Source organism: Hyperoodon ampullatus (genome assembly GCF_949752795.1).
Source record: "Hyperoodon ampullatus genome assembly, chromosome: 10".
NCBI lineage: Eukaryota > Metazoa > Chordata > Mammalia > Artiodactyla > Ziphiidae > Hyperoodon > Hyperoodon ampullatus.
In genome coordinates, this window is record NC_136923.1 from 82,126,304 (window position 1) to 82,185,520 (window position 59,217).

At 55.1% G+C, this 59,217-nt stretch overlaps 2 protein-coding genes across 2 annotated transcripts; one reads left to right on the top strand and one right to left on the bottom strand.

Moving 5' to 3' along the window:
* Positions 1–1,280: 1,280 nt before the first annotated feature.
* Positions 1,281–54,268, top strand: TNXB (tenascin XB; the record flags this gene model as incomplete). The annotated part of the gene is made up of 41 exons (XM_079713360.1): positions 1,281–1,683; positions 2,062–3,801; positions 4,272–4,387; positions 8,960–9,116; positions 9,300–9,563; positions 10,364–11,116; positions 12,246–12,614; positions 13,609–13,902; positions 15,734–16,024; positions 16,369–16,674; positions 18,305–18,637; positions 19,058–19,375; positions 22,378–22,683; positions 30,951–31,250; positions 32,546–32,833; positions 33,112–33,408; positions 34,180–34,494; positions 34,620–34,943; positions 35,334–35,681; positions 37,416–37,712; positions 39,425–39,757; positions 40,148–40,495; positions 42,296–42,628; positions 44,774–45,097; positions 45,488–45,835; positions 46,458–46,745; positions 47,109–47,387; positions 48,714–49,001; positions 50,018–50,341; positions 50,660–50,995; positions 51,280–51,402; positions 51,519–51,662; positions 51,851–51,970; positions 52,075–52,218; positions 52,309–52,439; positions 52,563–52,695; positions 52,791–52,942; positions 53,033–53,129; positions 53,221–53,382; positions 53,471–53,634; positions 53,984–54,268. The coding sequence occupies 41 exons, from the start codon at positions 1,281–1,283 to the stop codon at positions 54,083–54,085; spliced, it is 12,492 nt and encodes a 4,163-aa protein (XP_079569486.1). The 3' UTR covers positions 54,086–54,268.
* Positions 54,269–54,302: 34 nt separating this feature from the next.
* CYP21A2 (cytochrome P450 family 21 subfamily A member 2) lies at positions 54,303–56,927 on the bottom strand (the record flags this gene model as incomplete). Its single annotated transcript, XM_079712991.1, has 10 exons — positions 54,303–54,568; positions 54,660–54,763; positions 54,845–55,023; positions 55,329–55,529; positions 55,696–55,782; positions 55,885–55,986; positions 56,092–56,187; positions 56,273–56,427; positions 56,544–56,633; positions 56,720–56,927. The coding sequence occupies 10 exons, from the start codon at positions 56,925–56,927 to the stop codon at positions 54,303–54,305; spliced, it is 1,488 nt and encodes a 495-aa protein (XP_079569117.1).
* Between the last annotated feature and the right edge of the window lie 2,290 nt (positions 56,928–59,217).

Here is a 59,217-nt window from a genome sequence, read left to right on the forward strand (position 1 = left end):
CAATAGTTGTGGTGTGTGGGCTCAGTAGTTGTGGCTCACGGTCTCTAGAGTGCAGGCTCAGTAGTTGTGGCGCACAGGCTTCGTTGCTCCGTGGCATGTGGGATCTTCCCGGACCAGGGCTCAGACTCATGTTCCCTGCATTGGCAGGCAGATTCTTAACCACTACGCCACCAGGGAAGTCCCTATATATTCATTTTAAATTAATTTCTGTAAGTGGACATAAGGTAGAGATAGATTTTTTTCCCATGTGGATCTTCATTTGACCCAGGACCATTTATCACAAAGACAATTCATCCTCCTCTTAATTGCAGCGGTACCTTTTTCATTAATCAGGTGACCACATATGTGTAGGTCTGTTTCTGGATCCTATTCTGTTCTCTCTATCCTTGCACCTTTGTAATGTTTTGATATTTGATATTTGGTAATGTAAGTCCTGAGGAAGAGGGTTTTTTTGTTTTTTGTTTTAAACAGGAGCTTTTTGAGCTCATATGGGAAGCTGATGGGAAGGATCTAGTTGAGAGTAAGGGGCTGAATAAAAGAGACAGGATAATCTACACCTTAAGGTTTCTGAAAGACAATAGGAGCTGGGATCCAGGTGCTTGTGGAAGGATTAGTCTTTTATATTCATCCACTGATTTTTTTTTCCAACAAAAATGTGTTGAATAGCCCCCGTGTGCCAGGCACAAGCATACAGCAGTGCCAGGACAGATGAGGTCCCTGTTCTTATGGAGTTCCCATCCTAGCAGTGGGAGAAAGATAACAAACAAGTAACCACACAAACAGTTGATTCAGGCAGCAGTAAATGCCATGAAGAACATAAGCAGGACCCTGTGCTGGAGAGTGATGAAAGACTGCTCCAACTGGGCATCAAGGAAGACCTCTGGGGGTCAATGACATGTGAGTTGAGATTTGAACAAGAAGGAGACAGCCTCTGAGAGCTCAGTGAAGAACATCCCAGACAGAGGAAACATATATGCAAAGCCCCTTTAGTCTAATGTAATCTTGTAGTGTCTGTGGAACAAACATAAAAGACCAGTGTGGGTGGAGGGGGTGGAGCAGGGTGACCAAATGATATCAGAAAGCAAGGTAGAGACAGATCTGCCCAAGGAGGGCATCCGTTAGGGTTGGGCTGAACGTGGATTTTCCAACATGTGAGTTGGGTAGATTAGTTGTGGGTGGTGGGACTATGGGTGTGTGTGTTGGGGAAGGAGGGCATTCATCTTGTCTCCTTCTCTGTGAAGCTGCTCTCATATGTGCCCTCTCTCCCTGCAGCCTCCTGAATGATGCCAGCCCAAGGTTCCCTAACCTCCAGCCTGGCCCTCCTGGTGCTGCTGGGCACAGTCACAGCAGGCCCTTTCTCTCCACGGTCCAATGTGACACTCCCAGCCCCACGGCCTCCTCCCCAGCCAGGAGGCCGCACAGAACAGCCGGGAGGGGGAGGCCCTTCTTCTCAGCTTTATGAGCACACCGTGGAAGGAGGGGAGAAGCAGGTGGTGTTCACCCACCGCATTAACCTGCCCACTTCAGGTAGCTGTGGCTGTCCCCCAGGCACTGAGCCCCCCGTCCCTGCTTCAGAGGTACAGGCCCTGAGGGTCCGGCTAGAGATCCTGGAGGAGCTGGTGAAGGGGCTCAAGGAACAGTGCACTGGGGGATGTTGTCCTGCTGCTGCCCAGGCTGGCACAGGTGAGCGGATGATCCCAAGAAGGGGCACAGAAAAAGAGGAAGGTGGAGAAGTGGGTTAAGGTTGGGTGGGCATCACTAGTCCATAAAGGACCTCGGTATGAGTTAGAAAAAGGCATGCCTGCCTCCCCCTTGGGAGCGGTGAGTGCAGCCCAGGGCACAACTCTGAGAGAGGAGCCACGTGACTAGATGTCAGCCCTCTCCTCCCCAGCATATGTTAGGGCACTGGGAGGCCACATATACTGACAAGTTGCAGCTGGAAACTAAGATGGCCTTAGGAAATGAGGCTCGCTCTGCTGGAGAAGCTGACTCAGAGGAGCACTGTACAGGGTCAGCCGCTCCCGCAGAGAGACTGAGGCCCACCTCTTGCTCTTACTCCAGGCCAGACGGACGTGCGGAGCCTCTGCAGTCTCCATGGCGTGTTTGACCTGAGCCGCTGTGCCTGCTCCTGCGAGCCAGGCTGGAGTGGGCCCACCTGCTCAGACCCCGCAGATGCCGCGGCGCCCCCCTCCTCTCCCCCCTCAGCTTCCCGGTCCTGCCCAGATGACTGCAATGATCAGGGTCGCTGCGTCCGGGGTCGCTGCGTGTGCTTCCCTGGCTACACCGGCCCCAGCTGTAGCTGGCCCTCCTGCCCGGGGGACTGCCACGGCCGCGGGCGCTGCGTGCAGGGTGTGTGCGTGTGCCGCGCGGGCTTCTCCGGGGCCGACTGCAGCCTGCGCTCCTGCCCTCGGGGCTGCAGCCAGAGGGGACGCTGCGAGAACGGGCGCTGCGTGTGCAACCCAGGCTACACTGGCGAGGACTGTGGGGTGAGGAGCTGCCCCCGAGGTTGCAGCCAGAAGGGGCGCTGCGAGGACGGGCGCTGCGTCTGTGACCCTGGCTACGCTGGCGAGGACTGCGGCTCTCGGAGCTGCCCGTGGGACTGTGGCGAGGGCGGGCGCTGTGTGGACGGCCGCTGCGTGTGCTGGCCCGGGTACGCGGGCGAGGACTGCAGCACGCGGACCTGCCCCCGCGACTGTCGGGGCCGGGGGCGCTGCGAGGAAGGCGAATGCATCTGCGACCCAGGCTACAGCGGGGACGATTGCGGAGTGCGCAGCTGCCCGGGCGACTGCAACCAAAGGGGCCGCTGCGAGGACGGCCGCTGCGTGTGCTGGCCTGGGTACTCGGGACCCGACTGCGGCGCCCGCGCTTGCCCGCGCGATTGTCGGGGCCGCGGGCGCTGCGAGAACGGCGTGTGCGTGTGCAACGCGGGCTACAGCGGCGAGGACTGCGGCGTGCGCAGCTGTCCCGGGGACTGTCGGGGCCGGGGCCGTTGCGAGAGCGGCCGCTGCGTGTGTTGGCCCGGGTACACAGGCCGGGACTGCGGCACGCGCGCCTGCCCTGGCGACTGTCGCGGGCGCTGCGTGGACGGCCGCTGCGTGTGTAACCCGGGCTTCACAGGCGAGGACTGCGGGAGCCGGCGGTGTCCCGGGGACTGCCGCGGTCGCGGCCGCTGCGAGGGTGGCGTGTGCTTGTGCGACGTGGGCTACGAGGGGGAAGACTGCGGCAGGCGCAGCTGCCCCAGGGGTTGCCAAGGTCGCGGCCAGTGTCTGGAGGGGCGATGCGTGTGCGACGACGGCTACGAGGGTGAAGACTGCGGCGTGAGACGGTGCACGCGCGACTGCAGCCAGCGCGGCGTGTGCCAGGATGGTGTGTGCGCCTGTTGGGAGGGCTACACGGGCGAGGACTGCAGCCTCCGTACCTGCCCCTCCAACTGTCACCGGCGCGGCCGCTGTGATGACGGGCGCTGCGTGTGCGACTCCGGCTACACCGGCCCCTACTGCGCCACCCGAACCTGCCCGGCCGACTGCCGGGGCCGTGGACGTTGTGTGCAGGGCGTGTGCGTGTGCCACGCGGGCTATAGCGGCGAGGACTGCGGGCAGGAAGAGCCTCCCTCCAGCGCCTGCCCCGGGGGCTGCGGGCCTCGGGAACTGTGCCGCGCAGGCCAGTGTGTATGCGTCGAGGGCTTCCGAGGCCCCGACTGCGCCATCCAGACGTGCCCCGGGGACTGCCGCGGTCGGGGAGAGTGTCGTGAGGGCAGCTGCGTCTGCCAAGATGGCTATGCAGGGGAGGACTGCGGGGAAGGTGAGCGGGCAGCCTTTCCCAGTGTGCTGGGTCAGGGACTGGAAAACTGGAGCCAGTGGGAAAGCCTGAGTCTGAGGCCTAGGAGCCTCAGAATTGGAGGAAGAGTGAAGGGGGGGTGTGTCATATATTGGGGTGGGGCGGGGCAGTCAGAGGAGCCAGGGAGCCAGTGTCCACCAGGGGCTGCAGAACCGTGGGGGCACGCCTGCAGGCGGGACCTGCCTTGAGATCTCTGATGAGCAGATTGGGGGCCCCTTTAGTTGCTCTTAGGGAGATTTCGTGTTCCTGGAGATGGGGGGCAGTAAAGGAGACCCAAGGTCTGTTCAGGCCGCTGCCGGCTTTGCCCCACCCCCAGAGAGGAGTCAGAGCTTGGGTGGATCTCTCAGAGCGGCCCTGAGTAGGAGGGGCCTGTGATGGTGGAGGTCGGGGTGCCTTGGGCTAAGCAGCTTCTCATATCCTATTCTCCTGGGCAGAGGTGCCAGCCGTTGAGGGCCTGAGGATGCACCTCCTGGAGGAGACGATGGTTCGGACAGAGTGGACCCGGGCTCCTGGCAATGTGGATGCCTACGAAATTCAGTTCATCCCCACGGTGAGAGCCAAGCTCCAAGAGGGGGCTGAGTGGGCAGGACTGCGGGGAGGGGGGTCCCTCCTGCTCACCTCAAGCAGGAGTCCCAGGTAACCAGTGGTTGCGTCCAGCTGGCTGATTCCCGAAGCTGTTCTAGAGGCCTGTTCATTCTGTCCCACACCCGGTGCAGAAGCCTTTGCAGCATTGGCCCACTGCTGCTGGAACACCTCTGGTGACCTCGAGCTCAGACTTCCTGAGGCTGCCGACTCCGTTTTTGTTCATCACTGTAGTCAGTTCTTTTTGTTATTGCTGGATCCAAATCTGCCCCATTCTAACATCCATCCATTGGCCCTAGCTGGGCCTTCGCCAGCCGTCAGAACGTGTTTTTTGCTTTCCCTGTGTCTTACACCATAGGCTTTCAAGTATTTGGAGACATCAGCCATCATGTCACCCTTCATTCCCTCCAGGCCAAATCCACTGGTTTCTTCTCCCCTTTTCCTTAATGCTTTGTTCTCTGAGTCCTTCACTTTTTGGTTTTCCTCCTCTAATGCCTCCTGCTTTTTGCATGTGCCCCCCACCCCATCAAAATGGGGGAGCAAAGAGGAGCCCAGTGGTTCCCCTGGCTAACTCTGGCTACCCTGGCACTTTTCTCAGAGTTGACATATATGAACTTGTGGTCAGTTCATAACTGACAAACTGTCAGTTATTTTGATCACATTTGATTTTTTTAAGTAACTTTTAATGATAAAAGTCATATAGGCTCAGTGTAGAAACTTTAGAAAATATAAACAAGGAAAAAAGAAAGAAGGAAGAAAAAAAGGAAGGAAAAAAGAAGACATTCAACTACATACTCTTTTTTTAAGCCTAAATGTAAGCCTTTGCATTTCGCTCTCTTCAGTGTTATCATTTTTGCTTTGGGCCAACCTGTCCAGGCTGTTGCAATAGTTTGAGTCCGTGAGCTGGTTCCCCTACCTCCGTGTCATCGGTGCATTGCAAAGCCTCCTTTCTCTGTCTCCTTCCAACTCACTCTTAAAATATTGGGGGGCACCCTAAGGACAAAGACTGTGGCCTCTCATTAGAGATTTCCCTTTATGCAGATTGGACTTTTATGTTGTGTTTGGTCTCCTAGTTTCAAATCATCTGACATTTCTACTGTCCAAATGTTTTCCTGCATCATCCCACAAATGCCATTGGTGGGTAGGCCATGTCATTCTCATCTCTACCCAGTCAGGACTCTGGAAAAATAAATAAGTCCCAGGGCCTAAACCTAGGAAGCCTCTAGGACAGAAGGGACAGCTCAGAGGTGCTGGCTGTCACCCCCACCCCAACTGGCCTAGTCATTCTAAATCTTCTTATTATCCCCTCAAGCCCAGACCCCTGCCATGTTCTGTCTCTCCTTACCCGCTGGTAGGAGCAGAGGCAGAAATCCCTACTTTGCTGCACAACCAAGAGAGCTGGGATTTTTCTTCTGTTTAAAAAAATATATATTTTCAGTTATAAAAATAATGTAATCACAAGACAAGAATTTGGCAACTAGAGAAAAAAACAATCGTTGGCTGTTTCACACTAAAACAAGCACTGTTAACATTGTAAAGTGTTTCTCCCACTCTCTTCTGTGTGTATATTATTTGCATAGTTTTAATCTTGAGAGGGTAGGACTTTTAAGCAGAGCTTTCCTAAGGAGCTTCAGGGAAAGAAGAAGTAAAATAAACACTTGAGATAGAAGGAGCTTACAGGGTAGCATCATCTCCCACTCTTAGTAAATATGAACTTGTCCTTGGTGTTCTCAGGGGGTGCAGCCTCCCCACTGCAGCCCTAGGCTTTCTCCCTCTCCGTGGGGCCAGGCTGGTGTTGAGCCGGCCTGGGTCCAGCTTGGCCATGCTCTTAGCTCATCTGCTTTGCTCTGGGTATGGACCTCTGTCACATTCTGGGTTCTCTCTGAGCCTGGGTGTGGAAAATGCTCCTGTAAGATTGGTCCCCAGACTCCTCCCTTGGACTCCACATCAGCCTGTGCTACTGGCCCTCTGACTATGCTTTCTATGCTTTTTGTGGCTGGCCTCTAGTATTGTGCCTCTTGCCTTGGCCAGCACTCTCTATCCATTTCTGTTGGCACAGAGTACATTCAGTAGCTGGCTGTCCTCTGGCCACTGCCATCTTCCTAGAAGCCTCTCTCTACCTTTTCCCCTCCCCTTTTCTAGAACCACTTCTCTCTCAAAGCCCAAACTCTACTATCCCTGGCAAAGGGACACACCTAGTTATTGGAATGATTTTCAGAACACAGAAGAGGAGCATTCCTCCTTTCCCTGCATACGTGGCATTGTTCCTCTGACTCAGTGGTTCTCAAAATGTGTTCCCTGGACCTACAGCATTAACATCACCTGGAGCACTAGACATGCTAACTGTCAGACTCCACCCCCCAGATCTACTGAGTCAGAAGCTCTAGGGGGCAGAGCCCAGTAACCTGTGTTGTAACAAGCCCTCCAGGTGATTCTGATGCACCCCAAGCCCAAGGACCACTAACTTAAGAAATGTTGCTATTTTGCAAAAGGCAAGGTCTTTTATGAATGTGAGAGAAAGCATGAAGAAACTGAGGGAGGTGAACCCCCGAACAGACAGACGTTCAAGTGTTCCCTGTCTGGGTGTATTCTGCAGCCTGGACACTGGGGCTATGCCACGTTTTCATTGGGACACAGGCCCTTGCAGCCTGAGAAAAGTTTGTTTGGTCTGGTCTGAAAAGCAGGGTGAGGATGAGGTAAGCTCCAGGGACCAGCCAAAGTGGAGTCGCCCACCTGGGGCCATGAGGTTGATATCGAGAATAGAGTTAGAATCTTGCCAAGGACATCAGTGAAGCAGCCAAAACTCTCACCAAGGGGCAGAACCAGCTGCTAGTATCTGGCTAGAGAGCCTGCCTCAGACCAGACAGATGATGCTGAGAGATGTGGGTTAGACTGACAGTGGGACTTTTCAGGGGACTGTTCCCAAATGGACCTCAGCAAGGACTACAAAGCGTTTAAAAGGTTCATGTAGGTGGTCTGAAGGGAGAAGGAGAACTCGGGGGTGGGCTTCTCTCGCTGAAAGGACCGGACATCATTGGGGAACACTCAAAGCATGCGTGTGTGTGTGTGTGTATTCGTGTGTGTGTGTGTGTGTGTTGGGGGAATAAGGGGACAGAGAATAAGTTCTGGGAAGGAGGAGGGGCACACAGGTCTTGAGTTGAGACCAGTCTGAGGCCTCCCAGGATGGGGTATCCTAGGGCAGAGTGAATAGGAGAGGGATGGGGATCCTGTGTGCCCAGGAAAACTTTTCAGCCGAGAAAACTCTGACAAAGCTTTACTTCATCCTCAACCCAGAAGTCTCTACGTGGACTCTCATCTGGTTTTATACTTTGGTATTTACTATGCTGATTTCCCCACAATTCTCTTGGTTTAGGAGAGTACCTTTTGAAATTTCCAATCCTACTTGGCTGAATGGAGGTGTCCCCATAACTGCCAACATAGCTAAACAGAACAGAACGTCTTTATTAGCTGTCCTAGATAGACAGCCCAGCGAAATGCTGGGCTGTTAGACTGCTCACAAATGTGCATTCCTCCTGTTTCCCCAGTGGCTGGCACTCCAGGAGACCCTGCCTGGAGCAGGGGCTGGCAGATTTTCTATGGGGTCACCACAAATAATCATAATACTTTACATGTATACTTGAAGGAGGGTTGTTTTCTTACAGGCATGTGCTACACATAGAGATTTGGGTTAGGGATCTAATAAAACTTAAGACGTGGCCACACATTTAGCTGCTAGGGCATGAGCTATCTGAGGACAGGGATCATATCTTTTATTTTTATGTCTCCAGTGCCCAAATGATGCCAGGCACAAAATCAGGGAACATATTTGTGGAACTTTGAGCAGGTGGGCCTTGTTTTTGAGGGGCCTACAACCCTGCTGAGGATACAAGAAAAGTACCTGAAAGGAAATATCATGACGTGGGTCACAGGGGCAGGTGTCTGTGGGGAGGCTCAGGCTGGGGCAGCTGCTTAAAGGAGGAAGTGAGACTTGAAGTGACATCCCTCATCTACTTCATCTGTTATGACAGGAATGGGCTTAGGAGAAGCCTCCTCGTGCCCAGGGAGTCAGGGTTGCGGGGGGAAAGCCAGAAGAAGAGTCCTGGCATGTGTCAGAATTCTGGCAGACAGCTGATGAACAGGCTAAAAAGGTAGTGGCCAGGAGAGGGGACTCTGAGGTCACACTGCCTGGGTTTAAATCCCTGACACTTTCTTGGTGTTGGTGACCTTGGGCAAGCCACTTAATCCTTGTGTACCTCAGTTTCCTCATCTGTCCGTTGGGAATAATACGACCTACCTCATCAGACTCTTAAGCAGATTAAGTGAGTTCACATATATAAATTGCCTTGAACAGTACGTGGCATGGAGTAGGTGTTCTAGATGTGTTTGCTGATACCACCCACGCTCCCCAGCTGTATAAGGCCAAGTTCTACACAGTCCCATGTTGACCCTGCCTGGAACTGGAGAAAGAAGGGATAAGGGGGCTTGAGCGGCAGGGGTGAGAGTGGCAGCCCTGATCCACCTGGTGCTTTCTCTCTTGCAGACAGAGGGGCCGAGCCCCCCATTCACAGCACGGGTGCCCAGCTCCGCCTCAGCCTATGACCAGAGAGGACTGGCCCCCGGTCAGGAGTACGAGGTCACTGTCCGTGCCCTTCGAGGGACTAGCTGGGGCCCTCCTGCCTCCAAGACCATCACCACCAGTGAGAGCTGGGGCTGTGGGGTGGGGTCCTGGGTGGAGATCTGGATTTGAGAGGGTTGGCTGGGAATATGCCCTCCAAGAGGACAGAGGGGAGGGATTGGCTGGGGGCAAGGCTCGCAGAAGGAAAGCTGGTGACTGCAGATCCAGACTCCCACCTGATCCCTGCTCTCTCTGACCTGGCTAGTGATCGACGGCCCCCAGGACCTCCGAGTGGTGGCTGTGACACCAACCACGCTGGAGCTCAACTGGCTGCGCCCCCAGGCCGAGGTGGACCAGTTCGTGGTGTCCTACGTCAGTGCCGGCAACCAGAGGGTGCGGCTGGAAGTGCCCTCTGAGGCAGACGGGACGCTGCTGACCGGCCTGATGCCAGGCGTGGAATACGTGGTGACCGTCACTGCTGAGCGGGGCCGGGCAGTAAGCTACCCGGCTTCTGTCAGGGCCAACACAGGTATGGCTGGCCAAGGGTTAGGGAAGTTTCTGAGCATAGGAGCCACTTCCTAGGGAGTCCACATGTCCGGCTCACAGGCTGCTCTGAACGCACTTGACAGGGTGTGTGGCAGTCCCAAAGCACCTGCTGGGGGGCCTTGCTGTGCACCAAGGGCTCTGCGGAGATGGAGTCTCAGGTGCTTGGAGAACTGTAGGAAGGCTGTGGGCTGGAGTTTGGGAGGAGCTGCCTCATGGAGAGAAGCAGTAAATAGGAGATGCTGTCCGACCCACCCAGATGGGGGAGGTTCTGATCCAAACTTGGACACAGGGACAGCCCTTGAGCTCAGTCAGTGGCCAGATCTTGGAGAGATTGGAATTAGGCAGATTAGAGGTCAGCACTCCTGTTGACTTTAGGATTGGGGATTGGGGGACTTAGGTCTCAGCAGTAATTTTCCACTAACCCTCACGGTCTCTTAACAGATGCCTGGATCTTTCTTTTCTTTTCCTGTGACAGAGGGACGCCCACCTCGCTGTAGCTCGCAGTCTCTCCTCCCACGCCCCTTTCTCTCCTTCAGACACAGGGCCCCACCCGCTGGTTTCTTCTCTCTAGGGCACCAACAGTGGCGGGCTTGGAGGGCAAGGGGTGAGGGAATCCTGGGACACTAACTCCTTTCTCTCGATTCTCTTTCCAGGTGGGGCTGGGGCACAGGAAGAGGCCTCTGGCTCCGGTGGGAGGGACGGTGGGAGGAACTGCCACGGGGAGGATTGGTGGGGGGCTGCCACTGACCGGCCCTCCCCCTCCCCCTTTTTCCGCCCCGGCAGCACCAGGCCACTACAGTCACCCGGAGGCGCACGCCCCAGCCCCGTCCCCCAAGCCCCGGCCCCGGCCGGTCCCGGCCCCGCGGCCCCCGCGCCCACCAGTACCCCCTCGGCCCTCACGGCCGGCGGAGGAGGGGGAGGCGGAGTCTCGGCCCGGGCCGAGCCTACCCCAGCCCCCTCGGCGGGCGTGGGGCAACCTGACGGCCGAGCTGGGCCGCTTCCGCGGCACCGCGCAGGACCTGGAGCACCACCTGCGGGCTCACGGCTACCCACTGCGGGCCAACCAGACCTACACGTCGGTGGCGCGCCACATCCACGAATACTTGCAGCGGCGTCGCCTGGCGGCGGCCGTCCCCACCAGCTCCCCCGCACCCCCGGCCCGTCGCCCCCACTCCACCTCCAGCCCCGACTCGGGCACCTGGAAGCGGGACTCCAACCAGGGCACCTACGGCCTCTCGCCCGAAGGCGTCGACCGGGTGGCTGCGCCCCGCCACCCCAAGCCCGAGGTGCTGGGCAGTTCCGCCGACGGTGCACTCCTCGTGTCCCTCGACGGGCTCCGCGGCCACTTCGAGCGCGTGGTGCTGCGCTGGCGGCCCCAGCCGCCCGCAGAGGGCCCCGGCGGGGAGCTGACCGTGCCGGGCACCACGCGCACCGTCAGCCTGCCAGATCTCAAACCCGGCACCACCTACCACGTGGAGGTCCACGGGGTGCGGGCAGGGCAGACCTCCAAGTCCTACGCCTTCATCACAACCACAGGTAGTGTGGGTGGGGCCGCGGGACCACCCATCTCCCGCCCAGTCTCCCCTGCCCCTGGAGTCGGCATCCATGAGTTCCCGCTGCCTCACTGCTCGGGCTGCCACCCCACCGCACGCTCTGTCTTCAAGCCCTACCTGGTCCAGTCTCCAAGAGAACCCCCCAACAAAGCACACCTTCTCGTGTCCCTAGACGCCACCTCCACCCTCAGGGTCCCGGTGGATGCCCAAGGTCAAGGAGACCTGTTCTTTGGGACTGTCTGATTTTCACTTGGGTTCCTAGGACACTTCTGCCAGGAATCCTGTTCTAGGCAACAGAAGGGGCATTTGGTGGGAGGGGCAGTGTCTGGAGCAGTCTGGGTCGGGTAGGGAGAGAAACCAGTGGTTCCCCACTCTGACCCACTGTGGTGAGAGTGGCCGAAGACTGTGGTCATGGTTACTGTTTTCCACAATTTGGCCCCAACCTCAAAGGGACACATCGGAACCGCTTGGAGGTGGCCTTGAAGCCATCGGGCAGCATGTGTGTGTGAGGGGTGAAACCACTGCTTCTTGAGCTGCCTTTCCAGACCTCCTGGCTCACTTCACACTTGTCTCCCACAGGAACGATGTCCCGGCTCGGGGAAGGGGCGCTCTGTGGCTGTCATGGGGAGGGTTCTGGACCTCTTCTTCCACCATAGGGCCCAGATGCCACCTGAGCTGGATGTCCACCCCCCATCCCCTCTTCCCTCTCTTCTCACTACCCACCCTCTCTGTACCCTCCTCCCCTAATGCCACCGTCTCCTCCTTTCTTCCAGGCTTGTCACTGCAGCACTATTGGAAGTCACCACCACCACCCAGTGGGGAAGGGGTTCCTGTGGGGAGGGACATGGTGGTCTGTCGGGGCTGGAGGTCACAGGAGCCTTGTGGGACGAGGGGTGGCAGACTTTATTTCTTTTATTTATTACCTGCGGGCCTGTCTGTGCAGGACTGTGGTGCACCTTTGGGATGATGAGGTGACCCAGGGGGTGATCCAGGAGCAGAAAAGGGAGGGTCTGTAGGCTCTTAGAGGCTAAAGGGCAGACCCTGGGGGCCAGGGTTTCCTTTCTGACTCTCATACTCCACTCTCCTGTTTTTCTCCTCCTGCTTCGTCCCAGGGTCCTCCCCCTCAGACCTCCTGGGGACCACTGATGAGCCTCCTCCCTCAGGCCCTTCAACGACTCAAGGGGCTCAGGCCCCTGTCCTGCAGCAGCGACCCCAGAAGCTGGCAGAGTTGAGGGTGCTGGGCAGAGACAAGACAGGGCACCTCCGCGTGGCCTGGACCGCCCAGCCTGACACCTTTGCCCACTTCCAGCTGCGCCTGCGGGTGCCCGAAGGGCCTGGGGCACATGAGGAGCTACTGCCAGGGGATGTCCGTCAGGCTCTGGTGCCCTCACCCCCTCCTGGATCCCCCTATGAGCTGTCACTTCGTGGGGTCCCCCCCAGGGGCGAACCCTCTGCCCCTCTCATCTACCAAGGCATTATGGGTACATCCTGGATTCTCCTCAAGACCAACGTCCTGAGGTTGGGGGAGGGGCTGGGCCGTTAGGATTTCAGAGGTGGGGTGGAGATTGAAGGGTAGGGCTGGTGTTTGGGTCAGGGTGGTAGGAGAAACAAGGAGAGAAAAGGAGTTGAGGGTTCAGAGGCAAGAGGGAGGGAGGGGGTCTTAGCACAATGGTAGGGTGGGCCGGAGAGAGGAGTACTTACTCCAAGCAAAGTAGATGAGAGGACAAAAGTCAAAGGATGGGACAAGGACTCAAGGAGAGAGGCTGTTGGCCCCCTGGCTCTCCGCTTACAGCTTTCTTTGTGCAGAATCGCCCTGCCCCCACTTCCTGGTTACTCCTCTGCCGCAGCCCGCCCACTATGTCTCTCAGGGTGGGTGTGGGAAGGCCTCTGGCCCTGAGGATCCTGACCCTCAGCCCTCTCCTCCCTTTCCCTTCTCCCAAGCCCCTGCCATCCGCTCACTGGACAGGCTAGGACAGTGGTGCTGCCCCTCACCCTGCGAGCCCAGCCTGCAGTGGACAGCACCCCATGGTCCCCTTAGCCAGCTCTCCCTGCAACTCCAGATCAAGCTCACCACTGGGGAGAGGGCGGTAAGGGAGAGAGGAGCTCAGGTGCACCGAGGCGTCTTCAGACTGCTCTGGAACAGCAATGGCAAGGTTCTGAACTCTCAGGGGAAACCACAGGGGACCTGAAACTCCCCCAGAGACTCCCCCAGGTGTGAAGAGGGCCTGGGACCTTTGTGAGTGGGGAGGAAGTTATCGCAAGGGAAGAGCCAAAGCTCTCACTCCAGAGCAGAGATTGGGGAGAAATGCCCACCTTCTTAGAAAGGCTGGTCCCAGAGAACAGAGGGCGGGGAATGGAGACTTCCAGGAAGGGAGCTGTCCAGGATGGAGTGAGCCAGTGGGCAGAGGAGAGGGAAGGAGACTGGGGACAAGTCAGTGCTTGAGCCCACGTGCTTTGCTTTGCCCCACACCCCAGACAGGGATGGGGAGAAGCCTGGGCAGCCCTTGGCCCCACCACGCCTGGGCAAGCTGACAGTGACGGACATGACTTCCAACTCCCTGCTTCTGCACTGGACGGTCCCTGAGGGCGAGTTTGACTCCTTCGTGATCCAATACAAAGACAGAGACAGGCCCCAGGTGGTGCCTGTAGAGGGACCCCAGCGCTCAGCCCTCATCTCCAACCTGGATGTCGGCCGCAAGTACAAATTCGTCCTGTACGGGCTCGTGGGCAAGAAGAGGCATGGCCCCCTGGTGGCTGAAGCCAAGATCTGTAAGTGAGAGGGGTCACACACACCCCTGCCTCTGCCCTCTGCACAGTCCCGAAGGGGGTCTGCCCAGTGCTTCGGCAAGTCCAGGAAGGCTCCCTGGAGAAGGTGGTGCCGGAGATGAATCCCGAAGGGAAAATTGTGGTGGTCAGGCAGGGAGGTTGAGGAGGGAGAGCGCAGCAGGAGAGAGTGTGGCCCCGTGAGAGAATCAAAGCCTCTTTCCTCTGGGCGAGGGGCAGGGCACCTGGGAGCTGAGGGCACTGATCTCACTGATCTCATGTGTCCGACTGAGTCACGTGGAACTCACCTGAGGACCTTAGGGGGCTGCCAAAGGGCTTTACGTGAGAGAGTGACCTAATTCAATATTTATCTTACAAAGAACACTGAGGCTGCTGCAGAGGATAGCTGGAGAAGGCAGTCCTATTCCCCGAGGCAAGGGGCAACGGATGTGAGGGGCAGTGCAGCGGGGGACACTTGGTTAAACATCTTTCGAGCATTCGTTAAGTGTCAAGTGTGTTCAAGATGTTCTGAGTGTATCATCGCACTTAATCCTCGTAAGCAGCCCTGTGAGGCATGCTCATTTCACAGAGGAGGAGAACTGAGGCACAGAGAGGGCAAGGTCACTCAAGCAGAAAGTGATGGGGCCATAGGGTCATCCTGCTGCCCTCATGGGCCTGGAGAGCAGAGGAAAGGCCTGAAGAGGGGGTGTGGGTGTCCCAAGAGGCAGAAGCCAGGGTGGGGGGCAGGGAGAAGAGACATGGCCACTGGAACCCTGGAGATGGCTAACACTCAGGGCAAGAGCAGAGGAAGGGGTGCCTGCAGGGTGAATTGGGGAGAGGGATGCCAAAATGAAGGGCTTGGTCAGACATGTCAGATTCCGTAAGAGTGATTCAAGGCTACAGCCTGTCCACGGAACTTAGCAATGGCGAGGTCACCACTCACCCTGGTGAGAGCGGCTGGTGGAGGGTGGAGCTGGGTTGGGGGGGTGATGTAGGTGAGGACATGACTACAAGCAGTGTAGACATCTCCTTCTGGAATTTGGGCTGGGACTAGAGAGCAAAGAGGGAGGGTGGAGGCTGGAGGGCATTGCAGCTGAGTGGAGGAGCTTGTGTAAATGCTCATGGCACAGTCGAGGGAGTGAGGGTAGGAAAGGAGGAAGTGGGGCCCAGAGCGCAGGTGTGGGGGGCTCTCCCACGTAAAAACGCACCAAGGACCAAGCTTCCCTCTCTTGGAGAAGAAACCAGCTAGTGGTTAGGCCTGGAAACAGTAGAGGCTGTCCTGGAAGACTTCCCTGGCCATGGAGATGTGGAAGGGGCTGGCTGGGCTCCCTTCTCTCTGAAGCCCTCTCCAGGCTGCAGAATGAGTCAGGGCCACACTAGTCCATACGGTGCTTTTGTGCCCCATCAAAGAAAGCACCCCTTCTTCCAGTTGGGCATAGCCTTTTGCCAGGGTACACAGCTTGGCAAGCAGAGTGCTGGCTGGATTTCCACCATGCACTTTTTTTTTTTTTTTTTTTTTTTTGCGGTACACGGGCCTCTCACTGTTGTGGCCTCTCCCGTTGCGGAGCACAGGCTCCGGACGCGCAGGCTCAGCGGCCATGGCTCACGGGCCCAGCTGCTCCGCAGCATGTGGGATCTTCCCGGACCAGGGCACGAACCCGTATCCCCTGCATCGGCAGGCGGACTCTCAACCACTGCGCCACCAGGGAAGCCCCACCATGCACCTTTTGTGTAGTGAACAGCCTGCACAACCTCACACGGCATCCCCAGGTGGGAGATGGGTTCCTTCTTATCCTTTGACCTGTGTCCCTCCCTTCTCTCTACCTGCTCTTTCTAGTGCCTCAGACGGATTCCAGCTCAGTGACTCCACCCCGCCTGGGAAAGCTGTGGGTGACAGATCCCACCCCAGATTCGCTGCACCTCTCCTGGACTGTCCCTGAGGGCCAGTTTGACTCCTTCGTGGTCCAATACAGGGACAGGGATGGACGGCCCCAGGTGGTGCCCGTGGAAGCTCCCAAGCGCTCGGTCATTGTCTCCCCGCTGGACCCTGACCACAAGTACAGATTCACTCTGTTTGGGATTGCCGACAAGAAGCGGCATGGCCCCCTCACGGCCGATGGCACCACTGGTGAGTAGCGGCCACCTAAGCCCCCATGTGACCCCTCCCAGTCTTCCACATGCTTGCCCCCAGCCAGGGGGCCTCCCAGCGAGATGGCTGACTCCGAATCCTGGCCCTGCTTTTGGGCTCAGGGCCAGCCAGCCTCCCCTGCACTGCTGGGACCCTTTCATCCTGTTCAGCTGCTCCCCAAGGCCCAGAAGGTGTGTCATACCCTGGTTGTGCCAGATTTCTCAGAGTTCATCACTCGTGCTAATTGCGTAGAGACTCCCACAGGTGTGACAACCTGTCCAAACCCCAGGCCCCATTCCTGGGGTTCTGCCAATTCAGCCCTGCCTGGATCCTCTTATTTACAGCCCCAGAGAAGAGAGAGGAGCCCCGCCACCCAGAGTCCCCTGAGCAGCCCCTGCTGGGGGAGCTGACAGTGACTGGCACCACCCCAGACTCCCTGCGCCTGTCCTGGACGGTGGCCCAGGGCTCTTTTGACTCCTTCATGGTCCAGTACAAGGATGCGCAGGGGCAGGCCCAGGCAGTGCCCATCAGGGGGCATGAGAATGAGGTCACCATCCCCGGCCTGGAGTCCGACCGGAAGTATAAGATGAACCTCTACGGGCTTCATGGCAGGCAGCGCGTGGGGCCTGTGTCCGTGGTGGCCACCACAGGTGAGTCAGGGCTGCACGGGGCTCCCTCCCTGGCCAACCCCCAGCCCTGTGAGCAGGACCTGACCCGGTATCCTTCACACTTCCCTCCACCTTCTCTTTCTTGGCTCCAGTTCTGCCAAACCTCCACAGTCTACTTCCCGACATCCCAGGACTTTGCATCCAGCCGCCAGCCCCTGACCAAACTTTCTTGGCCCTGCTTCTACATCTCCAAGAACAGACCCCACTTCCCACATTCTGAGCACTGGGAATCACTCCTTCGTCCCGGGCTTTCCTCCCCGTGGATGTCCTCAGCCACTGTGTTCTTTCCCTGCGGTCTTTGCTGGCCTTCTTCCCCTGGCTCAGGCTGTGGTCATTTCTGAGCTTCTGTTGCCTGCAGCCCACACCCTCCCGCCATAGCTGCTCTGTTCAGAGCTGGCAAATCCAAGGGACATGAGCTCCACGTTTCCCCAGCCTCCTCCCAGCCCCCTGACTCCCTGACTCCCAGCCAGCTTGAAGCAGGGCAAAGGGCTCACTTTCAGCCCCCCTGCCCTGCATTCCTCCATGGGCCCAGCCTCCCCCATCCAGCACCATTTCCATGGCTGTGTAGCATCGCGGTTGGGAGCATGGGCTCTAGAGCCAACTGCCTGGATTTTAATCCTAGCTCTGGGATCTTGTGCAAGTTACTGAACCTCTCTGGGCCTCAGCTTTCTCATCTGTCAAGTGGGGATGACAATGGTAACAGCTTCACAGAGTTGTTAGAATTAAATGAGTTAATATACATATGGCACCTAGAACAGTGCCTGGCACATCAAAACTGCTACTGAAGAGTGAGCTGCTATTTCTCCCCGACCCTCTCGCTTCCCAGTACCCTTTTTCTCTCCTCACCTCCCCACCCTCCCCATCCTTGCCTGGGTTATCATTCTTGCCTGCTGCCTCCTCAATCTCCTGTCTCCTTAGCAGTCCCCCTTGGACCGTGGAGTGGGTCACAGAAGGGCTGGCTTCCCTGTGCCAGTCTCCCCGCCCCATGGAGCCTCAGCAAAGACCTAGCTGCTGCAGACGGGGGGCAGATGCCTCGGGGCTGTGACTCTAGCCCAGGCCGGGCAAGAGCACAGCCCTCCACAGCCCCCAGCGCCATCCGCAACATCTCCCCCGCCCATGCCCCCACTCCCAGCTCTTGTCTGAAGTGGAGGGAGGGGCAGGGTTGCCCTGGGAAGCCTTAGCGGAGCACATCCCATTTCCTGTCCTGGTCAGTGGGGTGGGGGAAGCTGGAAAGCCCTGGGGAGGGGCAGGAGCTGAAAGGGAGGAACACAGTGGGAAGAAGCCTTACTGCCCCCTCGCTCTCCTGTGGTCAGCTCTGTCCATGAGCACAGCAGAGGAGCATCCCTCAGAGTTCCCTCTCTTCCCATCTCGTCTCCTTTCTCAGACGTGAGAAGCGGCCCCCTATCCCCACAGTGCAGTCGTCCAGCACTGACAAGGTTTAGGGGCCTGTCTCAGCCCTGTCTCCTTTGATGTGTTACTGAATGGCTAATACAAAGGCTACAGGAACCCCTAAGCTGACAGCTTGAAGAGTATATTTGCCAAATGTACTGTATTGTCACGATTAACATCACCACAAAGCACATCACCTGTAAAGTCTAATCTCTTCTCTCAGCCCCGCAGGAAGGCATGGACGAGACCCCCAGCCCCACAGAGCCCAGCACAGAGGCACCAGAGCCCCCCGAGGAGCCCCTCCTGGGGGAGCTGACAGTGACAGGATCCTCCCCGGACTCGCTGAGCCTCTTCTGGACCGTCCCCCAGGGCCACTTCAACTCTTTCACCGTCCAGTACAGAGACAGGGATGGGCAGCCCAAGGTGATGCGGGTGCCAGGGCACCAGGACGGGGTCACCATCTCGGGCCTGGAGCCAGACCACAAGTACAAGATGAACCTGTACGGCTTCCATGACAGCCGGCGCGTGGGCCCCGTCTCTGTCATCGGGGTGACAAGTGAGTGGATGGTGGAAGCCCCAGGGTGGGACCTCGTGGGAGGATCACCCTCTCTCAGGTGATGGGTGAGTGGGGTGCAGGAGGCCCCTCTACTCGAGACTGAGCCATGGTGCCCTTTGTGCCTCCTCCAGGCTCCCTGAGGACCAGTGTGTCCCCCTGGGCAGAGAAGGGCCTCTGTGAGCCATGCTGGTGGCTGCCCTGGTCCCCCACAGCTGACCCCGGAGGCTCCAGGCATGTTTATGAGATGTCAGCTGAGCAGGACCACCCAGCCCCAAGGACGGGCTTCTCTGAACTGACTTCAGGGCCCGGAGCTGGGGCCAAGGCTTGGGAGCAGACCCAAGGACATCACCTAGGACCCTGCCTCACCCTCTCTGTGTCTCTCCTTCTCAGCTGCAGAGGAAGACACCCCCAGCCCCACAGAGATGGAGGAGACCCCCAGCCCCACAGAACCCAACACAGAGGCCTCGGAGGCCCCCGAGGAGCCCCTCCTGGGGGAGCTGACGGTGACAGGATCCTCCCCGGACTCGCTGAGCCTCTCCTGGACCGTCCCCCAGGGCCACTTCGACTCCTTCACCGTCCAGTACAAGGGCAGGGACGGGCCCCAGGTGGTGCGTGTCGGGGGCGAGGAGAGTGAGGTGACCGCTGGGGGCCTGGAGCCCGGGCGCAAGTACAAGATGCACCTGTACGGCCTGCACGGGGGGCGGCGTGTGGGCCCCGTGTCCACCGTGGGCGTGACAGGTGAGTGAGGGCGGGGGCCTTGTTTGTTTTCCTCCCACCAGTGGCCCCCAGTCTCCCTGTGGCATTGCCCTCCCTTGCCTTCCCCACCTGCCTGGGGAAGACCTAGAAAGAACAGTTTACGGAGGACTGGGCTACAACCAGCTGCACGACTTTGATCAAGTCTTAAACTTTCTGTGCCTGTTTCCTCAGCTGTAAAATGGGGATAGTAACACCTACCTCACAGAACTGTTGTGAGATTAAATGAGTTAACAGACCTAAGAATGGGTCTGGCACCAAGTAAACATGCTGGCATTGTTTGCTGCTATGGTTACTACATGTGTCCTTACCCTGGGGTCTGCTCTGTCCCCTTTGGCTGGTTCAGCTTAGATATTCAGAATGTGCATGAGACATTGCCCTCTTCACCAGTGCAGCTGGAAACTTTCTTTACTGCTCATCCAGTGAGTGGTTATAGCAAGGAAGAATGTCCCTTCCACCCGGGTACAGGGCCACTCAGCCACCACAGAGGACCAGCCTGGGCACCTACTCTCCAGAGCCCCAGCATGAGGGGCCAGATCAGAGACAGGCCTCTGGGACCCTCCTGCTAATCTGCCCAGCTTGGCCCCAGCAAGGGGCATCTCTTTTCCCCTTTGTTCACTGAAACAAAGACACAGCTTTTTCAAAAGCAACTTTTAATATAAAGAGAAAGATATTCAAAAGCAGAGAAACAGGTTTCCTGAGCATGATTTCTGTACTTCTCAAAGGGACTTCGTTGGCTTAGTTTCCAGAAGCTTCCACTCCCGATTTCTTGTCTTTCTTTAGTCAGCACAGAGAGTAGGGAGAGGGGAAATCCTCCCTGAGTTACTGTCCTGCAGGCCTGAAGTAGCAGGATGGAGGCTCGTGCCAGGCCCAGAAAATGTGGCCGAGGTTTCTCCTGGAGTCACCCTCAGTCCGTCCATCTGTCCGGGGCAGCCATGCTGGTCCCTGGGTAAGGATGGACAGTGCTGGGCACTGACTGAGGCGGTGCGGTAGAGGAAAACTGAATCTGGGAATCGGAGAAACTGAGTTCCATTCCTGGCTTCTCCGTTCTTAGCTGTGTGATGGTACCCATCATCCGAGCGGGAAGGTGACAGGCAGCTGGAGCCCGCTGAGCTGACCCAGGGCCGGTCCCTGGCACAGCGCGTGGTGAACCGTTGCTAGGAGAAGAACTGACATGCGGCTTTAGAAACATGGCTAACTTGGAAAAGGATTATGCCAAATGCAGCATAGGGCCTGTGGTACTCATGGGTAGTTATCATTCCACCTTTCCCAGTTAAGCCAAACCACCAATGATAAGGCTTGATGGTGAGGGACAGTTTCTCTCTCTCATGGAAAGAAGTACAGAGACGCAGGAAACGGATGCTAAAGGAACCAGCAGAGCTAGAAGGCAAATGAAATGAAACACAACGTGTGGCCTGGCACCTGTACCTGGGAGAAGCTCAGTACGTGATGGTTGTTCTGGCCCGCCTTCAGCTGCCTGCATCCCTGCCCTCCCCACTCAGACTTATTTCTATCCTCCTGAGGCCTCATCTCCAGCCTGGCCACACCACACGGCGGGTAGGATCTTAGTTCCCCAACCAGGGATTGAACCCGTGCCCCCTACAGTGGAAGCGTGGAGCCCTAACCACTGGACCACCAGGGAAGTCCCATGCCAGCCTGTTTTTAAAGCAGGTTTTATCAGTACAGAGCCTAGTCTTGTCCTCCCACAGGAGCCAGAGAAACAAGCTCTTGGGAACCCCACTCACCCAGCTACCCCTCGGCCAGTTGCCTCTTGGGACCACCTTCCAGGCTGGTCACTAATAAGCAGGGCTTCCCAGACTCAGGTCATTCTGGGGCAATGGGGACCAGCAGGTCCTGAGCTTGGCCTTTTCCAGACGTGCAGACCATTCATTAATTTAACAAACATTTTTGGAGCACCCACTGGGTGCCAGTGCTGGGGACACAGCAGCGAACAAGACAAAGCTCCTGCTGAGAGCTCACATTCTGTCAGAGGGAGACAGGCACCACATTGCACAAATATGTCAGTGGGACCGTATGTGACAGTGACAAGAGCTGGGGAGAAAAGCAAAGCCCAGTAGGTGAGATGGTGAGTGGGCAGGAAGCAGGCAGGAAAGGGCCTCCCTGAGAAAAGGACATGCAGGAGGGAGAGGACAAGCCACACAGGCCTCTGGGGAAGAGCATCCGGAGCAGAGGGAAGGTGCCTGAATGTCTGTGGACCAGTGAGGAATGTTTTGGAATGGGGAGGGTGATGTGAGAGAGAAACAGCTGGGGCCTCGGAGGTCATTGTAAGGACCTGGATTTTTCTCTGAGTGAGATGGAAGCCATTGCAGGAACAGACTCTGACTAATGTGTTAACAGTGGGGAACAGAGCAAAGGGGATGAGGGTGGAGGAGGGAGGGGATTTAGGAGACTGTGCTATAGTCCAGTAAGAGCACGTGTGCTTAGAGATGGTGGCGGTGGGGTTGGGGAGGGGGAAGGGGGTCAGCTGCTGAAGGTAGTGTGGACAGGATTTCCTCGCAGGCCGGCCGAGGGGTGGAAGAGAGGACTCAGGGATGACTCGGAGAACGAAGCTGTGGTTTTGCTGAGGTGGGAAAGCTGGGGAGGAAGCAGGTGTGGCAGCAGCCCCTGAGCTCGGTTTTGGACTTGTTGAGTTTGAGACATCAATTAGGCACCCAGGGAAGATGCTGAGCAGACACAAGTCTGGGGGTCAGCAGGGAGGTCCGGATGGGAGGTCTTTGGAGCCAGAGATGCACAGATGGAACTTCAGCCACTTTCCCAGGGTCTCAGTGGTGGCTGACACCTCTCCCCGCAAGCACAGCCCCGGATTCTGGCAGGGATTTAGTGAAGGGTTGTTGGCCAGACAGATGTCACCAATCAGTGTAGTCTTACCTCAGAACCACCCAGTGGGCACCACAAAAACAACGCACATAATTACTACAAGGGGAAGAGGGGCTTTTCCTAACAGCCTCCCACCATTTCTATCTCAGCTCCACAACCAGAAGAGACTCCTCCAGCCACCGAGCGCCCCCTGGAGCCACGCCTCGGGGAGCTGACAGTGACAGATGTGACCCCCAGCTCCGTGGGCCTTGCATGGACAGTCCCTGAGGGCCAGTTTGACTCCTTCGTGGTCCAGTACAAGGACGGGGACGGGCAGCCCCAGGCGGTACCTGTGGCCGCAGACCAGCGAGAGGCCACTGTCCCCGGCCTGGAGCCTGCACGCAAATACAAGATGAACTTCTACGGGCTACGTGGTGGGCAGCGCGTGGGCCCCCTTTCTGTGGTAGCCATTACCGGTGAGTGAGCGTGGGTAAAGGTAGTTCCCATCCCTGGTTACCCGGGGCCACCCCCTCCCCTAGCCTCTCTCTCAGGTCCTGCCTCAGTGGCCCCCGCAGGTCCTCCCCAGTCTGTTACCTGAGCCCTTGGCTCCTCTCCTGAGCTGGAACCTTCCCTACCCTCCAGTCTCCACCTCCACTCTGTCTCCTCCCCCAGGCAGGATTGTCTTCCTCCCATCTGACCCCCCATCTGAGTCTAGCCAAACGCTGTCTCTCTGACTGTCCACAGCTGTTTCCTTCCCTCTCTTTACAACCCTGCTGTGACTTGGACCCAGCTACCACCTCCCCCTGCTGCCCTTTTTCATTGCGGTTAAAGAACACACATCCCTTGAATCTCTTCTCAGGGGCCCTCAGCCCCCTGGCCTGAACTGTGTTCCCTTCTGGCCAAGCCAGAATCTTGCTCCCTCAGGGAAGTGGCCCTTGCTCGTGGCTCCCAGCCTCTCCCACCCCTCATGCTTCCTGGGCACAAGTTGCCACCAGTTTTGTGCTATGGTGTCTGGTGAGACCAGTGAACCCCTTTCAGAGCAATGTCTTAAAATCCATAAAGTAAAACGCATAGGATTACAAAGGTAACCAATTCTATTGATTAACCAGTTATCAAAAATATTTTAAAACTCGAATTTATGATTCCATAATACAGAAACTTCATAATTAGTTCATTAAATAGCAAGACTAAGTGGCATGTTTAATAACCTACCCACATTTAGAAGCAGTGATGAGTGTAAAGAGGGTTTTTTTTTAATTTTTGAATTTTATTTTATTTATCTTTTTATACAGCAGGTTCTTATTAGTTATCCATTTTATACATATTAGCGTATACATGTCAATCTCAATCTCCCAATTCATCACACCACTACCCCCACCCCCACCCCCCCATGGCTTTCCCCCCTTGGTGTGCATACGTTTGTTCTCTACATCTGTGTCTCTATTTCTGCCCTGCAAACCGGTTCATCTGCACCATTTTTCTAGGTTCCACATATATGCGTTAATATACAATATTTGTTTTTCTCTTTCTGACTTACTTCACTCTGTGTGACAGACTCTAGGTCCATCCACGTCTCCACAAATCACCCAATTTCGTTCTTTCTTGTGGCTGAGTAATATTCCATTGTATACATGTACCACATCTTCTTTATCCATTCGCCTGTTGATGGGCCTTTAGGTTGCTTCCATGACCTGGTTATTGTAAATAGTGCTGCAATGAATATTGGGGTGCATGTGTCTTTCTGAATTATGGTTTTCTCTGGGTATATGACCAGTAGTGGGATTTCTGGGTCATATGGTAATTCTATTTTTAGTTTTTTAAGGAACCTCCATACTATTCTCCATAGTGGCTGTATCAATTTACATTCCCACCAACAGTGCAAGAGGGTTCCCTTTTCTCCACACCCTTTCCAGCATTTGTTGTTTATAGATTTTCTGATGATGCCCATTCTAACTGGTGTGAGGTGATACCTCATTGTGGTTTTGATTTGCATTTCTCTAATAATTAGTGATGTTGAGCAGCCTTTCATGTGCTTCTTGGCCATCTGTATGTCTTCTTTGGAGAAATGTCTATTTAGGTCTTCTGCCCATTTTTGGACTGGGTTGTTTGTTATTTTAATATTGAGCTGCATGAGCTGTTTATATATTTTGGAGATTAATCCTTTGTCCATTAATTCATTTGCAAATATTTTCTCCCATTCTGAGGGTTGTCTTTTCATCTTGCTTGTAGTTTTCTTTTCTTTTCAAAAGCTTTGAAGTTTCATTAGGTCCCATTTGTTTATTTTTGTTTTTATTTCCATTACTCTAGGAGGTGGATCAAAAAAGATCTTGCTGTGATTTATGTCAAAGAGTGTTTTCCTCTAAGAGTTTGATAGTGTCCAGTCTTACATTTAGGTCTCTAATCCATTTTGAGTTTATTTTTGTGTATGGTGTTAGGAAGTGTTCTAGTTTCATTCTTTTACATGTAGCTGTCCAGTTTTCCCAGCACCACTTATTGAAGAGACTGTCTTTTCTCCATTTTATATCCTTGCCTCCTTTGTCATAGATTAGTTGACCATAGGTGTGTGAGTTTATCTCTGGGCTTTCTATCCTGTTCCATTGATCTATGTTTCTGTTTTTGTGCCAGTACCATACTGTGTTGATTACTGTAGCTTTGTAGTATAGTCTGAAGTCAGGGAGTCTGATTCCTCCAGTTATGTTTTTTTCCCTCAAGACTGCTTTGGCTATTCGGGGTCTTTTATGTCTCCATACAAATTTTAAGATTTTTTGTTCTAGTTCTGTAAAAAATGCCATTGGTAATTTGATAGGGATTGCACTGAATCTGTAGATTGCTTTGGTAGTATAGTCATTTTCACAATATTGATTCTTCCAATCCAATAACATGGTATATCTCTCCATCTGTTTATATCATCTTTAATTTCTTTCATCAGTTTCTTATAGTTTTCTGCATACAGTTCTTTTGTCTCCCTAGGTAGGTTTATTCCTAGGTGTTTTATTCTTTTTGTTGCAGTGGTAAATGGGAGTGTTTCCTTAATTTCTCTTTCAGATTTTTCATCATTAGTGTATAGGAATGCAAGAGATTTCTGTGCATTAATTTTGTATCCTGCATCTTTACCAAATTCATTGATTAGCTCTAGTAGTTTTCTGGTGGCATCTTTAGGATTCTCTATGTATAGTATCATGTCATCTGCAAACAGTGACAGTTTTACTTCTTCTTTTCCAATGTGTATTCCTTTTATTTCTTTTTCTTCTCTGATTGCCATGGCTAGGACTTCGAAAACTATGTTGAATAATAGTGGTGATAGTGGACATCCTTGTCTTGTTCCTGATCTTAGAGGAAATGCTTTCAGTTTTTCACCATTGAGAATGATGTTTGCTGCGGGTTTGTCATATATGGCCTTTATTATGTTGAGGTAGGTTCCCTCTATGCCCACTTTCTGGAGAGTTTTTATCATAAATGGGTGTTGAATTTTGTCAAAAGCTTTTTCTTCATCTATTGAGATGATCATATGGTTTTTATTCTTCAGTTTGTTAATACAGTGTGTCACATTGATTGATTTGTGTATATTGAAGAATCCTTGCAGTCCTGGGATAAATCCCACTTGATCATGGTATATGATCCTTTTAATGTGTTGTTGGATTCTGTTTGCTAGTATTTTGTTGAGGATTTTTTGCATCTATATTCATCAGTGATATTGGTCTGTAATTTTCTTTTTGTAGCATCTTTGTCTGGTTTTGGTATCAGGGTGATGGTGGCCTCATAAAATGAGTTTGGGAGTGTTCCTTCCTCTGCAATTTTTTGGAAGAGTTTGAGAAGGATGGGTGTTAGCTCTTCTCTAAATGTTTGATGGAATTCACATGTGAAGCCATCTGGTCCTGGACTTTTGTTTGTTGGAAGATTTTTATTCACAGTTTCAATTTCATTACTTATGATTGGTCAGTTCATATTTTCTGTTTCTTCCTGGTTCAGTCTTGGAGGGTTATACCTTTCTAAGAATTTGTCCATTTCTTCCAGGTTGTCCATTTTATTGGCATAGAGTTGCTTGTAGTAGTCTCTTAGGATGCTTTGTATTTCTGTGGTGTCTATTGTAACTTCTCCTTTTTCATTTCTAATTTTATTTATTTGAGTCCTCTCCCTCTTTTTCTTTTTCTTTCTTTTTTTTTTCTTTTTTTTGCGGTACGCGGGCCTCTCACTGTTGTGGCCTCTCCCCGTTGCAGAGCACAGGCTCCGGACGCGCAGGCTCAACGGCCGTGGCTCACAGGCCCAGCCGCTCCGCGGCATGTGGGATCCTCCCAGGCCGGGGCATGAACCCGTGTCCCCTGCATCGGCAGGCGGACTCTCAACCACTGCGCCACCAGGGAAGCCCCTTTTTCTTTTTAATATTTAATTTTATTTATTTTTGGCTGAGTTGGGTTTTCGTTGCTGCACGCGGGCTTTCTGCAGTTGCCACGAGCAGGGGCTACTCTTGTTGCAGTGCGTGGGCTTCTCACTGTGGTGGATTCTCTTGTTGAGGAGCATGGGCTCTAGGCATGCGGGCTTCAGTAGTTGTGGCATGCGGGCTCTAGAGTGCAGGCTCAGTAGTTGTGGTGCATGGGCTTAGTTGCTCCATGGCATGTGGGATCTTCCTGGACCAGGGATCAAACCCGTGTCCCCTGCATTGGCAGGCAGATTCTCAACCACTGTGCCACCAGGGAAGTCCCACCAGTCTATTCTGTATGTCCCTGATTCTGTTTCTGTTTCATAGATAAGTTCATTTGTGTCATATTTTATTTTTTTAACATCTTTATTGGAGTATAATTGCTTTACAATGGTATGTTAGTTTCTGCTTTATAACAAACTGAATCAGTTATACATATACATATGTTCCCATATCTCTTTCCTCCTGCATCTCCCCCCACCAAGCCCTCCCTATCCCACCCCTCTAGGTGGTCACAAACCACCGAGCTGATCTCCCTGTGCTATGCGGCTGCTTCCCACTAGCTGTCTATTTTACGTTTGATAGTGTATATATGTCCATGCCACTCTCTCACTTTGTCACAGCTTACCCTTCCCCCTCCCCATATCCTCAAGTCCATTCTCTAGTAGGTTCCCTCTTTTTCTTGATGAGTCTGGCTAATGGTTTATCAATTTTGTTTATCTTCTCAAAGAACCAGCTTTTAGTTTTATTGATCTTTGCTATTGTTTTCTTTGTTTCTATTTCATTTATTTCTGCTCTGATCTTTATGATTTCTTTCCTTCTACTAACTTTGGGTTTTGTTTGTTCTTTCTCTAGTTCCTTCAGGTGTAAGGTTAGATTTTTTATTTGAGATTTTTCTTGTTTCTTGAGGTAGGCTTTTATTAATATAAACTTCCCTCTTGGAACTGCTTTTGCTGCATCCCATACGTTTTGGATAGTCATGTTTTTGTTGTAATTTGTCTCTAGGTATTTTTTGATTTCTTCTTTGATTTCTTCAGTGGTCTCTTGGTTATTTAGTAACATATTGTTTAGCCTCCATGTGTTTGTGTTTTTTACATTTTTTTCCCTGTAATTGATTTCTAATCTCATAGTGTTGTGGTCAGAAAAAATGCTTGATATGATTTCAATTTTCTTAAACTTACTGAGGCTTGATTTGTGACCCAAGATGTGATCTATCCTGGAGAAGTTTCCGTGTGCACTTGAGAAGGAAGTGTAATCTGCTGTTTTTGGATGGAATGTCCTATAAATATCAATTAAATCTATCTGGTCTATTATGCCATTAAAAGCTTGTGTTTCCTTATTAATTTTCTGTTTGGATGATCTGTCCATTGGTGTACGTGAGGTGTTAAAGTCCCCCACTATTATTGTGTTACTGTCGATTTCCTCTTTTAGAGCTGTTAGCAGTTGCCTTATGTATTGAGGTGCTCCTATGTTGGGTGCATATATATTTATAATTGTTATATCTTTTTCTTGGATTGATCCCTTGATCATTATGTAGTGTCCTTCCTTGTCTCATGTAACATTCTTTATTTTAAAGTCTATTTTATCTGATATGAGTATTGCTACTCCAGCTTTCTTTTGATTTCCATTTGCATGGAATATCTTTTTCCATCCCCTCACTTTCAGTCTATATGTGTCCCTAGGTCTGAAGTGGGTCTCTTGTAGACAGCATATATATGGGTCTTGTTTTTGTATCCATTCAGCAAGCCTGTGTCTTTTGGTTGGAGCATTTAATCCATTCACATGTAAGGTAATTATCGATATGTATGTTCCTATGACCATTTTCTTAATTGTTTTGGGTTTGTTTTTGTAGGTCCTTTTCTTCTCTTGTGTTTCCCACTTAGAGAAGTTCCTTTAGCATTTGTTGTAGAGCTGGTTTGGTGGTGCTGAATTCTCTTAGCTTTTGTGTGTCTGTAAAGCTTTTGATTTCTCCATCGAATCTGAATGAGATCCTTGCCAGGTAGAGTAATCTTTGTTGTAGGTTCTTCCCTTTCATCACTTTAAATATGTCATACCATCCCCTTCTGGCTTGTAGAGTTTCTGCTGAGAAATAGCTGTTAACCTTATGGGAGTTCCCTTGTATGTTATTTGTCATTTTTCCCTTTCTGCTTTCAATAATTTTTCTTTGTCTTTTTTTTTTAATATGTAAGAGCATTTATGTTTAAACTTCTTTGGTGTTCTTTTTTTTATTAATTAATTAATTTATTTTTGCTGTGTTCGGTCTTCGTTTCTGTGCGAGGGCTTTCTCTAGTTGTGGCAAGCGGGGGCCGACTCTTCATTGCAGTGCGCGGGCCTCTCACTATCGCGGCCTCTCTTGTTGCGGAGCACAGGCTCCAGATGCGCAGGCTCAGTAGTTGTGGCTCACGGGCCTAGTTGCTCCGCAGCATATGGGATCCTCCCAGACCAGGGCTCGAACCCATGTCCCCTGCATTAGCAGGCAGATTCTCAACCACTGTGCCACCAGGGAAGCCCTTTCTTTGTCTTTAATTTTTGCCAATTTGATTACTATGTGTCTTGGAATGTTTCTCCTTGGGTTTATCCTGTATGGGACTCTCTGCACTTCCTGGACTTGAGTGGCTCTTTCCTTTCCCATGTTAGGGAAGTTTTCAACTATAATCTCTTCAAATATTTTCTCATGTTCTTTCTCTCTTTCTTCTCCTTCTGGGACTCCTATAATGCGAATGTTGTTGAGTTTAATGTTGTCCCAGAGGTCTCTTAAGCTGTCTTCATTTCTTTTCATTCTTTTTTCTTTATTCTGTTCTGCAGCAGTAAATTCCACCATTCTGTCTTCCAGGTCACTTATCCGTTCTTCTGCCTCAGTTATTCTGCTATTGATTCCTTCTAGCATACCTTTCATTTAGTTATTGTATTGTTCATCTCTGTTTGTTTGTTCTTTAATTCTTCTAGGTCTTTTCTAAACATTTCTTGCATCTTCTTGATTTTTGCCTCCATTCTTTTCCTGAGGTCCTGGATCATCTTCACTATCATTATTCTGAATTCTTTTTCTGGAAGGTTGCCTATCTCCACTTCATTTAGTTGTTTTTCTGGGGTTTTATCTTGTCCCTTCATCTGGTACATAGCCCTCTGCCTTTTCATCTCGTCTATCTTTCTGTGAATGTGGTTTTTGTTCCACAGGCTGCAGGATTGTAGTTCTTCTTGCTTCTGCTGTCTGCCCTCTGGCGGACGAGGCTAAGAGGCTTGTGCAAGTTTCCTGATGGGAGGGAGTGGTGGTGGGTAGAACTGGGTGTTGCTCTGGTGGGCAGAGCTCAGTAAAACTTTAATCCACTTGTCTGCTGATGGGTGGGGCTGGGTTCCTTCCCTGTTGGTTGTTTGGCCTGAGGCAGCCCAGCACTGGAGCCTACCTGGCTCTTTGGTGGGTCTAATGGAGGACTCTGGGAGGGCTCATGCCAAGGAGTCCTTCCCAGAACTTCTGCTGCCAGTGTTCTCATCCTCATGGTGAGCCACAGCCACCCCCCGCCTCTGCAGGAGACCCTCCAACACTAGCAGGTAGCTCTGCTTCAGTCTCCTAGGGGGTCACTGCTCCTTCCCCTGGGTCCCAATGCGCACACTACTTTGTGCGTGCCCTCCAAGAGTGGGGTCTCTATTTCCCCCAGTCCTGTCGAAGTCCTGCAATCAAATCCCACTAGCCTTCAAAGTCTGATTCTCTGGGAATTCCTTCTCCCATTGCCCGACCCCCATTTTGGGATGCCTGACGTTGGGCTCAGAACCTTCACTCCAGTGGGTGGACTTCTGTGGTATAAGTGTTCTCCAGTTTGTGAGTCACCCACCCAGCAGTTATGGGATTTGATTTTATTGTAATTGCGCCCCTCCTACCATCTCAATGTGGCTTCTTCTTTGTTTTTGGATGTGGGGTATCTTTTTTGGTGAGTTCCAGTGTCTTCCTATCGATGATTGTTCAGCAGTTAGTTGTGATTCCGGTGCTCTTGCAAGAGGGAGTGAGCGCACATCCTTCTGCTCCGCCATCTTGAACCAATCTCTGTAAAGAGTATTTTGAAGTTTCTGCAGTAATTCTAAGGTGATGTGACAATCTCTGTGATTCCTATTGGTGACAGGGTTACAAGCACTGCTAGTACCACCGTGGTTGGTTTCCTATATTCATCATTGAAAGAAATGCTACATTTCACTTAGAGATCAGTGCAAAAGAGATGTAACTGTTTCCCATCTCAGTTCAAAGCTCTCTAAGGCCCTCGGAGCCCAGGAGCCCTGTGAGGGGGGATTTCTCCCGCCAGAGGTCTCAGCCATGTTCTTTGTCCTCCTGGATCCTAGCTCCCCTCTCTCCAGCCCCAGGCACGGAGCCCCACCTTGAGCCACGTCTGGGGGAGCTGACAGTGACGGACGTGACCCCGGACTCCGTGGGCCTCTCCTGGACAGTCCCCGAGGGTGAATTCGACTCCTTCGTCGTCCAGTACAAGGACAGGGACAGGCAGCCCCAGGCGGTGCCTGTGGCTGCAGACCAGCGTGAGGTCACCATCCCCGGCCTGGAGCCCAATAGGAAATACAAGTTCCTGCTCTTTGGGATCCAGGACAGGAAACGCCACAGCCCAGTCTCTGTGGAGGCAAAGACAGGTGAGAAGGACCCCCACGAAGCTGAGCCTGAGGCCCCCGCCCTGCTGCCCTTCCTCACGCTGCCCTATCACCTCTCCCTTCCGCCAGGTCTCCGCTTCACCCACCTCTTCTGTTTTATTTGAAAAGCCACACTGCCTGCCCCGATCCCAGGCACATGAGAACTAGGAAAATGGGGCCAGTTCCTGGATCAGTTTCCCCTGCTGACTTTTCCCCTCTTCTCATAATTCCTACTTCTGTTGAATGGGGGAGCCTCCTTCAGACCCCTTCCTGGAAGGTGGAACAGGAGAAACAGCAGGGCTAGATACGGGGGAGGGAGCCAGGATCTGTTCCACCTCCCTTGGCCTGTGAGTCCTCAGCCCTGTGTAGCCATCACCTCCTGAGGAGTCTTCCCTCTGACTCTCACACAGTTTCCCACCTACTGGCCCAGACACACTGGGGCCCATATCTGCCTCCCCAGAGGGACCCCTTTCCTCCTCTGCCCTCTTCCTAGAGCTTCGGAAACTGGGGACCAGAGGAGCCCAAGACTGGCTGCCCAGTCAGATCCAGTCAGGCCCAGCCCAGCTGTGCCCCTTTTCTGGGTTTTGGCCCAGACGCTCCCCTGCCCCTGGGGGCTCCCTGTTGCCAGAAAACTCTCACAATAACAATGCCGTCAGCATCCTTGCTGTCCAAGAAGGCAGAAGGTCAGCTCCTTCTCAGGCCTCGGGATGGCTTCTTGGGCAGATACCAGATCCTTCTCCCGTCTGAGCCCCGCTTCTTCTCCCCATACCCCCCTCACACATCGGCAGCCCCCACTCCTCCACTGGGTCCTATGAGGGTCACCTCCATTATAATATCCAACCTCCCCACCAGCTGTCTGCCCCCATCAGGGATCCTGCGCCCCCTCTGACATCCCCAGGACCCTTGGATTTCCCCAGGGACCAGCCAGATCACAAAGAGTGGGTTCCTTGGTCAAAGAACATAAGCAGACCGAGTCTGTGATAAGCTGCACCCTGCTAAGGAGATAGTCTCTACTAGGTGGTTAGAGCCTGGACAGCAAGAGAAATAAGATAAATAGGTAGCTAGGGAATCTCTTCTCCCAGAGATGTCTCAGGACAGAAGACCCCTCCCTGTGCTGGATAAGTGGACAGAGGCATGGCCAGTTGGGGATGCTGGCAGGCATGGGAGGGTGATGGAAATATTTGGGGGAAGCACTGATCATTTGGGCAGCTCTGGGTTTTTCCATTCTCCAGTGGGAGGGGGTCAAGGAGTCGTTTTGGAAAAAAAAAATAAACACAAGAACCTTTCCTCTCTGTCAGTTGCTCGAGGTGACACCAGCCCAGGAACCCCACCCCACCTTGGGGAGCTGTGGGTGACAGACCCCACCCCAGACTCACTGCGCCTCTCCTGGACAGTCCCCGAGGGCCACTTTGACTCCTTTGTGGTCCAGTTCAAGGACAGGGACGGGCCCCGGGTGGTGCCTGCAGAGGGCCACGAACGCTCAGTCACCATCGGCCCTTTGGACGCCAGCCGCAAGTACAGATTCCTCCTCTACGGCCTCCTGGGCAAGAGGCGCCATGGCCCCCTCACCGCTGAGGGCACCACAGGTGAGGGCAGCCCCTGCAGGGGGGCATCTCTGATCTGGAGGCCCCCCCAGGGAAGGTCCTTGTGGTCAGTTATGGTGGCTGCCATCACGGTTGTTGTTTGGCTCCAGCTGTTCTGGCTGGGATCCAGTGCCCCCTCTCCTTGCACAATCCGAAAGATCCAGCCCTGCAGGATGCAGCCATGGCACAACCCTGTCTTTAGATCTCTCAGTCCTTCCCTTCAGCGTCACCCAGCCTTCAAGAAACAACGCAACCATTTCCTCTCTGTGTTTCCATCTCAGAGGCCCGGAGAGCTGTAGACGAGGCTGGAACAAAACCACGTCTGGGGGAGGAGCTGCAGGTGACCAGCGTGACATCAGACTCTGTGGGCCTCTCGTGGACGGTCCCCGAGGGCCAGTTTGACTCCTTTGTGGTCCAGTACAAGGACAGAGATGGGCAACCCCAGGTGGTGCCCGTGGAGGGCAGCCTCAGGGAGGTCAGTGTCTCAGGCCTGGACCCTGCCCGCAGGTACAAGCTGCTGCTGTACGGGCTATACGAGGGCAAGCGTGTGGGTCCCATCTCCACCATCACCATGACCGGTGAGTGCAGCTGGGGGGAACACACTGTCCCTCCTGCCCGCCTGGCTCTCCTGGTCTGGTGGAGCCACATGAATGAATTCAGAGCTTCCTACTCTCCCTCTTTTGGGGGAAGGGATCAGCTTCATAGAGGCATAATTTACATACAATAAAATTCACCCATTTTGGGCTTCCCTGGTGGTGCAGTGGTTGAGAATCCACCTGCCGATGCTGGGGACACGGGTTCGTGACCCGGTCCGGGGAGATCCCACATGCCGTGGTGTGGCTGGGCCTGTGAGCCATGGCCGCTGAGCCTGCGCATCCAGAGCCTGTGCTCTGCAACGGGAGAAGCGACAACAGTGAGAGGCCTGCGTACCGCAAAAAAAAAAAAAAAAAAAATTCACCCATTTTAAGCTCATAATTCAATGAGTTTAGGCAGATGTATAAGCCATGAAACCATTACCACAACAAACTTATAAAACATTGACTCCAGAAGTTTCCCTATGCTCATTTGCAGTCAGTTTCCCCACCCCCAGCTTCTGACAATCACTAATTGCTTTCTATCATTATAGTTTTTCCTTTTTAAGCTTTTCATTTAACAGAATCATACAATACACAGTTTTTGTGTTTTTCTTGCACTTAACATAATGCTTTTGCAATTCATCACTGTGTATCAGTAGTTGGTCCTTTTTATTACTGACCTCTTGTCTTCACCTCCCCCCCCTTCCATCCTCTTGGAGAGTCTTGGTGCAGTGACAAACCAGTCACCCATCTCTACCTGTCTCTCTGAACCAGCCCCCAGGGAAGAAGTTCAAGCTGAGACTGAGGGCCCCAGCCCTCCAGCATCTGAGCCCCGTCTGGGGGAGGTGACTGTGGAAGAGGGCACACCACACACCCTGCATCTCTCCTGGACCGTGACTGAGGGAGAATTTGACTCCTTCGAGGTCCAGTATACAGACGAGGATGGGCAACTCCAAGTAGTCCATTTAGGGGGCAACCAGAATGACATCACCCTCTCTGGCCTGGAATCTGACCACAGATACCTGGTGAGCCTGTACGGTCTCCACAATGGGCAGCGTGTGGGTCCTGCGCACATCGAGGCCCTGACAGGTGAGCAAAAGAACCCTGCCCACTCGGCTTCCTTCCAGGTGGCTGTGAGGGCCCAGAGGAGGGCAGAGTCCCTGTGGACACCATGCCCCTCTCTCAGGTCCTTCTCTCTCCGTGTCTGTGTTCAGCCCCAAATGAGGAAGAGAATGAACCTTCAGAATCTCCCTCTACCACCCCTGAGCCTCACGTCACACCTCGCCTGGGGGAGCTGGCAGTGACAGACGCCACCCCCGAATCCCTGAGCCTCTCCTGGACCATCCCCGAAGGCCAGTTTGACCACTTCCTGATCCAGTACAAGAATGGGGACGGACAGCCCAAGGCTGTGAGGGTGCCGGGGTATGAGGATGAGGTCACCATCTCGGGCCTGGAGCCAGACCACAAGTACAAGATGAACCTGTACGGCTTCCATGACAGCCGGCGCGTGGGCCCCGTCTCTGTCATCGGGGTGACAAGTGAGTGGATGGTGGAAGCCCCAGGGTGGGACCTCGTGGGAGGATCACCCTCTCTCAGGTGATGGGTGAGTGGGGTGCAGGAGGCCCCTCTACTCGAGGCTGAGCCATGGTGCCCTTTGTGCCTCCTCCAGGCTCCCTGAGGACCAGTGTGTCCCCCTGGGCAGAGAAGGGCCTCTGTGAGCCATGCTGGTGGCTGCCCTGGTCCCCCACAGCTGACCCCGGAGGCTCCAGGCATGTTTATGAGATGTCAGCTGAGCAGGACCACCCAGCCCCAAGGACGGGCTTCTCTGAACTGACTTCAGGGCCCGGAGCTGGGGCCAAGGCTTGGGAGCAGACCCAAGGACATCACCGAGGACCCTGCCTCACCCTCTCTGTGTCTCTCCTTCTCAGCTGCAGAGGAAGACACCCCCAGCCCCACAGAGATGGAGGAGACCCCCAGCCCCACAGAACCCAACACAGAGGCCTCGGAGGCCCCCGAGGAGCCCCTCCTGGGGGAGCTGACGGTGACAGGATCCTCCCCGGACTCGCTGAGCCTCTCCTGGACCGTCCCCCAGGGCCACTTCGACTCCTTCACCATCCAGTACAAGGGCAGGGACGGGCCCCAGGTGGTGCGTGTCGGGGGCGAGGAGAGTGAGGTGACCGCTGGGGGCCTGGAGCCCGGGCGCAAGTACAAGATGCACCTGTACGGCCTGCACGGGGGGCGGCGTGTAGGCCCCGTGTCCACCGTAGGCATGACTGGTGAGTGAGGGCCCCTTGGATGAGGTCTCAGAAAAGGTCTGATAGTAGAGCCTCTTGAGTGTCTTCCACTGAAGACCCAGGACCCTAAAACTCCTGAACCTCTAACCTATCCATTGTCCATTTAACACCTCAGGACAGGTGTGATCTGGGGGCAGGAAGAACGAGTTCCAGGGAAGTGCTTTGCCCATTTGAGGGAGGCAATTGGGGACTGCGGCCTCCAAGTCAGTCATACACTGACCTCTTTGTGGCTCTCTGCTTTGCCTGGGAACTCTGAAAAGAGCTCTTTTTGGGTGTTGAGACAAATGCCATGAAATGCTAATTCTCAACAAGTATTTATTACATAAAATTTCAAACATATACCCAAAGAGAAAGAATAGCATAATGAACTCCCATGTGTCAATCACCCTGCTTCAACCAAAAATCAACACCTGGCCAGTCTAGCTCATCCAGACCCCACTCACTTCCCACCCTCCCCGACTAGAATGTTTTCTTTATTAACAGCTTTATTGAGGTATAATTTACATACCATAAAATTCACCTGTTTTAAGTATACAACTTACCAATTTTAGTGTATTTACAGAGTTGTACAACCAGCATCACTTAATAATTTTAGAACTTTTCCATCACCTCAAGAAGAAACCTGGTGTCCAGACCCATTCCCATGCCCAGTTACGGTCCCCACTAATCTACTTTTTGTCTCTGTAGATTTGCCTTTTCTGGACACATCATATAACTAGAATCATACAATATGTGTTCTTTTGTGTCTGGCTTCTTTTACCAAGCACGTTTTTGAGGTTGATCCATGTTGTAGCATGTAGCAGTACTTCATTCCTTTATAGCCAAATAATATTCCATTGTATGGATATACTGCTGCAATATTTTTAAACTTACTCCATACACTCTTTACTTCATCATTACTTTTTTTTTTTTTTTTGGCTGAGTTGGGTCTTCGCTGCTGCACGTGGGCTTTCTCTAGTTGCAGCGAGCGGGCTTCGTTGTGCTGCACGGGCTTCTCATTGCAGTGGCTTCTCTTGTTGCAGAGCAGGGACTCTAGGCGCGTGGGCTTCAGTAGTTGTGGCACGCGGGCTCAGTAGTTGTGGCACAGGGGCTTAGTTGCTCCGCGGCATGTGGGATCTTCCCGGACCAGGGATCGAACCCGTGTCCCCTGCATTGGCAGGTGGATTCTTAACCACTGCGCCACCAGGGAAGTTCCCATTATTACATATGTAAGCGTACTGCTCTTTTCAAAAAGACTATTTAGAAATAACCATGATACAATGATTGTACCTTTAAAAATCAGATATCCAGATAGTGCTACAGTTTCCTGATTGTGTCATAATTGTTGTTTTGCAATTTGTTGTTGGAATCAGGTCCAAGTAAGAAAGATAGGATGAAATTGGGAGAATTGGGATTTTAAATGGGATGGTCAGGGAAGACCCTAAAGGGATGGTGACATCTGAATGAAAGGAAGTGTCAACATGAGCCATGCAGACATCTGGGGAAAGAACATTCAGGAAGAGGGAACAGTCAGTGCAAAGACCTTGAGGCAAGAAGCTGCCTGGCACATTTGATGGACCATAAGGAGGCCACAAAGAGATTTTGATGCTCATAAGCAGAAATGCATCTTAAGTTAGGCCCACAGAGCTGGCCCACCTTCTGGCCTGAATCCAGGAGAGCAGGGCCTCAACAGCTCCTTCCAGCAACAGGAACGATTCTGTTTGCATCTCTTCCCAGCCCCTAAAGAGGAGCCCCCTGCCAACCCCCCTTTGAAGCCACAGCTGGGAGAGCTGACTGTGACGGACGCCACCCCCGACTCCCTGAACCTCTTCTGGAACGTCCCCGAGGGCCAGTTTGACCACTTCCTGATCCAGTACAAGAACGGGGACGGGCAGCCCAAGGCGGTGAGGGTGCCGGGGCACCAGGACGGGGTCACCATCTCGGGCCTGGAGCCAGACCACAAGTACAAGATGAACCTGTACGGCTTCCACAGCGGCCGGCGCGTGGGCCCTGTCTCCACTGTCGGTTTAACTGGTGAGTGTACAATAGGACACTGGCCCTGCCCTGAGCTGGACTCAGTTTCCCTTTTATTGCCAGTACTCAGGTGTTTTTCTCCCACTGTTTTTGAGACTGAGCCTCCCAGGCTTCTGGGAGCAGTTCTGTGCCTGTCTGCACTCCAAACCTTTGGTGTCACCTTAGCTGTCTCACCCTTTACACGTGGGCTTTTTGAGTCCTTGAAGAGGCAGGGTGCCAGAGAAATAGCACAGACTCAGGCAGACCTGGGGCTGGCCCTAGCCTCAGCCCATTAGAGCTGTGTGGCCTCGAGGGAGTCACTCAACCTCTCTGTGCCTCCCTTTCCTTATCCATACAGAAGGAATAACCACACCTGTCTGGCAGGGTGTGCATGAATGTGGCTTGTCTCACACACAACGTTTGGTAATTATAGGCTCCCCCTTCTGAGGAAGAAGGTTAGTTCTTGAAAACCCTTGGGGTGAATTCTTATAATTATCATTGATTTCAGTGGGTACAATTGTATTTGTTCCCCAGCCCCCAAACTGATACCTATGTATGCTGTATCAACATGGAATCCTGCTAACATGGATACTATTACTTCAATAGTTAATATTAGTCATATGTGCAACTTAACAAGGCATTTTCCCTTCATTAATTACTCCCTAACATGGCTGTTGGTTGCTTTTGTTAAGCTCTTTTGTAGCTGTTACCCCCTACATACTTAAAACCTGGTTCCTAAACACAGTGGAGTTACGAAACACGATGATTTTGTAATTCAACTATTAAGGCAGAATAAAACCCTATGCAGAACAGAAAAGACAAAAAAAATCTGCGGGCATGATGGGTCATCCCTGCAGTAAGATGGCAAGAGAATTAATACAAGGTCCAAAAGCAACCCAACTACAAAGATGATCTCATGTGGTCTCATCTCTTTGCCCTCAACTGTGAAATCTAAATTAGTTTCTCAAATGCTCAGAAAAGCCTTCTAAACCAGAGGAGGTATTAAAGGAAAATAGGAACCTGAGCACGTGTACCTCCTGGTGCGACGTGTTGGTTAGGTGTGGTGCTATTACAAAGCATTAGTCCTGTCCCACTAAATGAGTTTACTCAGCAGCTCCTACAGGTTCCATGCTGCATATGTTGAACTCATGGGGGTCCCACCCCACCATCTTGACGTCTCCACAGTGTGTGCTCTGTCCCCCAGAAACTGAACATTCAAACCAGGGAAATGATGTCTTTTTTTTTTTTTAATAAATAAATGTATTTATTTATTTATTTGGCTGCGTTGGGTCTTCGTTGCTGTGCACAGGCTTTCTCTACTGGCGGCGAGCGGGGACTACTCTTTGTTGTGGTGTGCGGGCTTCTCATTGCGGTGGCTTCTCTTGTTGAGGAGCACGGGCTCTAGGCACGCAGGCTTCAGTAGTTGTGGCACGCAGGCTCAGTAGTTGTGGCTCGCGGTCTGTAGAGCACAGACTCAGTAGTTGTGGCACAGGGGCTTAGTTGCTCCGTGGCATATGGGATCTTCCCGGACCAGGGCTCGAACCCGTGTCCCCTGCACTGGCAGGCGGATTCTTAACCACTGCACCACCAGGGAAGTCCTGGAAATGATGTCTTAATCCTGGAGCACTGGCTTCCAGGCTGCAGGGTCCCTGATGTGTCTGGGAGAAATCCATCCCCTGTTAGGAGGGAACCCACAAAGCATGTCCACCCATTCTCTTTGTCTCTTGATCCAGCCTCAGAAAAAGACCAAGAAATGACCCCAGCCCCAACAGACCTGCCCACCACAGCCCCCGAGCCTCCCGTCAAGCCACACCTGGGGGAGCTGGCAGTGACAGACGCCACCCCCGAATCCCTGAGCCTCTCCTGGACCATCCCCGAAGGCCAGTTTGACCACTTCGTGATCCAGTACAAGAACGGGGACGGGCAGCCCAAGGCAGTGAGGGTGCCGGGGCACCAGGACGGGGTCACCATCTCGGGCCTGGAGCCAGACCACAAGTACAAGATGAACCTGTACGGCTTCCATGACAGCCGGCGCGTGGGCCCCGTCTCTGTCATCGGGGTGACAAGTGAGTGGATGGTGGAAGCCCCAGGGTGGGACCTCGTGGGAGGATCACCCTCTCTCAGGTGATGGGTGAGTGGGGTGCAGGAGGCCCCTCTACTCGAGGCTGAGCCATGGTGCCCTTTGTGCCTCCTCCAGGCTCCCTGAGGACCAGTGTGTCCCCCTGGGCAGAGAAGGGCCTCTGTGAGCCATGCTGGTGGCTGCCCTGGTCCCCCACAGCTGACCCCGGAGGCTCCAGGCATGTTTATGAGATGTCAGCTGAGCAGGACCACCCAGCCCCAAGGACGGGCTTCTCTGAACTGACTTCAGGGCCCGGAGCTGGGGCCAAGGCTTGGGAGCAGACCCAAGGACATCACCTAGGACCCTGCCTCACCCTCTCTGTGTCTCTCCTTCTCAGCTGCAGAGGAAGACACCCCCAGCCCCACAGAGATGGAGGAGACCCCCAGCCCCACAGAACCCAACACAGAGGCCTCGGAGGCCCCCGAGGAGCCCCTCCTGGGGGAGCTGACGGTGACAGGATCCTCCCCGGACTCGCTGAGCCTCTCCTGGACCGTCCCCCAGGGCCACTTCGACTCCTTCACCGTCCAGTACAAGGGCAGGGACGGGCCCCAGGTGGTGCGTGTCGGGGGCGAGGAGAGTGAGGTGACCGCTGGGGGCCTGGAGCCCGGGCGCAAGTACAAGATGCACCTGTACGGCCTGCACGGGGGGCGGCGTGTGGGCCCCGTGTCCACCGTGGGTGTGACCGGTGAGTGAGGGCGGGGCTCAGGCGGTCTCGGGGGAGAGCTACCTTTTCCTCATGGGTGAGCTGGTTGACTGTTCTGCTCTTTTACCAGCCTTTGGTCCCCTCTTATGCCCTCCCTCCATGGCCCGGGGCCATGACCCATGTGTAGTGCCCTGGCCTTTGCCAACCTACAGCGTCATTGTTCACAGTAACGTGGCCTCCTCTGATGATCAGTCACTGGCTCCCTCCAAGGGTGAAATGTGTCAGGCACAGGCCAAGCGTGACGTTACTAGAGTTTTCTTTTCTTTCCATCTTAATCACAAATCACAGCATTCTTTGTTATAACCGAAAAAAAGGAAGAAAAAACAACCCAACATCGAACCACACTGAGATGATTAAGTAATTAGACAACATCTCTAAAATGACCTATTATGGCATCATTGAAATGTTTCAACATAAGACAATTACTTTTTATTATTACAATAAAGGAAGAGTTTAAAATTTTTGTAAGGAGACTAATCACAACCACTTGAAAATAAGTTGCATGGTAAGACAACTGGAAGGAAACGCCCGTGGGATGCATGGTTTGTGAGACAGGATAGAATGTTCCAGTACTTTTTTTTCTGTTTTATTCCATTATGTGTCGTTTTCTTAAATGACAAGCGTTTCTTTTATAATCAGGAAAAAAAATTTTCAAAATGTCTTCTCCTCTCTTGTATTCCTTCTGTCTTTCCCCCTCATCATTCTTGCAACTTATTTCTGATTATGAAAAAGTTACAATTTCTAGTCTCTAAGAAATTAGGAGAAAAAAATCACAAGGTGAATTAAATTCCAAAATTGCAGTCAGGCTGGCTTCTCTAAGTCGCTGTCAGCCAGATTCTTATGCCTTGTGACAGTATTTCATCAGAGTTCCTCTGCATGTTGGAAGAACACAGCCCCTCTGTGAGTCAGTCTTTTGCGGGGGGAGTCGCTGCCTCTGTGAGGGTCACTCTCCTCTCCTGAAGATACTCCAGACAGAGGAACCCTCTATCATGCAACTCACAAGCACATGCGAAGTACAGAGGGACCCATGTCCCCATCCACATCCTCCACCAGCTTACTAATTTTTATAACTCAGGATTTCTTTTTAAGTCTGTATTTTTCTGTGAAAAGAATATAGCAACATGATGGAAAGTTTGGAAGGTAGGGAAAGAAATCTCTTATTGGACCACCTTCTGACCCAAGAACCACCATTCATAACAACGTACGTAACACATCCTCTCTCTGCATTTTCCATGCAGCACATGTTTTAAGGTTGCAGAGTATTCATATAATTCTTGGCTCTTACTTTTTTTGTACGCAAGTTACACTGGGAGCATTTATCCTGTGGCTACACAACCTGCATTAATCATCATTTTAATGGTTATTGGATGCCTCATGGTGAAAGTGCCATAATAAAATTAATCTTCTTCTGTGGTTCCTTTGGAGCCCTGACACATTTTGCTGTCATGAATAATCCCAAAGTGAACTCCTGTGATACAACTTTTCCTGCTTTTTAATAATTTTCTTAGGATAGCTGCCCAGAAATGAGATTATTGGGTCAAAGGAAATGAGCAGTATTTTGGCTCCTGACATGTAGGTCTGAATTGCCTTCTGAAGGTTCATGGTGCCTGCCAGCCAGTATGTGATGGGGTCAAGCCCGTCTCAGTATCTCTAGCATGGAGTCACCAAATGGCGCACCCAGAGGCTGAGCAAGACTCCAGTCCTGCAGCCTGAGGAGTATCCTGCTGGGTGCAAGCAGGGCAAGTCACCATCTAAGCCTCTACCCCCAATCTCTCTTCTCAGCCCTCCAGGAGGTTGTGGAGGAGACCCCCAGCCCCACAGAACCCAGCACAGAGGCCCCGGAGCCCCCCAAAGAGCCTCTCCTGGGGGAACTGACGGTGACAGGATCCTCCCCAGACTCGCTGAGCCTCTCCTGGACTGTCCCCCAGGGCCACTTCAACTCCTTCACCGTCCAGTACAAGGATAAGGATGGGCGGCCCCAGGTGGTGCGTGTCAGGGGCCAAGAGAGTGAGGTGACCGTTGGGGGCCTGGAGCCCGGGAGCAAGTACAAGATGCACCTGTATGGCCTGCACGGGGGACAGCGTGTGGGTCCCGTGTCCACCGTGGGCGTGACTGGTAAGTCAATTTGGGGGAGTGGGATGCAGGATGGGGAAGACAGGTCCTGGAAGAGTCTCCCTTTATTACCATCTTTGTGAAAACATAAATATTCTAGACAGCACATCTTCTTTAGGACATCAGATGGCCTGGGGATCTTGTTAAAGGGCAGATTCAGATTCAGATTTGGGCTGGGGCCAGAGATTCTGCATTTCTAAAATCTTCCATGAGGGACTTCCCTGGTGGTCCAGTGGTTAAGAATGTGCCTTCCAACGCAGGGCACGCAGGTTCAATCCCTGGTCGGGGAACTAAGATCCCACCTGCCACAGGGCAACTAAGCCCGCGCGCTGCAACTACCGAGCACACGAGCCACAGCTAGAGAGCCCGAGTGCCACAACTACTGAGGCCGTGCACCACAACTAGAGAGAGAAGCCCGTGTGCCACAATGAAAGATGCCACATGCCGCCACAAGATCCCACGTACCAGAGCTAAGACCCGATGCAGCCAAAAAAAAAAGCAAATAAAATCCTCCATGATGCTGATGCTGCTGGTCCAAGGACCACACTTTGCTAAAGCTTCTCACAACAAAGGAATTGGACACTTTCTTAGAATCTATTGAACAGAATCATACTTGCATCCCTGAGTCCTCTCAGAGGCTCAGCCTCTGTGTAGTTGACTGGAGGCTGTGGAGGAAGACAGAGCATGCTCAGAATGCAGTGTCTTGACTGAAACGCCCCCTAGCCTCATCGTTTGGGTATTAACAGACTTATGACGCCTATGGTTCAACAAAGATGTGGGTGGCCTGAGCCAAGTCCTGAGGAAGTTCACTGAGAGAAACCTTGGATACGGCAGAGAAACCAGTTCTTATCCTTTAGGGCTCACAGACAGGCTGTGAACCAGCAAATGGAGCAAAGGGGGATGTGTATATGACAGGAAGCCCCGCGGCCAGACCAAGACGGGGCAGCGATGCCTACGCCCACCTGCCTGCCCACGGGTTCCCACGGGACAGCTGAGACCTGAGGTCGGGCAGGCGTTGCTTGGTGACACCTAGAGATAAGATGAAGGGTGCATCAGGTCAACATCACAGCTGGTACAAAGCCTGGAAACTAGGAACGTCACGGCACATGAGAGGATTTTGTATGAAATCCTCTGAGTGGGGGAGATAGTCTTGAGGTGGGGGTGGAGAGGTAGGAAGAGATAGGGGTGGAGAGCTCAGGAAGCCAGGGATTTCTCCAGGGGATAAAGAGGGTTGCTGCACAGTTTTAAGCTGAGACTGACACCATCAGATGTGCCTCTAAAGGCTCATTCTGGCTTCCTGTGAAGAACAGATGGACGACGGAGGCAGAGAGACCCGTGGGGAGGTGATAACCCAGGTGACAGGTAAGGGCGGCCCAGACAGGGACGGTGGGGCTGCAGGTGTGGGGAGTGAGGAGACACAGGAGGAACTTGGGAGAGAGAACTGGACGCTCGGAGTCTGATGGCAGCTGGGGACAGGAACAGATCCAGGAAGACTCCAGGTTTCTTTTTTTATTATTATTAATTTATTTATTTATGGCTGTGTTGGGTCTTCGCTTCTGTGCGAGGGCTTTCTCTAGTTGTGGCAAGCAGGGGCCCCTCTTCATCGCGGTGCGCGGGCCTCTCACTATCGCGGCCTCTCTTGTTGCGGAGCACAGGCTCCAGATGCGCAGGCTCAGTAATTGTGGCTCACGGGCCCAGTTGCTCCACAGCATGTGGGATCTTCCCAGACCAGGGCTCGAACCCGTGTCCCCTGCATTGGCAGGCAGATTCTCAACCACTGCGCCACCAGGGAAGCCCAAGACTCCAGGTTTCTGATTGGAGAAGTGGGGCAGGGGTTCTGAGCTGTTTGGGAGGCAAGACATTAGCCAAAGGGAGTATATGCCAACGAGACCCCAGTGGAGGGAGGCCCAGAGCACAGTGGCCGTGTGAGCCTGTGTCCTAGGAGGGGTGCTGGTAGGTAGGGGATGAGGGCAGGGCGGATGAGGGTGAGGTGACAGGAAGGCCGACATTATAGGGACCAGAAAGAATAAGAGTTAGAGCTACTGTGGACACATCCTGTTCCTTATTATTTTATTTTTGTAATACACCACTTTATATGCTGAGCTGAGGACTGAGGAGACCACACCTGTCCTGTATGTCTCTGTCCAGATCCAGACTACAAAGCCATGACCACCCAAGCCCCATCCACTGCGGCCCCCGAGCCTCCTGTCAAGCCGCACCTGGGGGAGCTGGCGGTGACAGACGCCACCCCCGAATCCCTGAGCCTCTCCTGGACCATCCCTGAGGGCCAGTTTGACCACTTCCTGATCCAGTACAAGAACGGGGACGGGCAGCCCAAGGCAGTGAGGGTGCCGGGGCACCAGGACGGGGTCACCATCTCGGGCCTGGAGCCAGACCACAAGTACAAGATGAACCTGTACGGCTTCCATGACAGCCGGCGCGTGGGCCCCGTCTCTGTCATCGGGGTGACAAGTGAGTGGATGGTGGAAGCCCCAGGGTGGGACCTCGTGGGAGGATCACCCTCTCTCAGGTGATGGGTGAGTGGGGTGCAGGAGGCCCCTCTACTCGAGGCTGAGCCATGGTGCCCTTTGTGCCTCCTCCAGGCTCCCTGAGGACCAGTGTGTCCCCCTGGGCAGAGAAGGGCCTCTGTGAGCCATGCTGGTGGCTGCCCTGGTCCCCCACAGCTGACCCCGGAGGCTCCAGGCATGTTTATGAGATGTCAGCTGAGCAGGACCACCCAGCCCCAAGGACGGGCTTCTCTGAACTGACTTCAGGGCCCGGAGCTGGGGCCAAGGCTTGGGAGCAGACCCAAGGACATCACCTAGGACCCTGCCTCACCCTCTCTGTGTCTCTCCTTCTCAGCTGCAGAGGAAGACACCCCCAGCCCCACAGAGATGGAGGAGACCCCCAGCCCCACAGAACCCAACACAGAGGCCTCGGAGGCCCCCGAGGAGCCCCTCCTGGGGGAGCTGACGGTGACAGGATCCTCCCCGGACTCGCTGAGCCTCTCCTGGACCGTCCCCCAGGGCCACTTCGACTCCTTCACCGTCCAGTACAAGGGCAGGGACGGGCCCCAGGTGGTGCGTGTCGGGGGTGAGGAGAGTGAGGTGACCACTGGGGGCCTGGAGCCCGGGCGCAAGTACAAGATGCACCTGTATGGCCTGCACGGGGGGCAGCGTGTGGGCCCCGTGTCCACCGTGGGCGTGACCGGTGAGTGAGGGGGCAGGCACTGACTCCCAGGTTTCCCTCTGTTGCTCTCTTATTTCCCCCTTTGGATCTCAGCACTCCTCACAAATGGGCCTCTGGGTCCCTTTCTTTTCTCACGTGGTGCTGACAATCCCGCCTCATCCTTGAATTGAGTGAGGGCTGGTGGACAGTGTGTTCAGGGTCAGCTGGGCACGTAGCCTGTGCCTCGTACGTTTCAGCTTTCTTCCTGTCTTCTTGATCTGGCAGCTCAAACTTGCTCAGTTGTTCATGTGTGGCTTCCTCAGTCTCCCTAACCAAGCATTTTAGTGGCTTGGAACGTGGCTACAGAATCAGGTTCTCTAGGTTTGAATCCTGCTCTGAAGGCGCTGTGTTGATTTTCTAATGTTTCTTAACCTCTCTGTGCCGCAGATGCCCATCAAATGAGGGTGATAAGGATAAAAGCATCTACTTCATCTGTTGTGTGAGGATTAAGTGTACTGTTTGTGAACTGCTTACAGCAATGCCTGGGACATGTTAAGCAGTTAGAAGAGTTTGCTACAGATGTTCATTTCATAGCTGGGGGACAGCCTTCCCTCTCTGGCCCAGGGTCCTGCCATTGACCACAGCCTCCTCTGCTCTGTTCCAGCCTCCCTGAATACAGAGCCCCCCGTGGCACCCCGCCTGGGGGAGCTGGCTGTGGCAGCCGTGACCTCAGACACAGTGCACCTCTCCTGGACAGTGGACCAGGGCCCCTTCAACTCCTTCCTGGTCCGATACAAGGATGCACAGGGGCAGCCCCAGGCAGTGCCCGTGGGTGGACACCTCCGAGAGGTCTCGGTTTCGGGTCTGGCCCCGGGCCACAAGTACAAGTTCCTACTCTTCGGACTCCAGGATGAGAAAGAACACGGTCCAGTCTCTGCAGACGCAAAGACCCGTGAGTGAGGGCTGGAGGCCGCCTTTAACCCTGGAGGCCCCTGACCATCCCCCACTCCCTTGTGGACTTTCACGTTTCTGTGCTCCACACTCCAGATCCATTTATTTACTGGGTCCAGCGAAATCCAGGTCCTGAGTACCCCCGTTACCCCCTCATTCCCACCCTTCTCCTCTTACATCCTGAGGGACACTTGCTTTCTTGCCTGGCTCCTCTTTTATCCCTACTCCTCTGCCTTCCCTCTTCCTGACATGTGACCTGGTCACACCCTCCCACACCCAGAACCAGCGCCCAGAGCCCTAGCGCCCCGAGGAGGCTCTGTCGGCTTCATTTCTGTCACGTTCCATGCACCTCCCTCTTTTCCAGTCCCAGACACTAAACCTTCTCTCCGCCTGGGGGAGCTGACAGTGACGGACGTGACCCCAGACTCCGTGGGCCTCTCCTGGACAGTCCCCGAGGGCGAATTTGACTCCTTCGTGGTTCAGTACAAGGACAGGGACGGGAAGCCCCACGTGGTGCCTGTGGCCTCAGACCAGCGCTTGATCACCATCCCCGGCCTGGAGCCCAATAGCAAATACAAGTTTCTGCTCTATGGGCTGGCAGGCAGGAAACGACTGGGCCCCATCTCTGCTGAAGGCAACACGGGTGAGCCCTGGCCCTGCCTCCATCCCACTCCCCGCCCCCCCCACCCCCCGCCCCCCGCCTTTTTCCAGAGCTTCCTTTCATCTGAGCCCCCAGAGTTGGCCCCGGGGCCTTCCCACAAAGTTTATTCTCCTCTCTTCAGCCTTGGCATGACAAGCCTAACGCCAAAAGCAAAGATTTATTGAGTCCCTACTGAATGCCAGGCACTGTTCCAAGCATTTATTTCCGTCATTCACTGATTGGCAGTATAATAAAAATAACTCAGACTTTGGAGCCAAGCAGACCTGTGTTCAAATTCTGATTGCCAGCTGCGTGGCCTTCAACAGGCCACTTCTTTTCTTTGAACCTCAGTGTCCACAGCTGCATGACGGTTATGACTAAAATCTACTGGGGTTCAATAAATGTTCACATCCTCCTCCCTTCATTCCAGCCCTATGGCAAGAAGTGGAAAATATGGGAGGGTTTGGCTGCAAAAAGACTATGGAAAAATCTGGTGTCTTGTGCCCAATACTCAGCCCCCGAGGAAGGGATGGAGGTGGGTCACTGACCCTAACCCCACCTCCAGAACCATGAGTCACCCTGGACAGACAAGGATGGGGCGCACGGCCAGTTGGGGCCTGGGGCTCTCAGACTCCGTAATTCTCTTCCCCAGACCTTCACTGTGGGGACTGGATACAGGCTGCTCCAGCCCCCATCGGTCAGTGCCCACACCCACCTGGACAAGGCTCTTTTGTGCTCTGCTCTGCCCTTTGTCCGCTCAGCTCTGCCCCTGGCTTCTCCCCCCGCCTGACCCAGCTGCCCTGGTCTAGTGGTGTTAGTGCAGGGCTGGGGAAGCGGGTGGAGAGGCGGGCCCAGGCTGATGGTGAGTGAGGGCGAGTCTATGGCTAGGCAATGGGAGCCCGTGAGCTTGGCTGGCTGTCCCGCCCAGCTCTGACTATTTGGGGGCATCTCCCTGACAACCCAGACACCCTCTGGGAGCCTTTCCCAGCTCTGGCCACACTCCTGCTCTGGGGGGCTGGGGGTCAGAGGGGGACTGCGGGTCCGAGGGAAACTGAGGCCCTTCCTGCAATCCCAGCCGCAACTCTCTCATGAGGTGCTCTTTTATGCATTCACTGCACCCTGATCTCAGAGTGGGGGAGTGGGGGCAGGAAGGAGTTTGGGCAGCCGCCTCCCGGGGAGGAAACTGGGCTCCTTCGTTCAAGGCAGGGCTGGAGCAGCCTGCCTGTCTCCCCAGGTGGCTGACCCTCCCTCCTCCCAGAAGTTGCCAGGGCTGAGGTGAAGGCAGCTCTTAACTAAGGTTTTCTCCCTGCGCCCCCGCTCTCCCTACAGCTCCCCTGAAGAAGGAGCGGCAGCGCCCACCCCGCCTGGGGGAGCTGACAGTGACAGATGAGACCTCACATTCCCTGCGCCTCTTGTGGACAGTGGCCCAGGGCCCCTTTGACTCCTTTGTGGTCCAGTACAGGGACACAGATGGGCAGCCCTCAGTGGTGCCTGTGGCCGCAGACCAGAGGGAGGTCACCATAGAGGGCCTGGAGCCTGGCAGGAAATACAAGTTTCTGCTCTATGGGCTCCTCAGAGGACAGCACCTGGGCCCCGTCTCTGTCCTGGGAACGACAGGTGAGCAGGAGGCTGTCCTGCTTGGTCCTAGCCAACCGGCCTGAGTGGGTGTCCTCACACCTCTGTGCTGAAGGCCTGGCACGAGTGGGCGAGGTAGAGCGGCAAGGGGGCCCTGCACAGGGCTCAGGGGAGGAAGATCCTCGGAACCAGCGTGATCGAGGGGTCGGTCCGAAGCAGGAGCCAGGACAGGTGGCAAGGCAAAGCCCTGGCAGCGGTCCCTAATCTGCGACCCCCGCCCAGCCCCAGTGCTGCCAGCTGCTCCGCATTACTCTACCGGGGCAGCTCTTACCTCCTGGCACTCTGGCCTTGCCCAGATGAGGGCAAACCCCCTCCCGTGGATGAGTCAGGAGCATTTTCTCAAATGGAAAATTACTGGAAAACAAAGCAGGCCAAGGGCATAGAAACCAACAGGAGTGGCTGCACTGATGGAGTTCCCCTTCCAGATTTCCTAACACCCACCTCAAATCAGCCTGGTGGTGGCGGGGCCGACCTGGCTGGCAGGATGCGCCCTTCGAGTTCACCAGCCAGTTCCATCCTCAGCTCTTCTCAGCAGGGAGGACCACGTGCCCTGAGCTCAGGGAGGGACTGAGCTAGTCCTGCCTCAAGCCATGGCACCAGGCGCCCTGGCAGGTTGGGGAGGGAACAGGGCCCGTGCAGACATCTAGAGTGGGGCACGCTGAGACATCGGGGTGAAGAAGGAGAAAGCAAGCACCAGATTCAGACAGCAAAGGAGCCCCACAGAGAGGTCATGGGGCCACTGGGCTGGCACTCAGAGAGGCCGAGAGGTGGCAGGAGTCAGTGCCCAAGCAGGGATGTGGCAGATTCAGGAGAAGGAAGATGTTAGGGGAGCCTCAGTCCCTGTCTTCTCTCCACGCTGCCGTGGCCGGGACCATGAGGTCCCCTGCCTCGGCCAGCCCCGATCCCCTCTCTGGAGGGTGAGATGAAGTGGGAGGGCCCCGCCGCCCCGCGCCCCCCCCCAACCCCGCTCAGCTTCTCTCTGGGCTTCTCCCACACAGCCCCGGAAGAGGACATGCCAGCACCCTGGCACCTGGCCACGGAGGCCCCCGAGCCCCCTGAAGGGCCCCGCCTAGGGGCACTGGCAGTGAAGGACGTGTCCCCGGACTCCCTGCGCCTCTCATGGAGCGTGGCCCAAGGCCCCTTTGACTCCTTCGTGGTCCAGTATCAGAGCACAGGTGGGGAGCCCCAGGCCTTGCTCGTGGGTGGCGACCAGAACAAGGTCCTCGTGTCAGGCCTGGAGCCCAGCACCTCCTACAAGTTCTTCCTCTACGGCTTGAGTGAAGGGAAGCGCCTGGGGCCCGTCTCAGCCGAGGGCACCACAGGTACCGTCAGGGTAGGGCCTGGCCTTGCCTGCCTCTAGTCTGGGACTGAAGAGGCGAAAGGGGGTACCCAGAAGCGGCGACCATAGGGAAAGAACACCACGAGGGCGCCATGGAGGGAGGAAGGGGCGCGTACACAGCCTTCGGCTCGACACATACATGTTGTCATCATGTCCGACCCGTGGGTGCCAGCCCCTCGTTAGCTCCATTTTGCAGATGAGGAAATGAGGGCCAGGGTGGGGTGGTGGAAGGGATCTAGCCCCAGGTCGCCTAGCTGGTGTGCTTCAGTCTCCAAAGCCTTCTTTCCCACCCACTCTGCAGGGCCAGCTCCTGCTGGGCAGACCCCCGGAGAGCCAGGGCCCCGCCTGTCCCACCTGTCGGTGACCGATGTGACCACCAATTCGCTGCGGCTCAACTGGGAGGCCCCACCCAAGGCCTTTGACTCCTTCCTGCTCCGCTTTGGGGTCCCGTCACTGAGCACTCTGGAGCTGCATCCACGTGCCCCGCTGCAGCGGGAGCTGACGGTGCCAGGGACACGGCGCTCGGCCGTGCTCTGGGACCTGAGTCCAGGGACCCTGTACACCCTTACGTTGTATGGGCTGCGTGGGCCTCACAAGGCCGATGGCGTCCAGAGCACAGCCCGGACCCTCAGCCCAGGTAAGGCCCCATGCTGGGCACATACACATGCTGCCCCAAAGTGGGGGGTCTCCGTACTCCCTAGGGTGGCACCTAGTGCCTCAGCCAGAGGGGAAGTTGGTGAGTGGTGGCGAGCTTGCAGTCTGCGGGGCGGTTTCCATCTCTAGGCCTAGAGGAAAGGCGGGGTGGTGAGCACGTCCGGAGGCCGAGGGGCCCAGGGAGAAGAAGGAGGGTGGGAAGCCCGGGGCAGGAGCCTCCGTGCCCTCTGCCCTCACCATGATTCCTTGGCACCTCTGTCCCGTCAGCTCTGGAGCGGCCCCGTGACCTCCAGTTCAGCGAGATCGGGGAGACGTCAGCCAAGGTCAGCTGGACGCCCCCGCCGTCCCGAGTGGACAGCTTCAAAGTTTCCTACCAGCTGGCAGATGGAGGTGATACCCTCTTGCCCGCGTGTCCCTTGCCCCATTCCTCCTGCGCCCTGCGCTCTGCCCACCCTGCAGCTCCTCCTTGCTTCCCTGGCCGCCTCCCCAGCCCAGTGTGTTTTCAGGGGAGCCACAGAGTGTTCAGGTGGATGGCCGAGCCCGGACCCAGAAACTCGAGGGGCTCGCCCCAGGCGCTCACTACGACGTGACCGTGGTCTCCGTCCGTGGCTTTGAGGAGAGTGAGCCTCTCACAGGCTTCCTCACCACAGGTGAGACAGTCTGGGACCCGGGCAGGAAGCAGGGGGAGGCAATGCGGGCACGGGCGGGAGTTGAGAGTGAACGGGGAAAGGGAAGGGGGTGTTGGAGGCGCCAGCGGCAGATGAGAGGTCCAGCAGAGCCCGGGAAGGCGAGCAGGGGGAGCGCAGCAGGGAACAGCTCTGGGCGCCCCGTCTCCCAGTTCCTGACGGCCCCACCCAGCTGCGTGCGCTGAACCTGACGGAAGGATCCGCCCTGCTGCTTTGGCAGCCCCCCCAGGCCCCGGTGGACACCTATGACCTCAAGGTCACAGCCCCAGGAGGTGAGCGGGGCTGAGGCCTCTGGAGGGGACTGGTCAGGGTGGGAGAGCAGAGGGCAGGCTGGGCTCCGGCAGGGCAGCCGCTGAGGCCCCACCCCCTCTCCCAGCCCCCTCGCTACAGGGCTCAGCCCCTGGCGGCGCCGTGGACTACCCCCTGCAAGGCCTCGTGCTCCACACCAACTACACGGCGACCGTGCATGGTCTTCGGGGCCCCAACCTCACCTCCCCAGCCAGCATCACCTTCACCACAGGTACGGTCTGTGAAGTGCACTGGGGGGCGGGGAAGGAGCAAGAAAGCCAGGATGGGCCTCATCTCCATCTTCTCTTCCTCCCCCTCCCAGGGCTGGAGGCCCCCCAGGACTTGGAGGCCAAGGAGGTGACCCCCCGCACAGCCCTGCTCACTTGGACCGCGCCCCAAGTCCCCCCAACTGGCTACCTGCTCAGCTTCAACACCCCTGGTGGACAGACCCAGGTGCCCTCACCCCTGCCACTCCGGCCAGCTCCCTCCCTGGGCTCCAGTCCGGGAAGTGCTGCCTCTGCCTCCCGAGTGGGGCCCACCTCTCTCTCCCCTGACCTGCCCTTGTCTGCTCCACAGGAGATCCTGCTCCCAGGAGGGATCACCTCTCACCAGCTTCACGGCCTCTTTCCCTCCACCCCCTATAGCGTGTGGCTCCGGGCCATGTGGGACCACAGCTTCACGCCACCCGTGTCCACTTCCTTCACCACTGGTACTCAGGCGCTGGGACCTGAGGTTGGGGGCTGAGTGTGTAGTGGGCGTCTAGAATCTGGAAGAAGGACTGGACCCTCACTCTCCTCTCCCCAGGTGGACTTCGGGTCCCCTTCCCCCGGGACTGTGGGGAGGAGACGCAGAACGGGGTCAGCACCTCAAGGACCACCACCATCTTCCTCAACGGCAACCGCGAGCGGCCCCTGAACGTCTTTTGTGACATGGAGACTGATGGGGGTGGCTGGCTGGTGGGTGGCAGTCAGAAGCCCAGGGGTCTGCACAGGGCAGGGTTGCTGTGCCCGGGGCCATAGGCTGATGGTGCCCCCACCTGCTTCCAGGTGTTCCAGCGCCGCATGGATGGAAAAACTGACTTCTGGAGGGACTGGGAGGACTATGCCCATGGTTTTGGGAACATCTCCAAGGAGTTCTGGCTGGGTTGGTGCCTCATAGGGATTGCGGGACCAGGGGAGGGATGGGGGCCCTGTGGACACAAGGACCCTGATGAGCACACATTCCCCACCCCCAGGCAACGAGGCCCTGCACAGCCTGACCAAAGCCGGTGACTACTCCTTGCGTGTGGACCTGCGGGATGGGGACGAGGCCGTGTTTGCCCAGTACGACTCCTTCCAAGTAGACTCGGCCGATGAGTACTACCGCCTCCACCTGGAAGGCTACCATGGCACTGCAGGTGAGGGCTGGGCCGGGGGGTCGGGGGCAGGGACGGGGTGGGAATGGGGAGGGAGAGGCCCTCACTGCTCCTTCCACGCCCTGCCCAGGGGACTCCATGAGCTACCACAGCGGCAGTGTCTTCTCTGCCCGTGACCGAGACCCCAACAACTTGCTCATCTCCTGCGCCGTCTCTTACCGAGGGGCCTGGTGGTATAAGAACTGCCACTATGCCAACCTCAACGGGCTCTACGGGAGCACAGTGGACCACCAGGTGAGAGGCCCAGGAGACAGCGTGGAGCTGGGGCTCAGGCTGCCTGGGTGTTTGTGACGCACAGTGTGACAAGACAAGTTACTGAGCCACTCAGCGCCCCAGGGCCCTTGTCTGTGAAATGGAACAGTAAATACCAATCTCTGCAAGTCTTCTCGAGGAGAAGATGATTTATTGGATGTAAAGGGACAGCTCAGGATTCAGCCTCAGTCCTTTGTAGTTGAGGATTAAGAAGGATAAAGGGAGGGAGGATCCTTGATTGATCTGTGGGAACCATCTCGCCGAGGGGAGCGGAGGTCGGAGCAGATGGGATGTCAGGCTTTGACTCTCTCTCTCAACAACCCCTTCCCAGGGAGTGAGCTGGTACTACTGGAAGGGCTTTGACTTCTCCGTGCCCTTCACGGAAATGAAGCTGAGACCAAGAAGCTACCGGCCCCCGGGCAGGGGAGGCTGAGCCGCTGCTCACCCCTCCAGCGCCCTACTATGACTGCCGAGCACTGAGGGGTTGCGCTCAGAGAAGGGCCGGGGGCCACCTTCACCTTCCAGCCACCGGAGGAAGCCTTCTCCACCCGCGATCTCACAGCACCATGTTTACAGGGGGGAGGGAAGGGGTTTGTACGGGAGCAATAAAAGGAGAAACCGAGGCCAGCGAGTCCTGGCCCCGTCACTGGTCACTGGCGCTCGCCCACGCCCCGGCCTCCGTCGCCCCGGGGCTGCAGCCGCACCTGGAAAGGCTGAGTCTTGAGGTTGACGCCGCAGTAGGGATGGGGCTGCAGCGAGGGCAGGGCGCCCGCGGGCGACAGCAGCGTGAAGGCCTGCAGCAGTTGCCCCAGCACCACGAAGAGCTCGAGGCGCGCCAGCGGCTCGCCCAGGCACACGCGCGCCCCGCAGCCAAAGGCCAGCGCGCTGGGGTTCGCGCCCGGGTCCAGGAAGCGGTCTGCGGGCGGAAGGACGGAGACGGGTTTCAGCGGCCGCCGGCGCTCGGCCGCCGGCGCCCCCGCGCCGCGGGCACCCGCCCCACCACGCACCGGGCCAGAACTCGTGCGGCCGCTCCCACACCGTCTCGTCCAGGTGGGCACCTTGGAGGTTGGGGATGACAACCATGCCCTCAGGGATGTCGTAGCCGAAGATGCTGAGGAGTAGGGTTAAGTTAGAGGCCCGCCAGGACCCCGCGGGGGCCGTTGCCACTCGGCCCTCCCCACTCGGGAGTCACCTGCTAGCCCGCGTGGCGCGGTGCGGCAGGGCCAGGGGCACGACGGGCCGCAGGCGCAGCACCTCCGCGATGGTGGCGTTGAGCAAGGGCAGCCGAGCGCGGTCCTTGTATGGGACTCGGGAGCCCGAGGCTCCGGGGCCCAGCTCGCGATCCAACTCCTCCTGCAGTCGCCGCTGAATCTGGGAAAGGGGGGCAAGCCCGAGGTCCGGGGCCCGAGCCCTGCCGCTGGCCGACCCACGGCTGCCCAGCCTCCCACCACTCCCTGGGGCAGCTCACCGGAGACTCTGGGCCAAGTAGGAGAACCCCCCTCCCAGCCCGCCCCGGACTCACTCCCCCCAACCCCCTCCCAGCACAGCCCGCCCCGGACTCACTCCCCTCCCCCCGCCCCCTCCCAACACAGCCCGCGGCGGGTTCAGCGAGCTGGGTTCCCGCTGCCCTGGCCAGGCTGCCAGGAAGGAGCCTTTCGCCTGCCTCCAGGGCATACCTCAGGGTGGTGAAGCAGGAACGCCACAGCCCAGGAAAGGGTGTTTGCCGTGGTCTCAGTACCACCGATGAAAAGGTCCACCATGGACATATGCACGTGCCCTTCAAGGAGCTGCCCGGGGCCCTCTTCCACTCCTTGCTTCCCCACCCCCTGGAGCATGTAGTCCATCATGTCCCTCCACTGGCCGGCCACCATGCTCTCCTGGAGAGGGGAGGAGGAGCCAGCCTGAGTGCCTGGCTTGGGGAGGGGGTTCAGCGGGGGGCAGCAGGTCCAGGACTGGTGGGGTGCCAAAGAAGCTGCCTAGCTCTGGGGCGGTAGCATCGCTGCTGTGAGCTGAGGAGGAGCCCGGTACACGCACGGTTCCCACCTTGTGCTGCCTCAGCTGCTTCTCTACAATGTGGTCCCTGTTCTCCATGGCCTGCTTCAGCCTCCAGAGCCCGGGGTTGGGGAAGAACTGGGACAGACAGCAAGAGAGTGTAGCTGCTGGGAAGGGAGCCTCTTCCCCGCCTCCGCCCTGTCTCCCAGCACCAGGTGTGTCGGGGCTCCACCTCCTCACCCTGAGAAAGGGAACCATGTCCAAAATTTGGATGGACCAGTGGTCCCAGGTTTTCATCAAGTCCTGGACACAGTCGTGAAAGGCATGTACTAAGGTGTCCTCCTGCCGGAAAAGGAGGGAATCCTTTCGGTTCAGGACCAGGAGAGGGTCAGGGAGGGGCTGGCGGGGGGGCGGCCCAAGCCTATGTGAGGGCAAGAGAGCCTTGACCTTGTCTCCAAAGGTGAGGTAACAGATGATGCTGCAGGTGAGGAGAGAGAATTCCTTCTGGATGGTCACGGGGGCACCAGCCTGGGCTTTCATGCGCTGAGGAGAAGCAGCATGAACTAAATAGGGCGGCTGCCGGGAGGGGTGAAGCTGACCTGGGCCAGCTGTGGGAGTCGAGCCTCACCTCACAGAACTCCTGGGTCAGCTGCTCCACCCGGGGCTCCATGGAGCTGCGGACGCCCAGCAGCAGGGCTGAGCGCGTGAGTTTCTTGTGGGCCTTCCAGAGCAGGGAGTAGTCCCCCAGTGAGATGTCCTGGCAGTGCTGAGACACCAGCTGGTCTGTGAGTAGGGGTTGGGGGCAGGGGGTCGAACTGACCAAGGAAGCCACGGGCCTGACCCTCCCTGCCTCCCATAGCCCCTGCTTCTTCCATCAAGAAATGCCCCCCACCCCTTACAGGATGGTATCTGGGGTCTGCCGGCAAAGTCCACCCACTTCCTGATCAGGGCCTCCTCAATGGTCCTCTTGGAGTTCAGCACCACCACATCTGGGGGAGAGGAAAAGCAGGGTGTCAGCAGGGAGAGGACCCCACCTCCACACCGCTGTGGGGCGAGGGAGGGAGCAGACGCTCACCTTGCAGCCCAAGGCGGAGCCTGTAGATGGGCCCGAGTTTCTGAGTCAGGCCAAGCAGATAGATGGGGAGGTTGGGCTGCAGCAGGTGCAGGAAGCCGGGGACGAGAGGTGGGAGGTGGAGGCTCCGGAGCTTCCACTGGCCCCACAGCAAGCGAGTGCCCACTAGCAAGGGCAGCAGCAGCAGCAGTAGCAGCCCTACGAGTACCATGGCTGGAGACGCAGGCAGGGGCCCAAGCCTGGCCACTTGGAGCTCTTGAGACCTCCAGCCATCTGGCTACTTGGGCTGTTCTGAGGCCTCCCTTGACTCCTTCCCTCAGGTCCTTGCCCACTGTCCCGCCCACAAAATAGTATATTCCTGGAATGGCACCAGCCCTCTTGGCCTTCGAAAATCCACATATCAAAGAGCAGGCCCTTTTCCATTCATCTATCAAGAAGAAAGGAAGGGAAACACAGCCCTGACCTTCTTCAGCAGCCAGAATCAGCTTTCTGCCTCCACATCAACCATGCAAGAAAGAAAACATGTCCACCCTTGGGCCTGAGCCCTCTCCCGATCCCCACCGCACCCCCCAACCCTGCCACCTCGGACCAGCTTACTGCCACGGACTTTGTCTCAGAGAGAAAAATGACAACCCCTGCCTAAGACTTTGTCTCAGAGAGAAAAATGACAACCCCTGCCTAATACGCCCTCCCAGATTGCCTGAAGAACAAAAGGAGATGAAAGTGATCTGTGTGTTTTTCTTTTCACTTACAGATAGGGGAACCAGATGTCCTGGTTTGCCTGCGTTATCCCAGTTTATACCTGTAGTCCCAGTGTAATCACTAACAGCGCCTCATTTCACTCTCAAAAGTTGAAGATGAAGAAGTAAATGGTCCCTTAATTTGGAGCTCTTACCATGTACCTAATGCTCTTTGGTTGCAAGCAAAAGAGACCCACTTGAGCTGGCTTGAGCCAAAATTAAGAATTGTTATACAAATACGGGGTATCTCACGGGACCCAAGAGCAGGAAAGTAGAAGGGACCTCGCTGGCCTTGGAAGGCCAGGGATAGGGAACAAAGAAGCCCTAGAGACGGGGCTGCTTCCTCACTCTTCCTCCGTCCTCTTAGTCTGCTGACTCCTCCCACTCTGCAGTCAAGCTGATTGTGCTCCCAGGTGCAGGCAGAACAGGACTGCCTTCCCGGTTAGAGTCTACAGATTACAGGTTTAGCACCAGGGCAAGTGGGGTTTCCCGGCATGAATGAACATGCTCCCCATAGATTCCAAAGTCCGCAGGAAGGAACTTGGTAGCCACAGCTGGGATCAGGGGTCCAGCCCTATTCTGGGAGCCGTTGCCACAAGGGGTGGGGTCCTAGTGGATCAAGTAGGGCTATCGGGGGCCACTTTTATGGGTGAGGAGGCAGTTGAGGGGCTTAGGAGAGGTCATGCTGGGGGGGGGGCAGGGCTCCGTGAGAGGTTGGGGCACCTAGGGGATGGGGTGAGGGCTGGCAGATGACCTGCGGTCCACGCATCCCCCAATTCCCCATCCCTGGTTCTGTGAACCGACCTCAGAGCTTCAACCAGAGCAAGGCTGTGCTACCAGAGAGCCTGAGTCGAGATTCCAGCTGTGCTACCCACCAGCTTGAAGAGTTAACTTCTGGGGGTCCTGATGGAAGAGGCTCAGGCTCAGCCTGGATCCATGCCCAGGACTGGGAAGGAGAAAACATGGGACTTCTGGGATTGGGCGGCAACAGCTGGCACCTTCCTCAGAGTTGACAACTATAGCTGACTCTTTGGCTCTCATAGGTGGGTTTATGCCACCACCATGCTGACCAGCTTTTGGGAGAGATCTGATGGGCAATGACCAGGCCATGTAGACAATAGCCCTTGGAAGCCTCGGAAATACTGGGGAAGGTCAGAACTTCTCAAAGTTGCATGGAATAGGAGGGGATCCATTCAAAAGGAGAGTGACCTGGGATGCTGGCATGCCTGTGAATGTCCCTTCATAAACTGACACCGTTTACCTTGCCAGCCCCATCTTTTCCACACCACCTCCAAATCCAAATTCCAGACATGATGAATGACACGCAGTGCCCCCGAATGTGCTCTGTCCTGCCCCCAGCCTCTGGGTCTTTTATATGCTTTCTTCTACCTCAAATACCCTCATCTAACCCCTACTCTCTTTGCTTGACTCCTCAGCCTTCAGAATCCCACTTAGATGTCACCTCCTCCAGGAAGCCTCCCCTGCCCACTTCTCACATTCCCCCAGACTGGGTCAGATGTCCAACCTGTGTGCCCCATAGGACCATGTAGCTCCCCGACATCACACCTTTCACAGAGGATGGGGGCCTGGCACAGGGCATGGCACAGAGTGAGAGTTCCTGTTGAATTTTGTTGAATGATTTCTGTTGAATGGTTGAATGGCAGGCTGCTGAGCTGTCTCAGTTTTCATCAAAACTGATCTCAGCAAATTTCTCTAGATGAATTTCTAGGTCAGCCCTGCAGACCCAAGGGGTGCTGCCAA